The 58,401-nt window shown below is 39.6% G+C and overlaps 1 protein-coding gene and 1 long non-coding RNA gene across 3 annotated transcripts; one reads left to right on the forward strand and one right to left on the reverse strand.

Annotated features, from left to right (window-relative positions):
* The first annotated feature begins 11,199 nt into the window (after nucleotides 1–11,199).
* On the forward strand, nucleotides 11,200–38,486 carry GCKR (glucokinase regulator). 2 transcript variants are annotated; one of them, XM_036748962.1, is made up of 19 exons: nucleotides 11,200–11,326; nucleotides 11,856–12,011; nucleotides 12,221–12,289; nucleotides 13,613–13,681; nucleotides 14,257–14,330; nucleotides 14,434–14,500; nucleotides 14,681–14,734; nucleotides 15,533–15,627; nucleotides 18,581–18,686; nucleotides 20,774–20,892; nucleotides 21,795–21,893; nucleotides 22,194–22,291; nucleotides 22,657–22,733; nucleotides 23,346–23,442; nucleotides 23,609–23,706; nucleotides 23,801–23,884; nucleotides 31,730–31,879; nucleotides 36,460–36,594; nucleotides 37,952–38,486. In XM_036748962.1, the coding sequence occupies exons 1-19, from the start codon at nucleotides 11,267–11,269 to the stop codon at nucleotides 38,138–38,140; spliced, it is 1,896 nt and encodes a 631-aa protein (XP_036604857.1). In that variant the 5' UTR covers nucleotides 11,200–11,266; the 3' UTR covers nucleotides 38,141–38,486. The 2 variants fall into 2 exon arrangements, with proteins under 2 accessions (XP_036604857.1, XP_036604858.1); XM_036748963.1 differs by lacking the exon at nucleotides 12,221–12,289.
* Nucleotides 38,487–43,987: 5,501 nt separating this feature from the next.
* LOC118841684 lies at nucleotides 43,988–49,017 on the reverse strand. The gene is made up of 3 exons (XR_005009867.1): nucleotides 48,795–49,017; nucleotides 47,944–48,243; nucleotides 43,988–45,303 (listed from the first exon to the last, which is right to left on the reverse strand). It is a non-coding gene; the product is annotated as an uncharacterized LOC118841684 (long non-coding RNA).
* Between the last annotated feature and the right edge of the window lie 9,384 nt (nucleotides 49,018–58,401).

Below are 58,401 nucleotides of genomic sequence, written 5' to 3' on the forward strand. Positions count from 1 at the left end.
TTTGCCAAGAAATCCCCAAATGGGGTCATGAAGAGTTAAACATGACTAATCTACTAAACTATAACTTTGCAGGGTTGCTATGAAGATCAAAGGAGATAGTATTTGTAAAAAGTGCTTAGCACAGTGCCTGACACATAGCAGGTACTATATAAATACCTGTTGCCTTCCTTTCCCTTTGTGAGCCTCTCTCTTTTGACTTTTTACATATCATATTTGAAACTTTCTGTTCCTTCATAGTGGAAGCTGCTAAAATCTTCTGTGACCCTGATTGTGACTCCTTGGTACTCAAACTGTTTGTTTTGGCTGCTTGCAACGTTTTTCCTTTCACCTGGAAGCTTTGGATTTTGCCTATGATGTTCTTGGGAGTTTTCATTTTGAGGTTTCTTTTAGGTGATGATGGATTCTTTCTGTTTTCACTTTATTGTTCTAATATGTCAGGACAAATTTCTTTCATAATTTCTTGAAATATGATATCCAGGATCTATTTGTTCATGGCTTTCAGGTTGTCCAATGATTTTATTTTTGGTAATTGGAATCATTAAATTTAATTACATTGTGTTTTGGTGTTTGTAGCATAAGGTACAATGTTTGTTTGGTTTTTCCTGGAGGCAATCTGTAGATTCTTTCAATTGGCACCTTTGTTTTCTGTGTTTAGAAGTTCTGGTCAGTTTTCTTGTATTATTTCTTACACTATGGTGTTCAGATTGTTTTAACTTGTCATGTTGTAGTCAAATTGTCACTATGCATTTTGACTTCAAATTACTATGTTTTGCTTGTAAGATCCTGTTAGACTTTTAAATTTTCTTCTTCTGTAGTATCCTTTACTTCTGTGTATTTGTATTCCCAACTACTTGTTTTCTCTTTTGTGTCTTTTTAGAGATTCACCACTGTGGATTCAAGTTTTTGTATTCTGCAAACTATTTCTGCTATGTAAGATGTAAATTCTGCTTTCATGATCCTTATTTCTCTCTTGAATTATTTAAGAACAACCTGCTGTGGTTAAATGCTGTCCTGGGAATCCAAAGGGTACTCTGCCTCATTGGATGTTGATTCATTTTACTTTGTCTTGCAATATTTTTTAGAGATCTTTGAACTGTTTAGATTTTTAGATATTCTGAAAGACATCTTCCCTTCTGTTTTAATATCTTTTCTGTTGGCTTTAATCTGCTCATGCTCAAGATTTCTCTGTTTTCTTCTTCCTGAGATCTTTGGCAATTGGAGTCTTTTTTTCTTATATTTTCCTATTACTTTCTAATTTTCTCCTCTTTGATGATGGATCCTTTAAAAGCTGGATATCACAGCCATCTCAGCCTCTTCCCTGGGGAAGAATGAATTCCGAAAAATTCATTTTTTACTGGCTTCAGTCCCTGACCCAAGTGACTTCTGTGGGACAGAGTTGGCCCCAGTTTGATGTTGGTTCCTGCACTTCAGGGTTGGTGGAAACCCACAACACACTGGTGCCCTGTCCCAGTTCCCTCTATCCATTAGTTCTCTGGCTGAGCACTGTAGCAGTGCAGTACTTGTACTGCTGGCCCAGCAGAGCAGGCTTCTATTTGCTATATTTCTGCATCCTCAATAGAGAGAATAGGATAGGGAAGGGCAAGGACAGAGTTAAGTTCTATTGCTTGTTGCCACAGAATGCTCTAGTGAGGGCAGGAGCGGGGAATATGCTGGCTTAGAAGACAGCAGCAGCAAGAGACATGTAGTGTGGATCTCCTAGCTCAAGCCTCTGGATCTAGTTGCCCTACCAGAGCACGGGGGCTGGTGTGAGAAGGGGTGCCGACTCAGCACATAAATCTAGCCCAGTGATTTTCAAATTATCTCTCCTTGATTTATTTTACAAAGTCAGATGTTTTTGATATAGGATACTTTATATTTTCTTCTTTTTTCAGTCTTTTGACTTTGTCTTAATACTTCTCATTGTCTCATAGAATCATTAATTTCTGTTTGGGTCATTCTAATTTCCAAAGAGTCTGTTACTTGGTTGTGGTTTTATACCTTTTGTGCTAAACTGTTCATTCTCTTTCCAGATCTTTCTTTCAGAGCTCTCATTTATTTTCCGATTCTTTCCTTTATCATGCTTACTTCCTTTATATTATCATTTTTCTCTTATTTTAAACATTTGCTTCATTTCTTCTAAGAATTCTCATTGATTTTTATGGGTAAGCTGTGTCTTTTTTTTTTGGTTGGGGGGGATTTGCTTTTAGGTGTTTTGGAGGTATTCTCCTCTTTTGGATTTGTGTCTTAGATATCCCTGGCATCATAAAAATTCTTTATCTTTTTTTTTTTACCCATTCTTCCAGCTTTATTTCCCAGATTTGGATTTTATATTGGGACCAGAATCTATACACTTCTGGTGGGCCAGGTTCATCATATTTGGGATTCTGCCACTATGGTCTTTGGATATCGAGTGCTGTGTTCTTCAAATATTATAGAGTCAGATTGAGCCAGGAAACTGGAGACTTTCATCAGGCCCTGTGCAGTCAGATCAAGATCATCTCTCCATTGCTCTTCTCCAGGGCTTTGTATCAACAAAGCTGCAGATTTGCCCCTGATTCATTCTCTAGTAAGGAGTAATTGGCTCTAGTCCCTGCCAGCTAGTTAAAAGGCTCGGCGGGTTTAGAGCAACTGTGTTTCTGACCTACCCCTGTTCTGGGTCTGGGATGGAGTTCTTGATTTTTCTCTGGGCTACTGCTGGCCCAACCCTGTTCAGAATTCTGGGAAGTCCTCAAAAGAGCCCCTCTGGGAGACCCTGCTGCTGGCCTGGGCCCAGGGCTAAATGTGCTATGCTGCTGACCCAGCTGCCCTGTTCTGCACCCCAGGGGAGACCATGTGTGGCTGGCCTGGACCAGACAGTATCTGGCATTTGCTCTGGGTGACCCATGCTGCCGACTCTTCATGCCCCGGGACTTAGTCCTAGGGTCATTCTGGGAGAACGCAGCGTTGCTGCCTATTTGAAGTCTTGGAGACTAAATCTTTGATTTCATCTCCTTTGTGAGTCCTCATGCTCCTGGTCTGGGACTGTGAATGTGTCCACAATCTTGACCCGTCCCTATTCCATGGTTCTTATTCTGGTCAGTTGCCCATAGATCAGATTTGTGATTTGGACTAGAATTATGCCTCATTGTGGTTTCTCCTTAGATTTCCCAATAACTACTTGGTCTGGTGGTCTTCTTAGATCTTTGTTGGAGTAGTTGTGAAGGGAATTGGGATATGGTGCTTTCTCTTATTTAACCATCTTGGCTGATCTCTTGAGTTATTGATTTCTGTTTGGTTTATTCTAGTTTGAAAAGAATCCCTTTCTTGGGTAAAGTTTATCACTTTCTCTTCTATTTATTTTCCTTCCAATTCTTTCCTTCAATACTTGTATTTCATTTCTTATCTTTTGCTTCATTTCTTTTAGATATCCATGCAGTTCTGATAGAAAATTTATTTTTTCCTTTGAGTCTCTGCTTACAGTTATGGAATTAATCTTTCCTTTTTGGGGGATCTTTAGCTTGGCGATAATTTTTTATACTGGTTCATGTTTTCTTCAATTTATTCATCTCTCCAGCTTTGGTTCCTGAACTGGGGCTTTGTGCCTGAGCCAGGCTCTACCCTCCACTCCACTTTTTGGTGGATTATTGGCTGTAATTGATTTCTTTCTGGGTCCCTTGGGTTCCTGTGCTGACCTTCACTTTCCAGTGTTTGGACCTGAAGGACTTTTGAGGTTCAGAGTGATGGATCTTCAGGAACTTCCCTGGCATCTAGGGACAGATTGTTGGGGATTTCAGAGCCCCTGGGCCTAAGTTGTCCTGGTCTAACTGTTGCTGTCCTATACGTTGGTTGTTGCCATGGCCTGTTTGCTCTTCAGGGCTTCCAAGGTCCCATCCTGGTACTTTCCAACCACCCTTAGGCCCCCGACTCTTACAGCCTCCTTACACAGAGCCTTGCAGTCTACATGTGTTCCTGGCCATCTCTGGTAATACTGGGAAAATCTCCTTCGTGGGAGTTGTCTTTCCTGCAATGCCCAATCACCCTCCTATTGCCCTCCAGCTTCTGGCTAAATTTTTGTACAGTTCTGTGGTAGAAGAAGACACTTGCTATAGTTTCCCATTCCCCAAATTTCAGGGTTTTACTGGAATGTGTTTATAGGAGCTGGGCAGTTTGCCTTTGTTTGAACACCCATCTTGACTTGAAATCTAACTATTATTTAATAAAGAAAATGGGGAAGTCTCTTTCCCCAGTAGTAGTCATTCATACACAATTTATTAACAAATTAAATCGATAAGAAAGCAAAGACATAGACAACTCTTGACAATATTTTGACTGGGCCAAAAAATCGTAGCTATCATCACCTCCAACCCTCCACATAACAGTAGATGATTTCACTTCCAGAAACACAATTTAACAATTTAGCTCATTTCAAATACTGATTATAATCTTTTAATAATTTTCTTCATATTTTTTCCTCAAGATAAGAGTTAAATCCAGTCTCTCAGGGGATAAGCTAAGTAAATCATTTTTCTTTGTTCCCTCTTTAGTCATCACAGGAAATAGTCTTTCCAGAATATACTGTATTTGCCAGCTCCTCGCTGACTCTTTATAAAATTCTCTTAGAGCAAAAATAAAACCTCCACACTCCCCCTCACTCCATAGGAAGAAGTACCTCACATCAAGAGATTTTTCATCTGTCATGCAAAGTATTGTTCCCATAACATTTCACTTGATTCTTAATGATATAGTAACAATCTCTATAGTTTCTGTGGGAAAGCCAAATGAAACAAATGTTAGTTTCATATCCTCTATCTTTCACAGTGTGTCTGTCCCCATTCCCTATCCTAGAGATCCATTATTCATGACAATTAATAAAAATAGAGGAGGAAATCTGGTTTAGCAAAACTAACCAACATATTGAAAAATTCTGACATTTTAATATATGTTTCACACCCATAGACCCCTATCTCTGTAAAGAATCTATGTTAAGGTAGAAGGGAGGAAGTACCTTCTTATTTACCTTATTTGAGGTCAAGCTAAGATTCTCAATATTCCATTTTGATTTTTTTTGTTAAATTTTCTATTTATGTTGTTGTAGGTCATTATTATGTATTGTGTTTCTGATTTTGCTTACTTTACATTGAATTAGTTCACAAAAGTCTTTCAATACTGCCCTATATTCGTCATGTTTATTGTTCCTCATAGAAACATAATATTCCATTGCATTCATGTGACACAATTTATTTAGCCATTCACCAATCAATGGGCACATAATTTGTTTCCAGTTTTTTGCTATTAGAAAAAGGTTTAGATGATGTTTTACTGTTTGGTTCCCTTCGTTGTTATTTATGGTTTTAATATCATCTGATTTTCTAATGCCTGGGAGATGCCTTTCTGAGCTAGTGTTGCCTTCTGCCTCGATGAATGTCCAGACAGAAGAGGGAAGCCTCAACCTTCACCAGTTATAGAAAAAACCAGCATGGCTGGGAAAGTTCATGACACTCTCCATGAGTAGTCACCAAAGTTTTGCTCAGTCATTTCATCTAGATCATGTGCCAGCCCTCTCGTTGATATGTTTAGGTTGGCATTTTTTTCTTTTTCTTTTTGGAGGGAGGAGGGCAGGGCAATTGCGGTTAAGTGACTTGCCCAAGGTCACACAGCTAGTAAGTGTGTCACATGTCTGAGCACTAATTTGAACTCAGGTCCTCCTGACTCCAGGGCCAGGGCTCTACTCACTGCACCACCTAGCTGCCCCTTAGTTGATATGTTTAACAACCAAACAGCCATGCCAAACACTTCAAAAAGGTTTCAGAGCATCCCACCTTACAATTACCTATTTCTGTGGCAATGGGATCAAATATGATTAAAAGGCAGAAAGTAAAAACAATTTTTCCACATACTGCTGAAAGTCACCAAACATTGCGTAACATTGCACAGGGAGATGTCATCACTTTGCTCATGCCTATGGAAGATGATGACTGGCCAGACTAAAGTGAGGGGTTGGTCTCCATCATCGTATATGAAGTTACTAGAAGAAAATGAAGAAGAAACATTAATTATGCCGGTTCCAAACCCTGTACTCATTAGAAGCATCGGTACAGTGCATTTATCATTTAAAAAAAAGTAGGACTGACATCCTGCCCCCAGATTATCTGGCATGTTTGTCTAGAGGATCTCCTATGGACAAAAGAGTAGATGCTTTTTTGAAAAGTTTGACGTTAAACCACCGGGGCCCAAATTGGAAATCACGTCTTCTAAGTTAGATACAAATGAAACCACAAAGTCTGCATTCCTAAAGGGAGAAAGTCTTTTTTCTACTGTGAAACTGACCAACAGTGACAAATGATAGGTCAGTACCAAAAACTGATTGAACATAAGTTAAAAAAGTAATACCCAGTATTCTTCGCCTGTGTAAACCATAGGCTCACTATTATGATTATGTTGTTAACATCTGCTGTCATTGTACAAGAATGAAACATCACGAAGTTTTCCAACTTTCAATGAATCTGTCTCTGTAAAATTAAGGGGACTATAACTGCCAATTTATAAGATTTGAGCGTGAGCTTAAGGAAGTTCATATATTTTAATATGCACCATAATTAATAATAAATATTTTCTTCCTCTTCTGTTTGGCAAACCAATAGACTATTCCATTTGGGGGATGGCAGTGTTCCATATTTTTAAAAAATATGACATTTTATAGAAATGACATTCTGAGTAAAGAATTGATTTTGCGTTTTATACGCACTGTATCCAAATGCAAAAATGATTGTTTTATTTTAAGGCTAGTATGTATTGTTCTAAATAAGCAATAAAACTAATATTTAATGGATTTGTACCAGGCACAAATCATAAATCACTTATATTGTTTTAGATTATCAAGGTACCACGTCAAATTGTAAAGTCAAATTTTTGTCTTTAAAAATCAAGACATATAAACTCCAAATACAAAACTGTGACAGGGAATCCACTTCCCATCCCAATCCAATGGTCATATTTCAAACTTAAGAGAAATCATCCACATCACACATGTAATTTTTAGAATTTTGCTTCTAAAAATGACATATAAACTATTAAATTTTGGTTTGTACTCCAAATTAACAAACAAAACTTCAAGATCATAAAAAAAGTTAGGGAACTGATACTTTTAATGGCCCTCACCATCTCTCTGAAACAAAGGGTCATTAAACCACCTCCCCATCCCCAACACACACACTAATAGTCTTCTAGTGATGTAACATGGCTGTGTCATGAAATGCCACAATCTTTGAATGTTTAAAGTTGAAGGTCATTCATAGAAGAACATGGAGAGGAACATGGTGACATTGAACAGGTTGCAACCCATTACTAAGCAGGAACTGCACAAGAGAAGTGGCATAAGAAATATCATTAGGGAGATGTGTGACCAGAAACAAAAGTGGGCCAATAATGTGTTGAGAAAAAGGGCTAACTGATGGAAGAAGTGGCATGCCCCATTGGTATTCACACTGTAAAAAATGGGAGGAGGAGTTTTGTTTCCACAGAACTAAAGGTGTACTTCCCCCCCCCCCCGCCCCCCCCCAGCTTTAGCAGAAACCAGGCCTCAAGGTCGGTCAGGTGGGAGGTCAGAGGCTTGTACGCATGTGCATGCTTTTTGAGAAGACAGTCTGGGGAATTAGGCCAAACCTGCTTGAACCAGTTCAAGTTTATGTAGGGTCTGGTCTAGGTCAAGAATCCAGGCCTACTGATTTGCATACTTTGCATATGTTAAAGAGGGAACGTAGGGGAAGTAAAAGAATATAGTTTAATCCTAAACTAAGACAAGGAAAATCTAATTAACTTCACTTTTGCTTCTGTATCCTTATTATCCTACCTGTATAAACTGTATAACCTAGGAAAACTATGTGAAAAAAAAAGATTGTAAACTAACCATAACTCTAGCAGGAGTGGAGGGAATGGTTACCCCTGCTCCTGCAGCTGTATCAGTGTGAGTGTTCCAGTAAGCACTACACCTGCTCTCTCGAGGAGCATAATAAAATGCTTTCCTCTGCCCACTCTGGTCTTGGGTTCTTTGGGTGAGAATGGGCAAATCACATGTATCTTCCTAAGGTCAAGTGAAGGGAAACAATGGGCAGTGGAAGCTCATTCTGGGCTTACTCCTGGATGTTGCCTTGGGGTGTCCTGGGCTGTCCTGTGATCCCCACTGCGGTGTTAAGAGGGCTATCACTCTGGATTCCCTTGGGGAACCTTGTGGCCTGCACAGCCTTCTTAAGGGGACATCACTGGGGACTTCTGGCTCTGTCTTGGGAGCCTTGTGATCTTATCGCCATCCTAAGGGGCCATCACTTGGGTCCTCCTTAGGGTCTGACCCCTAGGAGGCCCTGTGATCCCCACAGATTAAGGGGGGGCTACCACTTGGTCTTCCTCTGGGAGTCCTGTGATCTATACAGCCTTCCCTAGGGATTATCACAGGGTTCTTCCTCAGGACTTTGGCCCTGCCTAGGAAGTCCAGTGACCCCCAAAGCTGCGTTTTCTCACAATTTGGGGAAGTCCAGTGATCCCCAAAACCACGTTTCTCACAACACTATGTCAAGAGATCTAGAGGAAGACACTCAGCGCTTCAGGTGGACTCTTCATGGAAGACTTATTGGGGGACATGAACAAGATTCCTCTAGGATGAGAGGGGATGGATGGGTTGTGATGTTATCACTGAGGGACCCACATCAATGAGAACTATCAACATTTATTGTTCTCATCCAGAAGAATGTAAGCTCCTTGACGACAAGGGCAATTTTTTGGTTTTTGTCTTTGTAGCTCTAGTGCCTAGCACAATGCTTTGCCCAAAACAGGCTTCTAATAGGTGTTTATTGAACTGAATCAAATTAACCACCTTCTCTAACCTTTCCAGGTCTTTATCCAGTGTAAAATCCTGACCCCAGGTGTCAGGAAAAAGATCATCCCTTTTTGCTGAAGAATCTTTTCCAACCAAGTATTTAATGATTCTCCATCTTTGCACATGCAATTCCCCCCCCACCTTTCAGTGTGATGCACCCACAGATATACACAATGCCAACAGATATCCTTTCTCTCCCTAATACCTCACCTCAATGGTCATCTCCGGAAAGGCTTCTCTGATTAACGCTATCCTCCCTGAGTTTGTGTGCTGTATTCCATTTGCACTTTAAACATTTACTCTGGCTCATTATGGCCCCACCCTAGAGTTTCAGGAAAAATCTCTACAACAAGGCTTGGGTATGGTTCATGTCCCTCTTAGAAAAGGTTCTCAGTATTTAAAATATTTATCACATATAATAGAGCTATTTATTGTATCTGCCACAAAAGGAATACCTGTAGCACCAATCTGCTAGAAGCTACTGTAGGGGTGTGTAAGACCAACAACAACCAGCACACAGAGGGCTGCCAACACAGGTTCTTTGATCTGCTTTTCTAAGGAAAGCAACTTTAAGGGGTTAACAATCTCTGTTTAGTCAAACATACATAAATCATTCACTTAGTTCTGGGGGAAAAGATCAGGCCCCTGAACTTCAAGGCAAATACAAACAGAAATTACAAACATCAACAGACAGACCTTGTCTGATTCAAATCACAATTCATAGTTACCAGAGAAACACCAATATCTGTCTGTCTGGGTTACAAAGCTGGGGGGCAGTTGCAATGGCTTGCCCAAAGTCTCAACACTCCTTCCATGAGTGAGCCCCAAAAGTCAAACACCAAGCTCCCCTCAATTATATCCTGTTCGGAGCCCTGAGGGCCCTGACCTCACTCAGGCTGGGTGTGTGAAAGTTCCCCATCCCCAGTATCACATCATATACAAGTCAATGACTCCCGATTGCCTCAGTGCTGAGAAATAGATGAGAAATATTCCAAAACAAATTTCCCACCAATTCAAACAAAGGGGAGACTCGACAGTCTTAGCATCCCAAAAGAGGAGTACAGGGAAAAGTCTGATTGCCTTAACAATACCTAAAACATAAAAGACTTCACAACCAGTTCTCCATTATATTTAACACATAAAACAGTAACACACAATGCCAATTATACTCTTTAGGTAAGTAAAGACAATTTTGTGGTGGTATGGAACAATATAATATTCACCTCAGATCTGATCCTAGTCCTTTCAGCTACAAAATTCTCATGGTAGTAGTGTTTCTTCTCCTCTGAGAAGTGTTATAGTTGTAGGAACTATCTCCTGCTAGGTAGTCGGGCAATTTTTCTCTCCTTTTAGTAGAAGTCCAAGGGATAGGTTCTCTGAGTCTCAAGCAATATGCTAAAAGAGGGCAAGTTGTATGGCCCTTATACTTCTATAACTTCCTATAGCTCTTACAGACTACTCAGAGGACAGCTCTTCCCGGCTCATCTGGCAACCATCTTTGTCATAACATCCCCAGCCATGGGGATCAAGGGGACACCCAGGATTACCTATTCCTTATTAAAGGGCCAGAGCATATCTCACTGCCCAGATCCACGGGATATGCCCCAGTATAACCTTTGTTAGACACTTATTTGTATATTATTCTGCACATTTCCTTAAATCAGTTAGGATGGATGTTCACAATCCCTAACTAGATTGTAGCTAGGGCAGAGACTTGGACCTCTATTTCTTAGTACCGTATATTTAGTTTATATTTTCTCATGTCTATTGTGGTAATTTGTACACATTTGAAGTTCTCTCTTTGACTTTTATTTTTCTCCTCTAGGGAAGTGTATGCTTTTTTTTTTTTTTGGTGGGGGGAGCTGGGTTGAAGAAGATCATGTAATCTGAACATGTGATACAGCTATGACCCATGGGTTCATTCAACTTCTGATCTTGAACATCCCAGAGGACCCTGATCTCTGATCTCTCATTTCCAAGAGAATCCTGATTTCAGATGTCCCCCAGTCCAGGGCTTACTTTTCCCGGGGTATCTCCCTCCCTTTGAATCTATAGCCCTGTCCTCACCTCCAGGAAAGGACATGGTGCCCGCAGAGCCACTACAGTTAGACATTGACCCTAGTATGGCAAATGACAAACAAACAGATTAGGATATAGGGAGAAGGGGGAGGGGAAATGCTAGGAGAGAGTCCAGGGGGTCTCTCTTCCATGGCATTGCTCAGGTTTAGAAGAATTCTGGGGTTTGGATAAGGGAAAAGTTGCCCAGAGGAAGGTACGCAAGGCCAGGAGAAGCTGGTTAATCATCAATGGAGCTCTGATAAGCCTCTGCCAGCTGGACATAGGATCAACATAGTCAGAGATGAAAGGTTTTTTGAAGCCAGAGGATCAGTCAGGACAGTGTGGCTGGAGCTTGAGACCATGCCTGGGACAAAACGGTTTCAACATGTGATCGAGACCCCTGAGCCAGGCAAATGGGAGGTGAAAGCCCTTCTCTGTATTTACATCCTTCTCCCAAACCCCTTCCTTGGGTTGGCTTCTCTTGCTCTTCACCCTCTGTCCTATCCACCCCCTCCCACTCCATTTTACTCCCTTATCCATTCTTGTTCTTCCTCACCCCCTTCTTTCCCTAATGGAACAAGGATACATCAAAAAGGTATCTAGTACTCGAGTCTGTGTATGTCCACTCCCTGTATACCCTTGTGCCTGCCATTACTTCCCAGCTAAATGGGCATGAGATGGGACCTGAAAGCCCAGCTTGGTGCCACTTTCTATAAGAGGCCTGATTCTGTTGGGTATTGGTTGTAATGTATTGCAGCCTCTCCCCATGAATTTACTTTATTTGCATATGTACTGTATTTACTTATCATGAACATATGGTATCCTACCCAGTAGAACATAAGTTCCTTGAAGACAAGGATTGTCTCATTTTTGTATTTGTATCCTGAGCTGCTATGCCTGGCACATAGTGATAAATTCTCATGGTTGATTGATTGTGTCTCCCTTTTAGTTGTCTGGGTATGAAGCATCCTTGCCAGTCACAGAAAAGTCGCATCCTCTGACCCATGATTTAGATAAGGCGAATGCTGAACAAATTGTACGGCTCCTAGGTCAGTGTGATGCTGAGATCTTCCAGGAAGAAGGACAAGCAGTGCCTGCCTACCAGGTAACTCCTTAATAGCCTTATCCTATGTGTACCAGATCTATATACTCCAAACCTAATCTCTACCTTGACACCTCCTTCCCCCCATTCTTGACAATGGTTCCTGCCCTTGGATCCCAGTCCCCAGTCCTTCAAATCCAGGGATAGCGACATGAGGGAACTTTGGCCTGGAGCCTCTTCTCTAGATCTTACCTCAATTTGATTCCTCACAGCGGCTCTACAGTGAATCCATCTTAACAACCATGGTACTTGTGGCTGGAAAAGTTCAGGAAATACTGAAGGTACTAATGCTTTTCAATCCCCCCTTCTAGATAATCTAATATCTCCAGGTCCCCTGATCTTCTGTTGTCCTCTCCCTTTCTCTCTTCTCCTCTCTTATCTTTTCTAGTTCAGCTTAATATTATATTTTTCCTTCTCCCCCTCCTTTTCTACCACTTGTCATTATATTCTCCTGTTTCTCTTAGCTCCACTTCATGAAACCCTGACTCTACTTTCAGGACTTCCCAGCCTCAATCCCCCTCCAGTTCATTCCTTTTTTTTTTTTTTGTCTGGGCTTGGGTTGTCATGGGTGTAAGGAAATAATAACCAGAAGAGTATATGGTCCTACTCTCCTGGGCCTGTCTCCTCTTAGCATAACTCATAAGCATACTCGCTTGAGGTTTAAACTGTACCCAATTCTAGTTAAAACACGTTTCTGAAATTCCAACAAACTTACTGATACTTCAAAGTTGTCATTCTAAATTCCTTATCCTGAGTAAGCCCTCCTAGTTGATTTTCAGAACCCCTCTCCTCTTTTGCTACTGTCCATGCTCCCTATGCCCATCACTCCAGCATTGCATGGCATGACAGCTTTCAGCGGACTCCTACGCAAACCTGGGCATCCAGACACTCAATGCCTTTGAACACAATCAGAGAGCATGTCCTACTACTTGTTCTGAGGTAGTAAGGGAGGCCCCATGTGACTATTTCTGATTGAATTACCATTCCCTCCTCTGCTTGATGGTATCAAAAAACATTCTAATCCATGACAGGGTCATTGTTTACCATTGCACCAAATTCTACCCTCATGACAGAGAGACAGGCTGTGTACTGGAGAGATGTGTGTTCTGAGGACTTGACTGGTTCAAATCATGTTTCTGCCAATGATCACCTGTATGACCTTGGGCAACATCATTAACCTCTCTGGGCCTCAGTTACCTCATCTGCAAAATGAGGAGCTGGACTAATTGGTCCAAAGAACTCCTAGTGTGGAAACTTCCTCCCTCTATATAGATTAGCAACTCATTTGTAACTGATAGTTGTAGAAACTTGCTGGGAAGGGAGGCGGATTGAGAAGTGAAGCAACTTGCGCATGGTCCCACAGCTAGTAAGTGTAGCATAACTTAAGTTTTCCTGCCTCCAAGATCAACCTTTTGTGCTCTATACCCTCTTGCTTCTCATTTGTATTTCTCATATTTATATAGGGATGAGATATAGGGTTCTTCTCTTTACTAATAAAGGGGGGGATGTCCATTTCCTCTTTTTTAAAATTTTTTAATTTTTTTCTTTTTTTTTTTCATTTCATCTTTTAAATGAGATCTTGCTAATAGTTTATTACTTCTTAGGATCCTGAAGGGGGTCTTGTTGTTCTGAGTGGAGGGGGAACCTCAGGTCGGATGGCATTTCTTATGTCGGTGAGTGCTCTTATCCAATGATGCTGCTGACTCCATATCTGCTGTCACCACCCAGAGCCTAGAAGCCCAACTTATCTGAACCCCCGAGTAGAACCCTTATCCTGAACATGGTTCCTGCCCAGTTTTTCCCCTCCACCTCTCTCTTCCATGGTGTTCAGTTTTCTTTGACCACATCCTAGACATCTGCTAGCACTCTAGCTACCTTATTGTTTCAATTTACTCTATGAAGAAGCATTTAAATGTCTAACTCAGTGGTGGGAAATCTGAGACCACATGTGGCCCTCTAGGTCCTCAAGTGTGGCCCTTTGATTGAATCCAAACTTCACAAAATAAATCCCCTTAATGAAAGGATTTGTTCTGTAAAACTTGGACACAGTTAAAAGGCCGCACCCAAAGACCTAGAAGGCCACGTGTGGCCATGAGGCCACAGGTTCCCCACCCCTAGACGCCTTGTGGGGCTGAGTTAAGTCTTATACAAAGAGAATTACCCAGTCTCTGATGTCTAAGAGTTAAAATTCAAAACAACTTTCCTTTTTTCACTATTAATACTTCCTTATATTCCTTTTCCTGGACAGGTTTCCTTTAACCAACTAATGAAAGGCTTGGGACAGAAACCTCTCTATACCTACCTCATTGCAGGAGGTGACAGGTAAGGGCACCTATGGCCTCTGTAGGGTTCTCAACCTACCCTTCCTACGCTATAGGCCTTACACGTCCTTGGAGGACCACTGACCATGAGTTTGTCCTCTCAGGTCTGTGGTGGCCTCTAGGGAGGGAACTGAAGACAGCGCCTTGCATGGGATTGAGGAACTGAAGAAGGTCAGAGACAGGCAACCTCAAAGCTCATTTGTATCCACTTGAGCCCTCATCACCTTCCCTAGTTTGTGTCCCTTCTCCCAGGAGCGGTTTGTGCCCAATGAACCTCCAAGATCCTCCTTATCCAAGGTAGGGATCTCCTCCAATGAGAGGAGAACCCATGAGACCCTCTGTCTCTTCTAGGTTGCTGCAGGAAAGAAACGAGTGATTGTCATCGGCATTTCAGTTGGACTTTCTGTGAGTATGAATGCAGGGGTGAAATGGAAAGGTTTTGTAAGGAGGAAGGGGGTGGGGAGAGGAGGAAGAGGATAGATATAAGGTCTGGAAGAAGATAATAGACAGCATTAACATCATCTCAAGACTTCAGAAGCAGTGGTGCAGTAGATAGGATGCATAACTAGGAGTCAGGAAAAGCTTGGGTTCAAATCCTGCCTTTGGTTCTGAGCCTTCAGTAGTTCTCTAAGACCATCTGTTTGCAACTTTACATCTGTTATCTAATTTAATATTGCTATTATTATCCACATTTTACAAATGAGGAAACTAAGGCTAAGAGAAGTTAAATAAGATATATGAGGTAACATTTGAACTTAGGTCTTTAATGTTGTTTAGCTGTTTAATGATTTGCATGTGGTGGAGAAAGTTCCCACACCTGTGAAATCATAAGTCCTTCACCTACTGATGTACTTGGACCTCATTCCCACTAACTCTGTCCCACTTCTGTGAATGTGAGAACAGGGCACACATATCATTGCAACAACTGCATTATTCTGCAGGTATTGATTTGGTGCCTACTTTGGTGCCTGTACTAAGCTAGACAGTGTAGGGGATATAAAAGTATAAAATGAAGTCTTCTATCTTCTGGGAACTATATATATATATATATAATGTGTGTGTGTGTGTGTGTGTGTGTGTGTGTGTGTGTGTGTGTATAAAACATATAATAGTCTCTTTTATATCGTAATGTTTAATTTTTTTTTTAAAATTTTTGCTTTCTCCTCTTTATTCATTTTCCCTCATTCTCTTGCCTCATCTCAGGCTCCTTTTGTGGCTGGTCAGATGGATTTCTGTATGAATAACCCAGACATCTTCTTGCCTATTCTGGTAGGGTTCAATCCAGTAAACATGGCTAGGTGAGTTTTCCAAATAGAAATATCAGGAATCTTTCACCTGGAAAGGTGAAAGCTGACTGGGCAGGCATTTCTTTGAATGAACTGAAGGGAGATGGGCTAATTAGGTCTTCAAGTCCTTCTGATCTGTTATCTGTCTTGGTGGATATGGAAGATCTCAACTGGTTGTTAGGAGAAAAGTAACTCTTTGAATTGTTAGATGGTATGAGTTGACTCCTAGGGTAGTGAACTCCCTATTTTTATAAATATTCTGAGGCTGGATGATTAGTTGTCAGGTACAATGGAGAAGAGATTCCTGAATTGGGCAGGCCCAGTAGGCTGTCCTTTCCAACTCAAAAATACTCACCCATCTAGTCTAATTCAAACTTGAGTGTAAATGAGTGATATTTTTAACCTTCCCAGGGTATCCATATTTTAAAAGAAGACATTTATTAAAACAAATTAATCTTAAATTGATTGAATTTAGACAGTGTGACTGAGGGGAATTAAAAATGTCAAATGGTGTTTATGGGCAAAGAAACTTACCATGTAGGCATAGCCTACTTTCCTACTTATGAAACTGGGGGCCTTGTATCTCCCGAAGTTTGAAATTTAGTCTGTTAGTCATTTCAACAAACATTTATTTAAAGTCTACTATGTTTCCAGCATTATGCTAAGCACTGGGGATACAAAGAAAGGTAAAAGATAGAACCTGCTCTCAAGGAGCTCACAGTCTAATGGAGGAGACAAAATGTATGTAGAAACAAGCTACATACAGGAAAAAATAGGGAATAATCAACAGAAGGAACGCATTAGAATGAAGGGGGATTAGGAAAGACTTCCTGTAGAAGGTGGGATTTTAGCTGGAACTTAAAAAAAGCCAGGAGGAGAGGAGAAGGGAGAGCATTTCAGCTATGGGGTAGGGCTAATGAAATTGCCCAGAATTAGGAGATGGAATGTCTTGTCTGAGGAACAGCAAAGAGGCCAGTGTTACTGGACCTCAGGGTATGCGGGGCGGGATGGGGTACAAGGTATAAGAAGACTGAAAAGGTAATGGTGGTGGAACAAGTTATGAAGGGCTTTGAATGCCAGAAGATTTTATACTTGATCCTAAAGGTAATAGGGAGCCACTGGTGTTTATTAAAGAAGGGGATGAAATACTCAGATGTGGACTTTAGGAAACACTTTGGCAGCTGAGTGGGGCATGAATTGGAGTAGGGAGAGACTTGGGGCAGAGAGACCAAACCATCAGGCTACTGCAATTGTCCAGGCATGGGGTGATAAGTGCCTGCACCAAGATGGCGGCAGTGTCAGAGCAGAGAAAGGAACATATATGAGAGATGTTACAAAGGTAAAATTGATAGGCCTTGGCAACACAATACTCAGGGAGCTATTCATAGAAAATACCATTTGACATTAGCAGTTAGTAAATCCACGAATGTGGAAAATATAACTTCAAGAAAAGTTGAAATAAATTAATCGATAATAGAACTAATAACTGATTAAATGGAAGTTAGGAGCTCTGGGTACATAGTTAATCCTTTTTTTGAGACAATGTAATAGAAGATTATTATTATTTTTCTTTTGCAGTTTCAATGAATACTTATTAAGGAGTATTAATTATGTGCCAACTGAACTGTCATATTAATATCAGATAGTTAAAAGAAATTTTTCAATTCAGTTTGATAATTCATACTCACATGGCCAAAGCTTGCTTCTTTCATTCATTCACTCACTCATTTATTTATTTATTTGCTGACAAACATTTATTTAGACATACATATTTCCTCTTAACATACATACCTCTCAACGCCTTGTAATTTGTTCCTAGATTAATTAAATGAAAAAAAATGTGTCTATCCATCAAAAGTATACTTCAGTACTCGCAGATTTCCCTCTTTATAATATATGCGGTGATGTAGAAGGCTTTTTGTACTGGTCTGGATGGGCTTGATGCAGTGTAGTATTTCTAATATCTAATAGTATTTCAAATATTCTTATGGTCCTGATCCTGCTAGGGCCATCCAGAGGATATGGGCTAGCACAGTCACAGCATTGGCAGTAAGGGAGAGGGTGATCTTTAGGACTGAAAACTCAGAGATATGATTAGATTAGTAGTGATAGTAATAGCAACACTTGTAATAACTTACATTACAAATCACTTTACATACATTATTTCATTTGATCCTCAGAATGATTCTATGAGGAAGATGATACAAGGATTAATGTCTCCATTTTACAGATCAAGAAACTGAGACTCTGAAGTTAAATTACTTCAATTCATTTCAATTAAGCAAATATTTTTAGGTGCTCACTAAATTTAAGGCAATCTATTAGGAGCTGGATTTATGAAAATTTCCCTTAAGATCACACAGCAAGCTACTGTGGGCACTGCTTTTCCACTACACAAGTGTACGCTTGAACTTCAGTATCGGAGCATTTGAAAATGTTCCCTGTCTCAGTGCAGTGCCTCTTTGGGCTCCCTCCTCTCAACTTATTCTTGAAGGTTGGATTCCCTGGGGAAAAACTGCTCTAGGTTCAAAGTACTCTGTGGGTCCATATTCCTAAAACTATAGTTTTCCAGCTTCCACCAATGGGTTTACCTTTAATAGTCAGCCAATGGTTACAATTAGCTCAAAGTAAAGACATTTACCGAAATGACACAGAATGAATAGTAGTAACAAAATGTTCCCTTCATAAACCTGGGGGCTCATTCTCCCACAAATACACACAGCATTAGTAGGAGGAGTAAACACGCACATAGAGTACACATGTGGCCCAGGCAACTCAATGCCCCCAACTCTGCAGGGCCCCCATGCCTTTCCTATTATTATGATGATTCCCTACTGGACTAAATGCTAGAGACTCTTGGGAACATAGCGCTGCCACCAATTCAGGAAAGTCAAAGCATAAGCCTGATCTCTGACCCCAATCATTCACTTTTACCCCCTCAAACCTCTGCCTTTCTGGGCCCCAGAAATGATCCTATTGAGGACTGGAATTCCACATTCCGTGAAATTGCCCAACGGATGCAGGAGCTGCAAGAGAAACAGAAAGCATTTGTGCTCAACCCTGCCATTGGGGTAAGCGCTTTCCATCTTTCTCCCTTTGTCTGTGCCCCCACCCCATCTCAGCCATCTTACCCATCTTACCCTTTTAGGATTGCTACCTGCATTCCTAAACTTTCTGCTCATACATAGACCAGTATGCTCTTCAAGCTGCTCTGAAATGTCAGCAATTGGAGGACAGCAATTCCTCACCTTATGAAAAACTTGAACATCAACTGAATTATTGAAAAAGAGGTTCTGCTTTATAGTCACTCCCATTTTAACCTTCTAGATGCTTTATCTTTATTAATTCTCAATTAGATTGTTGTTGTTCAGTCATGTCTGATTCTTTGTGACCCCATTGGGGATTTTCTTGGCAAAGATACTAGAGTGGTTTGTCATTTCCTTCTCCAGCTCATTTTACAGATGAGGAAACTGAGGTAAGCAGGGTTAAGTGACTTTTCTAGGGTCACATAGCCAGTAAAATATCTTAGGCAGGATTTGAACCCAGGTCTTCCTTCTCAGGCCTAATACTCTTGTCACTATACCACCTAGTTGCCCTTTCTTTTTTTGTTTTTTTTTTGGGGGGGAGGGAAGGCAGGGCAATTGGGGTTAAGTGACTTGCCTAAGGTCACACAGCTAGTGTGTCAAGTGTCTGAGGCTGGATTTGAACTCAGGTCCTCCTGACTCACTGCACCACCTAGCTGCCCCCTAGTTGCCCTTTCAATTAGCTAATCCTTTAGCTTTAGGTTTCAATCCTCCAAGTCCTCACCCTTTAAATCTTTCTGTTAATGACTGTTATTAGTATAACAGACTTCCCTGACTCTATTGCCTGAAGACCACGTATACTACCTTCCACTCCTACAACAATCAATCTCCACCAATGAAGGAGTATTACACAAATGTTGTGGGTTACATTAGGAAAACACCTAATGAAACTGTTAATAAAGGTCTGTGATCCATACAAAAAAAAATCAGTTAATGTAATATAAATAATCACTAACCCAGACAGCGGATAGAGAGATGACTTCAGTCTGGAAGACCTGGGTTCAAGTCCTATCTCTGACCCACACCGCAAGTGTGACCCTGCCCAATTCAGCCTCTCAGTGCCCCAGGCAACTCTCCAAAGCTTCAAACTGCAAAGCAAGTGCAGCCTTGCATTGTTAGAGGGAGCTGCCTCACCTGAAGTTTCCCACACCAATGAAATCCTAAGTTTAGTCCAAAAAAAAATAAATCTGCCTTATAAGTTTGGATCTTCACAAAAATGTTTTAGTGTTTTTAAAAATAGTGAAAACCTGTGTGTCTTCCCACTCTTTCTACTCCCCTCCATCAAACTGCAGAAAGTCCTTCTCAAGCCTCCTGGGCTCCCTGACATCTTCTCTGGTGCTTCTTGGATCTTTTCTAACTTGTACCTTGCCACCATCAATCTCTTTGATTCTGTCTCTTTTTTTTCTTTTTCTTTTTTTTTTTTGAGGGAGCACGGCAGGGCAATTGGGATTAAGTGACTTGCCCAAGGTCACATAGCTAGTAAGTGTGTCAAGTATCTGAGGTCAAATTTGAACTCAGGTCCTCCTGAGTCCAGGGCCAGTGCTCTACTCACTGCACCACCTAGCTGCCCCTTCTGTCTCAATCTAGATTTCTCCCTACATATATCTCTGTCCTATTTGCTATGTTTGCTGAATGTATGGAGCAATTATCGATGTGATATCACTGTTGTTGTTGTCTGTCCTTCATTAAAAGAAGACCATGACCTCAGGAAGGTGATGGTATGACCTACCAGATGTATGTGAAACAACAATTTTCAGACAGAAAAAAAAAAAAAAAAGAAAACCAAAGCAGGGGAAGGGGATACCTGAAAATATTTTAATGTGAAAGCCATAATCCAGCATAATACTCTACTTCCAGAGTCCAGGTGCACCATTTCCAACAAAAAAGACTGAAGATGGTCTGCCCCCTCTCTCACCCCACCTCCTGCTCCCATGCTTTCTGGTTCTTTTACCTCGGGGCATCTTGACATCCACCTCCCATGGGTGGGGGGAACACCTTTAATATCACCTGGCCAATTTTATTTCTGATGGTTTTTTACCCTTTCCTAATCTTTTTTACTGTCCTGTTTACTTCAGCCTGAAGGGCTCAGTGGTTCCTCCAGAATGAAGGGTGGAAGTGCCACCAAGATCCTGCTGGAAACTGTGCTGTTGGCGGCACACAAGACTGTGGACAGGGGTGTTGCAGCCTCTCAAAGGTAGGAAGCCAGGAGTAAGGGGAGGGAGGGGCCAAAAAGAGAGGACCAGGACTAGAATGCTGCATTCCAGAGCAGGGATGGACAATGAAGAAAAAATGGGAGAGGAAAGAAATAAAGAGGAGCTGGGACAAAGACAGTTCCATCATCCCCGAGATTAGGGTGGTAGAGTTAGGAGAGTTGGGGTAGTTGAACAGGAAGGGAAGATAGGTTGTCAGGTGAACATTCAGTTCAATTCGATAAGCATTTATTCAATGTCTGCTATATGCCAAGTACTGTACTAGGCATGAAGGATACAAAGACAAAACAGTCCCTGCCCCCAGGGAGCTTATATTCTGCTGAACTGAGTAATGCTCTCTCTGTGTAACTACAGAATCTGATTTGGTTCCAAAGGCCCCAGGTTTCCGAGAGATCCTAACCATGGGGCCTGTTTAAGGGCAGACAGGAACTCATGGGGTATCCAGAACCAGTTTGGTTTCTGGGGAAAACTTTTGACCTAGAATGACTCAAGAACACAGCCAGACAGTTCAGAGTAGTTTTGTGCTATGTCTCCTCACTCCAGAGGGTATCTTAGAGGTGCTAAGGGTGGCATCAGCACTATCTCAGCAGCAAATGATGTATTCCTGACAGGTCTCTGCCATCTTCCCCACAGCCCTCCCGGGAAGACCCTGTCATGCCCTTTTTGCTACCTACTAATCTATCAAGCCCTCTTTCGCTGTTCTGACCACTTTACTCCATTAAGGTCTAGCTACCTCTCTCTATTTGGGAATAATGCTTCCCTTGGGGAAAGATCCCCTTCTCATAGAGGGATCTATCTAGGAGAGCTGTTATAGGGACAAGGCAGAGCTTGGGAACTTTCTGGGTGTTCTAGAGCTGGAAGGCAGTTGTCTTTCATTTCCTCTTAGCTGTCTCCTGGAGATCCTGAGAACATTTGAACGAGCACACAAAGTCACCTACAGCCAAGGCCCCAAGATTGCAGCTCTGATGAAGCAGGCAAGCACCAGGTGATGAAGGGACAGGTTTAAAGTGTTGTGAACCAGGCCTGGGTAGGTGACAACAAAGATTTGAGGGGAGCACTTTCGAGTCTAGAATAGAGTGACTAGGGGGAAGGTGGTTGTTATGAAAGTCCTTCTTTGTTCTCTTCTTGGATGATGTTAATTGGTTCATGTTGGGAAGCTTTGGTTGTTTCTTCTGTGCTTGGCTAGCTCTCTCTCTCTCTCTCTCTGAATTTTTCTCTAGTAATATCTGTTCTCAAATCCTCTAAGTTTTGAACTGACCCTACTGATCTCTGACCCTGTTCCCAGTCTGCAGAAAAATGGCCGAGTGTACCTGGTTGGTTGGCAGACTCTAGGTATAATTGCCATCATGGATGGAGTGGAGTGCATACACACCTTTGGTGCAGGTGGGGACCATGCCTCTCTGACCCACCTTGCTAACCCCATCTGCCTCCTCATTCCAACACTTCCCTATCCCTGACACAGTGGTGCTTCTTACCCAACATTTTTCTTACCCCAATCTAACCTGAAGCCCCCCCCATCTCTTAGTCCAATGCAGTTAGTTAGTCCCTAACTGTATTAACCCACAGTCCAAGATTCAAGTGCCCTTAGACATCTCTTCCTATCATCCCATGTTCTAATTCTATTCCAGTCCCAAGACCTCAGATCTTGGTGAAGTCTGTTCCCTTCCTAGGTCCATATGATTTCATGTTCCTAAAAGCTAACTTTTAAAATCTGATACAAATACCTCTTTATCTCCTAAACTTATTAGATTTCCAAGATATCCGAGGCTTCCTAATTGGTGATCATAGTGACATGTTTAATCAGAAGGAAGAAATTGTTGCCCAGGTTGGAAACTGATGGGAAGGATGAAACTTGGGGAGATAGCGATGGGCTGGAGAAGAGTCATGGCCACTGGGAGAATTCAGGGGGTGGGAGGAGAGTTCATGGGGAGGCATTAGAATTTTGGGGGGTTAAGGGTCATTAGGCAAGGCAAGAAGCTTGTATTAAGCATTTACAGTGAGATACCACTGTGCTAAGTACTGGGGATACAAATGCAACCAAAAAAAAAATACAGTCCATGCCCTAAAGAAGCTAAAGCCTTAATGGTGGCAAACAACACAAAATGAAACTGAAAAGCTGGAGGTGGAGGGGGTGGACTATGAAGATATCCAAGGTAGGGCATGGTTTTGAAATCTGGAAAGTCTGGAGGAGAGCTGGGAGAGGAATGAAGGTCAACTGGCCTGAGCCCCTCCAAAAAATGGAGGCCCCAGGAGCTACTCACCAATGGGAGGACAGGGGAGTATATTCTATGGTGACAAGGCCACAGAGACAACTGGAGGTGGTTAGGGACAGGGGCATATTAGCTCAATGTATGAAGAGGGAAAATAGGAACAAAGAATCTTAAAGGTTTTGGGGAGGGGGTGGTTGGATTTCTTCTCTTTTTTCCTCCTACCCCAGGGTCCACAGTTCCTCTTCTCCCAAGAAGACTTCCTCGCTTCTATCTTGCCATCCCTCACTGAAGTTGACACTGTGCTCTTCATCTTCACCCTGGATGGTGAGAGAGGAGATGGATGAGGCGGTTGTAGAGAGGAAAGAGCGGTGGTGGTTCCCCTTCCATGAACTTTGGTCTTTGGGGGTAGTCTCCAAGTTCATCCACAGTTCAATCATTTGATTCTTCCCAAAGAGAATTCCAGCTTTGTTCCCTTCTCCCTACGTTCCAGACAACCTCACAGAAGTGCAAACACTGGTGGAGCAGGTGAAGAAGAAGAGTCCTAATATCCAAGCCCTGGCACACAGCACAGTGGGGCAATACTTACCAGTGAGCAACAGCAAGGATGGGGAGGGGGATGATGGGAAGTGCGTGGCCGGAGTTTCATATGTCATAGTTCTCTCCTCTCCATTTCTATCCTCAGTCCCCACTGAAGAAACTCTTTCCATCCATCATAAGCATCACCTGGCCCCTGCTTTTCTTTGAATATGAAGGGAACTTCATCCAGGTAAGACTACAACTCATATTCACATATTTCTTGAAGGGAGGATTTTCCTCAAACAACTCTGCGAAGCAGTTGGTAAAATATCATCATCATTCCCATTTTACAGTTAAAGAAACTAAGATTTAGAAAGGTTAAATGACTTGCCCACAATCCCTCTGTTAGTGAAAAGTACAGAAAGAGCATTGGTTTTAAAATCAGTACACTGGAGTTAAAATCCTACTTCTGAGACCCCTTGGGCAAGACACTTAACCTCTTTGTCTCGCTTTCCTCAATTGTAAAGTGAGGGGATTGGAGTAGGCAGCCTTGAGGCCACCTTTCGGCTCACCTCTACGATCCTAAGTATCAGAGCTTGGATCTGAGTTCAGGTGTCTAGACATTCTTGCCGTTACACCATACTGTGGTATTCTCAGTGAAAGAAATGTAGAGAAAGAAACTACTCAAGGAGGAAGGCTGAAAGCTAATAATTTTTTAAAATTTATTATTTTTTAAAGTGTCATAGTCATTCCTTCTTTACTCTTCATCTCCTCACGTTGATTCTTCTGTCATAACAAAAAAATGTAAGCAAAACCAATCATTTAACTCTGTTTTATATAATTCTTTAAGGCTTGCAAAATGCTTTAAATATATGTATTATCTCATTCAATCTTCAGAATAACCCTGTGAAGTAGGTATTATTATTTCCATTTTATAGCCGCAAGAACTGAAGTTTAGAGAGTTTAAGTGACTCACCCAATGGCACATAGCTAGTTAATGGGTACATGTGGCAGGTCTTCATGGCTCCCAGGCTGGTGCTTCATCCACACTACTTGACATGTCATATTTGAATTTCCTCAATAGCTATCTGGTGTAACAATGAGATCCACATCTGTAGAAAGCTGGCAATTTAACATTGCCCTGTCCCACTTCTGTGAATGTGACAATGAGGCAGGCTGGGTAAATTCTTTTTTCACTAGGGCACAAGGCAGAGTGAATTTCAAAGGCAACAGGCCATTATGACACAGGTATGGGCTATGCATTAAAGATGTTTGCTACAGTATTAACATCAAATATATGTGTTTATTGACCATCAGCTCTCTATAAAGCCCTTTACTAAAGTCACCCTTTGAAGTCTCATCATGGTGTGGAGATGACACCGGGTTCTTGAAGGTCACACCAGTGGAGCACAAACTTTGGCGTGTCCTACTATAGGATTATAGATCTAGAACTAAAGGAATGCTAGAGGTCACCTACTCCCACCCCCTCATTTTTACATCTGGGAAACTTGGGCAAAGAGGGGGTAGATGATTTGTACAAGGGCACAAAGGTAGTAAGCTGAAAATCTGGGATTTGAACTGAGGTCTTGTGACTATAAGTTTGGCATGCTTTCTGTGGCTATACACTATTTCCCTTACCTACCTACTTACCTACCAACCTGCTAAGCCGGACTAGTCTGGAGTATGGCCTAGGTGTGATGGACTGTGTATCTCTTATTTTTTCTACTTTTTTTCTTCGTTTCTTGTAAACAACATATTGTTGGATTCTGTTTCTAATCCGTTCTACTATCCTCTTCCATTTTATGTGTGAGTTCATTTCACTAACATTCACAGTTATGATTATGAATTGTAAATTTTCCTCCATACTTTTTTCTTACACTTTTTCTTCTTTTTAATCTGCCCTTCCTCTTATTCCACCCCTCCCTTTCCTTAGCCCCTTTTCCTTATGTTTTCCACTTGAGTGAAATGGATTTCTATACCCAACTGTATGTGCATGTGTATTCTTCCCTCCTTTGATCAGTTCAAATGAGATTTCTTTCCTTTTTGTTGTACAGATTCTATGTGTGCTTTCCATTTATATGAGATAATTTTCCCCATCTTTCCTCTCCCCATCTCATCTCCATTCCTCCATGTATTCTCCCTCTCCTCCTTTTCCATTCTTTTTTTCTAAGATCATCAAAATGTAACAATCACTCCTAGGTTTTCTGGTTAAGTAGACTCCCTCAGTGATTCTTAATGATAGAGTTCTGAAGGGATGCATGTATCATTTCATCACATAAGAGTGTAAACAATTTAATCTTGTTCAGTTATTCACACTTAGCTTTTTACGCTTCTCTTGACTCCGTTGTATATCAAATTCTCTACTCAGCTCTGGTCTTTTCATCAGTAAGGTTTGTAAGTCCTCTATTTCATTAAAGTTCCATTTTCCTCTCATAGGGTTGTACTCAGTTTTGCTGAGTAAATTATCCTTGGTTGTTAGCCTAGATCTTTTGCCTTCTGGAATATTGTGTTCCAAACTCTCTGCTTCTTTATAGTTTTGGCTGATAAATTTTATGTGATCCTTACTACTGGCTCCCTAGTATTCAAATTCTTTCTTTTTGGCTCTTTGTAATGTTTTTTCTTTGACCCTGGAGCTCTGGATTTTCGTTATAATGTTTTTGAGAATTTTCATTTGGAGGTTTCTTTCAGGAGTTGATTAGTGGGTTCTTTCAATTTCTACCTTTCCCTCTGGTTCTAAGACATCTGGGCATTTTTTCTTTTATGATGTCTTAAAATATGGTGTCTAGGCTCATTTTTGTTTTTGTTTTGTTTTTGGTCATGGCTCTCAGGTAGTCCAATGATTCTTAAATTTTTTTCTCCTTGATCTGTTTTCCAAGTCAGTTGTCTTTTTTATAGGATAGCTCACATTTTTTCCTATTTATTCAATCTTTTGACTTTGTTTTAATGTTTCTTGATGTCTCACGGAATCATTAACTTTTATTTGGTCAATTCTAATTTTCAGGGAGTTATTGTCTTGGGTAAGGTTTTATACCCCTTGTTCCAAGCTGTTGATTCTTTTTTCATATCTTTTATCTGGGTTTCCTTTCTTTTTCCACTTTTCCCTCTACTGTTCTCTTTTGGTTTAAAAAAAAATTTTTTAGCCCTTAAAAAACAACAACTCTTGCTTTATCTCTTCCAGGAATTCTGATTGGTCTTGTGCCAAGCTGCCACTCAGTCTTTGAGCCTTTGCTTGTAGATGTTTTTGAATCATTCTTTTCTTCTGAGTTTTTGTCTTAAGCTTCCCTATCACTATAATACCTCTTTATGGTGGGATTGTTTTTTTTTTGTTGTTGTTCATTTTCCAGCCTACTTCTTGACTTTGGACTGTATGTTAGGCTAGAGCTCTGCATACTTTCTGAGAGAAATGTCTGGGTGAGCTTCTATCTTCTTGGGTCCTTCTGCCGCTTTCTTGGGGGTATTGAGCATAGTGTTCTTCTGAGGTCTTGGGGACAGCTTGGGCTAGGGACCTGTAAGGTTTCAGTGTTCACAAAGTGATGTGAGCTGGGCAAAGTTTACTTATTGCTCTGTTTGTTTGAACTCAGCACGTTCCTGAACCAAGTTTTGATCTGAGCAAGACCTCTGTTAACTTGTCTCTGGTTGAAAGTTTCAATAGACTGCTGCCGGACTCAGCTACTGTTAGCTCCTGGGAGACTTTGTAGGTTCAGAGTAACCAACCTGCAGGTCTGGGATTCTGGTCCTACTTATTCCATTGCAGGATTCAGCCTGATCTGGAGGCTAGAATTGAGTCCCTGCTGTGCTCCTGGGATCAGAGTCACATAACTGCTATTTGCTTCTGAATGTGTTCTTATCTCATTCCATAGTGAGGGACCACTCCTTTCCTAGGTACAGGTCTCTTCCTCAGTCCATCTTGGATCAGTGACCCAGAACTGGGTAGTGAGCAACAGAGCTGCCAGATGGCACTATTTCTGAACCCTACATTATTTCAGGGATCACTTAACACCTCTTCCTACTCCTATGCTTCCTACACCCATGCCCACTCTCAACCTTCTTTCAGTACCTGGGGAATGCTTGGCATCATCCCACATTCTTGGCCAAACCCTATCTCCGGTATCCTCAGACTGATCTGGGTTAGAAAAATTACTCACTGTGATTTTTTTCTTGGATTTCTTAATCAGAATTAGGTCTAATGTATTTTCTAGTTCTTTTTGGAGGAGGTATGATAGGGCAACTAGGCTGTACTTCTTCCTACTATGCTGTTATACTGACCTTGTGTATCTGGAGGACCAACCTCACTAAGTGCCAAGAGTCTTATCATTAGATTGATTGCAGAGTGATACATTTTTTGCCATAGCAACACTAGATGTAGCAGAGGGGTTGTGATTTATGTTGGAAGAGGGAGTACCTCCATGAAGTAAGAATTTAGTTCAGAGTACTGTTTTATAAGTTGTGGGAAAATATTAGAAAAATCAGAGATCTCTCCCCTCATAAGGCACTTACCATTTAGCTGGGGACACACACACACACACACACACACACACACACACACACACAAAACCACATAAGAACAATTATGAAACAATGTATTAAAAAGTACAAACAGATATAGTGGGTGTCTACAAAGCAGTTTAATCCTTATAGAAGAGAGAGGCTCCTGGAAACTCCCAAAGGACAAACACCTTCCAGACGCTAGTTGCATTGAAAATATACCAGAGGACAAAGCTGTAAGAGAGTGATCTGGGAGAGACAGGAGTAATCAGAGGAGTTAGGTAATCTTGGAGTTAGTTCTCCTGAAGTGGGGGAGTTTGGGATGAGAGCTTTTTATTATATTTTATTGATAAATCTTAACACCAGTATGCCCTGAGGACCAAAAAAAGCTCTACAAAACACTGCATATCTCTAATAGTATATGGAATCCCCCGTTTTGGTGAGTTATGATTTGGTAAAAGAGAAGAAGCTTTTAAAAGGTAGTGTGAATGCTATACTTTCAGTACTGATTTCTTCAGTTTACATCACTCTTTGGAAGTCTCATATTTCTTTGAATACTTCATATTTGTAATTCCTTACAGCACAGTAATATTTAGTTTCATTCATACACTACAAGTTATTTCCAATTTTTTTACTTTTACAAATAGTACTATTATAAATATTGGGACATATTATAACTACAGAAGCAGCTAGGTAGCAGACTTGATAGAATGCTGGCCCTGGAGTCAGGAGGACCCTGAGTTCAAATCTGGCCTCAGACACTAGCTGTGTGACCTGGTCTGTTTGCCTCAGTTTCCTCATCTGTAAAATGAGTTAGGATAGGAAATGGCAAAACACTCAAGTATCTTTGCCAAAAAAACCCCACCAAAACCCTAAATGGGGCACAAAGAGTCAGACATGACTGAAAACAATTGAAAAGCTTGAAAAAAAGGCTATTATAAATATTTTGTAAAGTTTTACTCCCTCATTATAGCTTCTTTGAGGTATAAATCTCGTGGTGGGATCAACAGGTCAAGGGTTATGAACAATTTTGAAACTTTTATTGTATAATTCCACATGGTTTTCCCAAACAGCTAGAAAAATTACATCTTCACCAACAGTGAACATTCTTACTTTTCTGTATCTCCGCAAGTAATAATTTTTTTATCTTTCCTAATTCAATAGTAAAATGACACTGCAGAATTGTTTTAATTTGCATTTCTCTGTTTATTAGTAACCTTGAGAACTTTTAAAAAACTGAGTATATCCTTTGAACCACATCTTTACTGGGGAATGACTGAGTCATATCTTATAGGAGAACAAGGATCATTAAATCAAAGATTTAGAGCTAGAAAATATTCTTGAGATTATCATCATTTTATAGTTGAGGAGACTGAGGTTCAGATGTGTTAAGTGACTTATTTAAAGTTGTATAGACAGTAAGTTGCAAAGCCAGGATTTGAACCCAGGCATGTTTCTTATTATTGCTGTTTTTGTGTTGTCATTTTTAACTCGTGTCCAACTCTTTGTGATCCCATTTGGGGTTTTCAGAGAAAGATAATGGAGTAGTTTGCCATTTCCTTCTTTAGCTCATCACAGATGAGGAACATGGAACAAACAGGGTTAAGTGACTTGACTAGGGTCACACAGTTAGTAAGTGTCTGAGGACAGATTTGAACTCATGAGGAAGAGTCTTCCTGACTTTAGGTTCTGCACTCTATCGATTGTGCCACCTAGCTGCCCCTGTCAGAAGGTAGACAGCCTTCAAAATGAGTCATCTGGAATTGTGGTTGGTCATTATATTAATCAGAGTTCCTAAGATTTTTGAAGTTGACTGTTAACAGATTGTTATTGTATTAATTGTTCTGGTTCTTTTCGCTTTCATTCTCCATCAGTTCATACAAATCTTCTCAGGTTCCTTTGAAACAATCCATTCATTTCTTACAGCATAATAGTATTCTATCATATTCACATATAATAACTTGTTCAGCTATTCACCAATTGATGGACATTCCTTTAGTTTTTAGTTCTTTGCCACTACAAAGAGAGCTGCTAATATATTTTTTGTACTTTTCCTTTTCCTCTTTTTAAAAAAATCTCTTTAAGGTAATAGTGGTATCAGTTCTGTAGCTACTCTCAGCTTTAAATGTATTGCTTCCTCCTCTTCTTGTTTTCACTATCAATGAATTCAAAGCACAAAATTCCTTCCCCATACCAATATGATATTTCCAACTCATGCGACTAGTGAAGATTAGATTATGAGCTCTACATTTGTATTCTTTTGAAAAAATGTTACAAGGAAAAGGATACTGGACTACGAGTCAGTAGACCCAAATTCTAGTTCACTATGTTCCTTTGATAAGTTATGTAACATCCCTCTCTTACGCTATCTATATAAAGGAGATAATAATAGTTGACCTTCTTACTTCATGAGCTGCTAATAACTCTCTCCAACTCCAAAATCACCTTGTATCTATTATATTTTATATGGCATAGTGGATCAAGATTCTGGCCTCAGATGCAGGAAGACCTGGGTTCAAGTCATTCTTCTGACACTTACTGGCCATGTGACTGGGCAAGCCACTTAATTTTTAAGTGCTGTACACAACACACACACACACACACACACACACACACACACACACATATATATATATATATATATATATACACACACATATATGTTGTCTCTCATGGCTAGACTAGCTCACTGAAGACAAGAGCTGTTTGAATTTTTGTTTTTGTATCCTTAATGCTGGCCATAATGCCTGGCACGTAGTGGGTGCTTTTATAAATACTTATTGTTGATTGATTAATGATGATCAAATATGTTCAAGTGCTTTGAAATATTTGATTGCTATAGAATAATATTCCAAGGAATAATAATTCACTGGAGTATTGCTATACCATGACCCTTTATCATGAGGAATTTGAAAAAAGGCAGGATTTACTACCAAAAGGACCTAGTTATAACATGCAGTCTTGTATGTGACATGAAAACTGAGGTTGATATGCCAAACTTCAGTGTCTTTGGATTTATCTTACATGCAGATAAAATCCCATTACAACAAAATCTAAGTGATTGCCTGAGTTCTTTATTCTAGATTTTTATGACTAGTGCTTGAATCTTTGGTTGTATATGGTTTGGGGGGGGGGTTGTTATAGGGACAATGTAATACAATAGAAAGAATGCTGGGATTGGAGTCAATAAACCTGGGCTCAAATCTGGGCTCTGCCAGTCACTTTATGACATTGGGCAAACCAATTAAGCCCTCTGGGCCTCAACCTTTTGTATTTACAAGTATTAGGTGCTACCATTATAATGTAAGCTTCTTTAGGGTCAGTACTATGTAATTTTTCACCTTCTTAATTTTAGTGCTTAATCAGTTTGGTGAATTGACATGAATTGAGTTACTGGCATTCCCTACCTAGGGGAGAATAGCATCGGTCAAGGTACCAAAGTTAAGTGGAAGGAATAAAAGTTTAGTTTTTTATAAGGGTGTCTTAAATCAGCTAAATTCTTTTGCTAAAGGACTCAAGGAAGGCTGCTGTCTACTTTCTTTTGATTGCAGGGTTTGTTTCACTTGCTCCTGCTAACATAAACTTCCTCCTTTGTGTCTCCTCTGTTCAGAAGTTCCAACGTGAGTTGAGCACCAAGTGGGTGCTGAACACAGTGAGCACTGGAGCCCATGTTCTTCGTGGGAAGATCTTGCAAAACCATATGTTGGACCTACAATTGTGCAACTCCAAGCTCTTTTGGCGGGGCTTGGCCATGCTTCAGGTGAGGGAATCACTGGATATACTGTGAGGGTAGGCATCCGAAGGTATTCTTCATGAAGCTAAAATGTGTTTAGGGTTAAGGCTGCCTTCATACTTCTTGTCCTGTTTCTGCCCTTCATTTTCCTCACCTTACCCTATATAGACTGTTGGGAAAATATTAACAAGCGTGCGTGCGTGTGTGCGTGCGTGTGTGTGTGTGTGTGTGTGTGTGTGTATACCCTTATTAGGAGAAACCATCTGTCACAGGGGAAGTTAAAGAAATCAATCATTCAAAGAATGTTTGTTGATAAAAAATTTTTTCCCCAAAGGGGCAGAACAATAGGTGGAATTTCCAAAGAGGTAAATTTGAATTTGATGCCAGGAAATACTTCTTAGCAATTGGAAGTATCCAACATGGAATGAACTGTCTTAGGAGACGGTAGGTTTCCCCTCATTGGATATCTCTAAGTGAAAGCTAGATGACCAAGTTAAGCTGACAAGCATTTATTAAATTTTTTTTAATTTTAATTTTCAATTCCAAATTCTTTCCCTCCTTCCATCCTTTCCCCAACCATTGAGAAACTAAGAAAGACAATATCCATTTTACATTTAAATTATGTGAAACATATTTCCATATTAGCCATGTTGGGGAAAAAAGGCAAGAAAAATAAAGTTAAAAAATGCTTCAATCTGCTTTCAGAGTTCATTAACTCTCTCTCTCTGGAGGTGAAGAGTAACAAGCATTCATTAAGCACCATCTGAGTAAAGGTAGCCTGAGGCACATTTTCTCTGCGGAAGATAACATTTTGTTAATAGAGGGCACTACCTGTCAATAGAATGGGTTAATGGCTCTGCCTGAGTTAGTCAAGGACCCTAAGATGACTAATTTTTATAAGATTAGAACAAAGACCAGAACAGGATAGGTGATATCATGGGATTGAGGACAACACAATTGGTAACAGCTGAGGCGTGAGGGACAGTATGATTGATTGGACGTTAGGAATGAGAGACTAGCAGCAACCCCCTCTTACCTGCTGTGATTAAGAAACATTCACTGTTTGAGTCCACCCACAAGGTCAAAGACAGTGGCCCAGACTTCTTTGGATAGCAAATCAGACATCCTTGTAGGATAGCTTGGTGGTATAAAGATATGAGAGCAGACTCCATGTGGTCTACCTGCATTCCTCAAGGATAGCAGATTTCTTTGAGGCAAGAATAGAATACCAGTTAGTAGGAGAACTGAATATCAAAACTTAACTCCTTACAATCCAACTGAATTTATGAACTAAGTTCAGAGACAAAGAACCATGATTTAGGCAGTTACCAGACAAAATCAATTAATTAAATATAGGATCAATAAAAAAATGATAAAGAATCAATCAAGTCTTCTCAGCACCTACTATATGCCACCTACTGTACTAAGTGTTGGATAATCATAACTATGATTTGTATAGAGCTATAAGGTTTGCAAAGCACCTTATAAATATCTCACAAAAACCCTGGGAGGTAGGTGCTTTTATTATCCCTATTTGACAAATGAGGAAACTGAGAAAGATAGAGGTTAAGTGACTTGCCCAGTGTCACACAGCTAGTATCTAAAACTGTATTTTAATTTAGATCTTCCTGACTCCAAGTTTATCATTCTGCCACTTTAGCTGCCCTTTGTGAGTGTTTTGTAGAGGAATTTTTTTTTCAGGCATAGAATAGATTGGATGGCCACTGAAGTCCCTTACAACTCTATGACTACTTGCTGAATTCCTGACTTTGCTCTAGACCCTGTGGGGATGCAATGGAAGTATAGGATACATTTTCATGTCTTCAGAGATCTGACAGCCTAGGTTGAGACAGAATTAAAACACATAGATCAACATTGTTTGTTGGCATAATATTAACTCTAAGTACAATGGGAGTTCAGAAGGAAAGGGATCAGCTTGGGCTAGACTAAAGATTCTGTGGGAAAGGTAAGATGAACTGGTGCCAGAAGAGGAGGTATAATTTGAATTTGGATCAGAAGACGGCATTCATAAGTCAGGGTCACTGAACAAAAGCATGGAAGAAGGGATCATTACGATGTGTGTAGGGAAGGGTGACTGGAATAGAAGGCATGTGTTTGTAGGCAGTGAAGAAAACGATTATTTGATATACTCCTAGGAATGCTAGCTGTGATTAAAAGACAAAAGGATGAAATTAAAAGTATAAACATCAATAAAGAGACAACATTCTCCCCATGTACAGACAATGGAATGACACAGTTAGATAACCCCAGAGGGTAGGGGAGAATAAGGTTTGTTAAGTTCTGAGTGGTGGAAGACACATAATAAAAGGTTTTGGAAATGAAATGAGGTTTGGACTTGATTTGATCAGAAATAGGAAGCCACTGTACTTTGTTGAGTAAGAGTATAACGACAGAAACAATGCCTCCATTAATAGTGCTTAGGAAGGATGAAAGGAAGAGGGACTGGAGGAAATAAGATCAGTTGAGAAGGTTTGGTGCTTCTAAGGTGAAGCGTGAGGTGATGATCTAGGGTAGCGGCATTGGGAATGGACCGGAAAAGGCTGAATCCAAGAGGCATTTCTTTGAAAGGAATGACAAAGTCTAGTGACAGATCAGGTTTGGAGAATAGAGTATAAGCTCTGTGAGGGAGTGCCTGGACTATTTCACTGTTACTTTATAACCTCAGCACCTCACACAGTACTTGACACACAGTAGATGCTTAATAAACAATGCTCATTGATAGATTGATAAAGGAGAGGAGTCATATAACTTCAAAATTTTGTGGTGATTAAATAGGTTCAAGAGACATAGTTTCTGGGTAATTTAATCATTTTATTAATAATGCCAGCAATTTATTAATAAAAGAATGGTCATCTGTCTGTCTTCCTTAGACCAAAGACGATAATGTCTGGAGGGCTCAGGGCTTATATGTTCTTTTGGAAGAGGAGTGGAAATCACCTCTGATTGGGAAGTGGACTATATTAAAATGAGGGGCTCAGAATGACATCATGTCACCCTTGGACAGAAAATCTTATCTTTATACCTAGACCACCCCCAGCTTTGGGCACTCTAATCAAATACTTTATCCCTACCCAAACCTCATTAGAACACAATAGACATCCTCACCTTAGATTAAATTCCTTGTAAGGTTGTGTGGGGTCTGACCATGATCAAGGAGAGTTAATTCAATCTCATTATCAAGAGACTTCAAGAGAGGGTACTTTTTACTTTTTATAACTAGGGCTTTAGAAGAAGGGGAGAACTCTGGATCTCCTCAAATTATTGGTTATTAATAATCATTTCTCTCAGTTTCTAACCTGGGGCCTGGAAAAAATGTAGACCTAGTGGAAGTGGTATAGTTGGGAGGGGATGTCAATTTACTAAGTGGAGGCAAGAGTGAATTCAGTTTTATAAGTTAGAGGAAATGGCAGGACATCCCAGTGGAAAGTTCTGTAGGCAAATAGAAATAAAGTAATGAGGCAGAAAGATAAGGACTGGAGACTTAATTTTAGAGTCACCCACATAGAGCATAAGTGGACTTCATGGGGAGTGAATAAGGAAAGAAAAATATAGAGACAGATCCTTGAAGGATACTCGCAGACAAGAAAGACAGGAAATAATGATTATCATGTTCCTAGACACAGGTAAGGCAGGAATGTAAAGATGGGAGAAATATCTAGACTAGGAAGAAACAATTTATGTTCTAGTAGAGCTAAGTAATTACTCTAGTTGCCTGGTGTGTCACTGGAAGACCTAAGACATGAGTAGGAGAAAAGGAGAAAAGGAGGAAAAGGACAGGAAAGATAAAGGTAGGGAGAAGGGACTGAGAGAAAGGCAAGAAAAAGAAAAAAAAAGTGTTGTATATGATGGCGAGTAGTAGAAATTCATCAGAAGTTGCCTCGGGTCCTATCCACTGGCACTTGGGCCTTAAGGTTACTTATCCCTGACCTAGCCCATGACCAAAATATTTTTGCTTCATCTTTGAGAGATTTTAGAATTTGTGTTAGTAGGAAGCATTTCTGAGTGGGTAAGTGCTCCCCCGTGAGTAACAAGCACCCAAATGGTGATGCTGAATATAAATGCACTGTATTGATTATGAAAAGGGCTCAGCAGATTCAAGACTCAGAAACTTATTGATGGGAAGATGCCAGCAAGAGCCATGGAAACTAGTTACCAGTAACCTCTTTGTGAGCAAATGACTGCCTGTTGGTGAATTAGAAGTAAATGGGCAGAGAGACATCTTTTAAAAAAAAATCTTATGAATTACAACCACAATTGCTAACATTTATATAGGACTTTAAGGATGACCCAGCACTTTTCACACATTACCTACTTGATCTCAGGAGCAGAGCATGGCACTAAGCTATTTCTGTTGGAAAGACCACACGTGAACATTTTGCTGGTTTGAATCTACTATTTCAAGCCATTGCTTAATGCTTTTTGTTTGCATGGGGTTGTGCTTAAGTTCCCTCTAAAAGAGGGGCTTAATTCATGGAGAATTCTGGAACCTCAACCTATTTCTCTTCTCACTTTTCCCTACCCAACTCTCCTTCTTGGTTCCTTTGGTCTTCCTTCCCAATTGTAATATTTCTCCCTTCCTCCTGCAGCGTTTTTCAGGACAGCCCAAGGCTCAATGCATTGAGAGCCTACTGAAGGCCATCCACTTCCCTCAAGAAGTGTCTGAGGAGATCCAGGCAGCCCCTATTTCCCACCACATTCAGATTGCGCAGGAGAAGGAACGGGTATCAGACTCTTCTATTTCTCCATAGTATACTTCTGCCCCTAATTTGCCTTATCCCTGGTGGAAGAGGGTTGATTATGGAGCCCTGGGTCAATTTGATGACTCCTCCAATCAACTTGATAAGACTACAAGGCCTTGACTTTTATTAGATGGACACCTCCTTTAGAAGTACACATGGCCCTGCGAGGGGTGGGGAACCTGTGATCTCAAGGCCATATGTGGCCTTCTAGGTCCTTGAGTGCAGCCTTTTGACTGAGTCCAAGTTTACAGAACAAATCCTTTTATTAGGGGGATTTGTTCTTTCACAGAACTTGCATTCAGTCAAAGGGCTGCACTTGAGGACTTAGAGGGCCACATGTGGCCTTGAAGCCGCAGGTTCCCCACCCCTGCAGCCCCTTGCTGAGAGGACATAGGGAACTCCATTGATTGGTTCCCAAAAAATTGGGGCTGCCTTCAAGGTGACTGGTGACTGTGTGTGTATATGTGTATAAATAGACTCTTGTCTTTTTCTGAAATCTGTAAGAGAAAGCTGTGAAATGTCTACCCCGCCCCATTTCTTTTCCTTTTGTGTTCTTTCCCATGCACTTCCAGGCCATAGGGCAGCAAGAGAGAAGGGGGAGGAAGTGATATTTCCTTCCTCATGATCCCTCAGTAGTAGAAAATGTCACAGGAGAAGCACATGGCAATTGGCCTGTGTTTGCCCAGGCAAGCTTTTTAAGAGAATCCCTGGCTGCCTTCTGCCTTTCTGTTTACTTTTTGGAGGATGGGTTAGAGACTATAGTTCCTGAGAATGGACTTTCTATTCCAGGAGGGAAAAAGAGAGATCATTTCTCATGCACACCTCTTGCTCCCCCCAGCCTCCCTTAGCTACAGTCTGGTTTGGTAATCCAAGGGAGTGAGAATGCAAAGGAAAAAGAAAAGGGGGAGAGCCATTTTATAGCTTGCTTTTATAGACCACAGGGAAAGGCAAGAGTTCACCCACCCAATCCTCACTCTCAGTTGCTAGCCTTCCTGGAGGTAATCCCATCCTCAAGGGACTAGTTTGAAGAGTTCTCAGCATGGGGACTACTCATGAATTGTACCTCTATGGAAGAGTATTATTTCCAAAAGGTCCATGCCCTACAATCTGATCTGGTTGTTTGGGGCTACTCATCAAATGGATCAATGGATCCTCTAATTAAACTCATATTAAATTAGTTTTTATTATTTACCATGTCTAGTTGCTACCACCAGTATTATCTTGCTTCCCAATTTGCTGTTCTCAATCCCACTATTATCCTCTGGTTTTTTTGATCCTCCTGGTGAACCCCTGAACTGTATCTTCTCAAACCTCAGACTGTTGCTTATCTTCCCCACAGGTGATCCCCACAGCACTAGTGACCCTCCTCCTTCGATGTTCCATCCCTGAGGCTGAGGCCCATCTCGCTGCTGCCTCCTCTGTCTGCGAGGCCGTTAGGAGTGCACTTCTCCGGATTGGTCGGAAGCGTAGTGCTGACTTAATTGATACTCTACCGCTGGCCAGTTTAGCAGATGAGAAGGGAACCTAGTTTATGGAGTGGGGAAATGTCACACAAGGAGTGGGAAAGACAGCAAAATACCTTAAAGCTTGAGGTGACAGAACCCCTGGAAGGAGGCTCTTCTAGGAGGTATGTCCCACCCCAGATTTGGGAGAAACGTCTTTTCTGTTACGCCCCTTGGCTCCCTCTCTGAAAAATGTGGCAACTGTGCTGGAATCTAGCCAAATCATCCAGCGGCTAGATGATCTCCGATATTTACCTTCCAGCTCTCCAATTCTGTGATGTTGTAACTAGAAAATTCCTGACCACGTAGTATGTATCTCTGACCTTTGCAGTCTGTTCTTATTTCAGAAATGAAACTCTTGCTTTTATCTCATATACTTCTCTCTGAGAACCCAGATGGGATGAATTGGAGTCCGGGAGGAGGGGTGGCAAGGATTTGTCTTAGAAATTATGGCATCTAGTTTTAAAAACAAATGTTAAAAATTGTTTTTACATGTAACTGGGGAAAAATAAAATACTAAATAAAAAAAGTTGAGCCAAAAAGAAAAGAAATTATGGCATGTAGGGCCAAACAAGGTCGATTGGCCAATTACAAGTAAGTGAGGAAACCCCTATATATGCTACCTAATGGTTTAACTTTTTATTTTCTAGTGGCATAGTGGATAGAGCCTGGATTTTGAGTCAGGTAGACCAGAGTTCAAATACTACCTTAGGCACTTAACACCTGTTTGACCCTGACTTATTACCTCTCTTAGGTTCACTTTTTCCATTTGGAAAAATTAACATCTATAGTAGTAGTCTATGGTAAAGATCAAATGACAATATGTACAAAGTGCTTCGTAAACCTTTGAGTGCTATACAAATATTAGTTTATTATTATTATTATTATTATTCCTTTTTAAGGGAGAACAAGCCACTCAGGCCCACTTACACAGCCCTCCTTCCTACCTTACCCTAAATAGAGATACCAAGCAACTGTTATTAACTGCAAATTACAAGAGGTTCAACAATCAGTATTTAAGTGTTGGTGGAACTAAGGGACACAAAAATGGAACCAAGCCAAGATCCCAAATCCCACTGGTTATCCTCCTGGAGCTTAAAGCTACAATTAGATCTAAAAGGCTGACTTACATTATTTACAAAGGTGTTTTCATTATGACTTAAAGTAGCATTGGATACTTAAAGGCAAAGTGGATAGAGTGCTGCACCTGGAGTCAGGAAGACCTGAGTGCAAATTTGACCTCAGACACTTACTAGCTGTGTGATTCTGTGCAAGTCACTTAACTCTCTTTGCCTCAGTTTCCTCATCTGTAAAATGAGCTGGAGAAGGAATTGGCATGCCATTCCAGTAGTTTTGCCAAGAAAACCCCAGATGGGGTCACAAACCCCACATGACTGAAACAACTAAACAATAACAAAGCATTACAACTGCTCTATTTCTACTCTTAGAACCATCCTTAGTATGGCCAGTATGTTCTGACTTTCTCTCCTATAGCCAGGTTGACTATATCTTTTCCTGGGGGTTCTAGGTTACCCTGAGGGGTGGAGGTGTCTCCTCACTAGTGTAAATTCTGTACTGCCATTGTCTCTAGCCCCTACCAGCTGTGTTCCCTCCATTGATAGGAGCCAGTGACCAGCCCCCAGTTCCATTTAATCACTTAACATCAATTAGCTTTTATAAATTATATTTACTTTAAAAGATATAGCAACAACCAAGTACAAATGTTCCTGCCCTTCCCCACCCCTATCTTGGAGAACTACATGAAGCTAAATTAGTTGACCTTGGCATTTTACACTGGTGGTGGTGAACAGAACTTGATATGGGTCCCTCCAATAAGGGCTTCAATGAAGATTATTATTGATGTATTTTCACTTAGATCCGCTCACCAGGTTGGAGAGAATAATGATTCTTCTGATTCTTTAGTCAAGGCAGCATGAACCTGCATATGGAAGACTTTGATGCATTTCATTCATGCCTTCCAATAATTCAAGAAAATGTTATCAACCAGTTGTTGGTCAGATAATTGGCTACAGATAATTAAAATCTCAGGTAGACAAAGTCCAATTTTTCTTGAAGGCAAGGGACATCACACTCATGAAGATTGTGGGCATCACATTTGGCCAGTTATAACAGCTTAAAGTTTAGTTGTCTTATAAATTCCATTTTGTCATCCTATAGCTCCTACAGACTCATGGTGATAGGGGCAGTGAAAACATTGAATCTATTGTGCCTTTAGCACCTATCTCGTATATTTGTCATCTCCATCACAATTGATAATCAAAGGGATATGAAATCTAGAGGTGAATTCTTACAAGAGTCTTGAGACTGTAGCTGCTATTTATAGAAATAGGCCTCTGCCCATCCTGAAGCAACACGTCACAACAAATAGTAGATTATTTTAAAATAACATTTCAACACTGAATAAAATCAACCTATGTCATTTCTAAAGTTTCCGTGATGGTTAAGTTAGCTTCTTCCCTTTGGCTGGCTTTCTGACATTTAGTTTTGCAACTGGAACAGCTGGAAAGCAATGGTGGGTCACAGAAGAATTTGGAGTAAACCAATTATTTTTAACTGCACTATAGTGTGAAATGATGGAAGAGATAGGGTTTTACAGAAACCTGGAAGGACTTGTATGAACTGATGCAGAGTGAAGTAAGCAAAACCAGGAGAACAATTTATACTATTAACAATGAAGGAGAAAATTTAGGACTGGATAGTAGATCTGAGAATCATAAGCATAGAGTTGATAACTGTGTCTATGGGAGCTGAGATCACCAAGTGAAATAACATAGAGGGGGAAGAGAAGAGGCTCCAGGACAGAGACTTGGAGTATACCAATGATTAATCATGATTCCAAGGGACTGATAATGAAGAATACTGAGAGGTAATGGATTAAATATGCAGAATGAGATGCGTTTTTAGATGGACAATATGAACATTTGTCTTGCTTGACTGTGCATATTTGTTACAAGAGGTTTTTTTTCATTTTTCTAACAGGGTGGAGGAGGAGGGAGAAAAAATAAATGCCTGACAATTGGAAAAAATAGAATTTAGCAAACAAAACAAAACAAAAAGAATCACAGAGCAAACTAACAAAATAAAAAGGAAAAGATGAAGTAAAAACAAACTCAGAAACTTTTTTTAAAAAGAATGATAAGAATCTATTATATGCAGGCATATGCCAACAAAACTGAACATTCAAAAGAAATAGAGAATTATCCAAAAAATATAAACTAGTCAAATTAACAAAACACTAAAGAGAGACACTGAATAATCCAGCTTCAGAAAAGGCAATTGAATAAGCTGTAAATAAACTACAAAAGGAAAAACTCTCTCCTGATCCAGGCAGATTTACAGGAGAATTCTATCAGACTTTTAAAAAACAATTAATATCTATGCTACTCAAATTATTCTGAAAAATTATGAAAGAAAGCACTTTATCATACACATTTTATGAGACAAATATAAACCCAATACCTACACTAGAGAAAGATAAAGCAACTATAGGCTAATATTGCTAATGACAGCAATTCAATAATTATAAATAAAATCCTGGCAAAAAGGTTACAGGAATGTCTCCAAAAAATCAATCACTATGATCAAATTGGAATTATACCAGGATACAAAGATGGTTCAGCATTAGGAAAACTATTAATATAATTAATCATATGAAAAAACCTAAAAGAAACACCCAAAACCACATAGTTGTCTCAGTAGATGTAAAAAAGCTTTTGACAAAGTGGAATACTTAGTTATGCTTTAAAAAACTCTAAAAAATATAGTCATAGAGGGATTTCAATGGGAAAAAACATATATCTAAAATCAAAAGCTAGCATATATGCAATAGGTAAACATTAGTAGTTTTCTCAGTAAATATAGGCATAAAGAAGGATGCTCCCTTTCCTCTCTGTGATTTGATGTGATTTTAGTAACGCTAGCAATAGCAATAATACAAGCAAAATAATTTAAACCATATTCCACAATAAATTTCAAATGGATGCATGTGTTGGCAACCAAAAATGGGCTCCTTAGCACTTAGTCAACAAGTGCCCTTGACTAGTTTGGCTTTTTCCCCTGAACTGAATACTGTTTGTATGTTGGACTGGAGTAAGCTTGTCGGCCCCTTCACCTTGCTTCCCTTGCTTAAGCTGATGGAAAGTACCTGTGCTTTCCCCGGCGTACCTTACACCCCCCGCAGAAGCCGGATGGTTAAAAGCAGCTCCCGTTGGAGCCAGAGACTGCCACAGCCACAGCCGAAGCAGGAGCAGGAGCTGCCAGTGGCAGAGCTGACCTACGGGAGGAAGCTGAACAAGGACTTCAGGCCAGTGGGTAATCTTTTTACCATAGAGGGGGAAGCATGATTTTGCTTTATGCAATCATGCTTCTCTGTAGCCTCCTGGTTACTCTTTCCAGGCGTACTTATTGGGCCTGGAAGCTTTTGATCAATATATCAAAATGGGGTTGCTGGTTCATGGGTTGGTTACTGTGGAGCCTAAATATATGTTTTGATTCTTCTGCCTTCTACTTTGAGAGTTTCTTATATCCGGCGGTTCCGAACCTTTCAGACATGTTTATGATCCTCTTTGAGATTATAAACTCTGCCCTCCTAATACAATGCATGACCTGAATATTCAGATCATACCATAAACAAATTAGAAGAGCTACAGATTATAAACTTTCCACAGCTGTGGGTAGGACGTGTATTCTTAACCAAACAAAGGATAGAGACAATTACAAAAGATAAAATAGGTAATTTTTATTGCAATAAATTGAAAAGCTTCTACAAAAACAAAATGCACCTAGAATAAAAAGGAAAGCAGTTGAATGGAGAAAAAAATCTTTTTGTCAAATTACTCAGATAAGATTTGGCTTTTAAAGTCTTCCCCAATTTGGTTTCTTCCTGTCTTTTCCAGTTTTCTTAGACTTTATTCCCCATCCATGAATTCTACAATCCATTGATTACTGACCTTCTTGTCTCACATGACAGTCTTCCTATTCTGTTCCTTGTTGAGGGCTGTCCCTCAAACCTGGTATGTTCTCTCTCCTCACCTCTGTCTCCTGGCTTGCTCTAAGGCTTAAGTCGAATCTCATCTCCTATGAAAGGTCTTTTCCTGGTCAGGCTGGTGCCTTCTCCCTGAAACTACCTCCCATTTACTCTGTATATATCTTTTAGGTGCATAGTTGTCCCCTGTTCGAATGTAAACTCTTTGAGGGCAGGGACCATGTTTTTACCTTCTTTGTATCCCCAGTACTTAGTACAACAACTAGTGCAGAGCAAGCATTTAATTAATGCTTGTTGGCAGATTGGCTAAGAAGTGAGGTGGTCAGCTACAGAAATTTTTTTCATCAGTTTCCTTATTGAAAATCCTTCTTATGCTATAACTAAAGGAAACCTTTTGTTAACCATTGAATAACTTACTAAATATCTCATTTCATTCTAGTATTGAACTGGGCTGTCAGGTCCACCTCCTGCACGATGTATTTTCTTTTTAAACAAAGTTAAGCATTCATTTTTGCTTTGGAGACCCTTACTTGGTAGTCCTATTTTAAGGTATCTAAGTGTAATAGTTGATAGAGAACTGGGCTTAGAATCAGGAAGATTTATCTTCATGAGTTCAAATCCAGCCTCAGACATTAACTAGCTGTGTGACCCTGGGCAAGTCACTTCATGCTGTTTGCCTCAGTTTCCTCATCTATAAAATGAGCTGGAGAAGGAAATGGCAAACCACTCCAGTAAATGGGGTCACGGAGAGTCAGGCATGATTGAGAAACAACTGAATAATAACAATTTTATCTAGATTAAAAGATCCATCCCTAAGAAATGGTTTAATTGGATCATCCCTGGAATACCAGAAGAAAGTAAGGTTTATGATCATAGTGTAGATGTACATGAAATGCAGGTGTCTCTTCTTCCTAGGGCTTGATGAAACTTTTGATCTTTTAGCTCTTTCTCAATTTTTATATAGGACACGGAAGGGTAAAAAGGGCAAGGTAGCGGCTATGATTCACGCAGGCATGACAATTTGGGCAATACACACTGAAAAGGAGAACTCAATTCACACTCAGGAGAAAAACACTCTGAAACTATTCTTTCTGAAATTCAATTCACATAGGATTTGGTTTATTTAAAAAAAAAAAGGAAGAAAGAAAGGATTCATTCCAATAATTTCCAGCTTTTCCAGTAAGATCAGCTCTCAACTTGCTCAAGGATATACATTTGCTAACACTGTAAATTTTAAAGGTCAGCTTTGTGTAAATTGGAGTGAGAATCTGGCAGGTAAAGACAGTTTCTTCACTGACATCCCTATAAAGTTTCAGAAGGCCTCTTACCTATTAAGTGGTATGCTATGATTGATTTGAGAGCAATCTCATTGCCAATTTCAGCTGAGAATTAGTCAGGAACGCAGCACCAAAATTGTTGAAGAAACAAGCCTCACGTTGTGTTTAGGATCAGATCTATCAAAGCCACTTTTATTTATGTATTTATATCTAACCCAGGTTTCAAGTTTGGAGTATTTTGCATAAGCATCTCTTAACTGTTGGAGAGGCTGATTCATTTCTATATGAGGGGCAGAGCTGGTGAGAACTTTGTAGAAGAGAGACATTCTTGATTCCTTCTTCAAGCAAGACACATTTGTAGTTCCAGTCTCTGGGAAGAGACCTAGGGGAGAGAGAAAAATCTTTGGGAAGTGGCAGTCATGCATGTCCTCCTAGAGACTGGTGAATTTTGCCTTGGATAAGATCGAGATTTCTCTTGGTTGAATAAGATTTCAGCTCACATTCATATATAGAGCTCTTTCACTCATGTATTTTTGACTCTGTAGAATATTTCCAGTTTCTGTGTGCTATCTGCTTGGATAAATGTGTTTACTCAGTATTCACTATTTGCGAATACTAGCATTTGGTGTGTCTAAGTTTGAGAATACTCTTCTCTTTTAAGAGATTGTAACCAGGGAAGTGGCTTAGCCTTAAAAAAAAAATCATGCCCCTAGACCAGCATTATTTAGGGAATCAGAAAGATAAAATTCTAGTCCAGTACTCCTTCTTAGAAAAGAACAGAGCAGCCAATCTCTTGGACCTTTCTCTTGCTCCCTTTTAGCAAGGAATCAAAGTCACCTATAGAGAGCAATGGACCAGATTCTAGTGGTATCTCTCCATGTCTTCCAGCAAGTCACATTTAGTCAACCTAAATGGACACAAACAAAATATGCATCTTACAATTAAGCAGTCTTCAGGGAAAGTTCTTAAGCTTGGCATTCTTTTTTTAAAAATGTATTTTTAAATAATATTTTCCCCCAGTTACATGTAAAGAAAATTTGTAACATTCATTTTTTTTCAAAAATTGAGTTCTAAATTATCTCTCTCTCTCTCTCTCTCTCTCTCCCTCCCTCACCTACCCCCTCCCTGAGACAGTAAGCAATTTCTTATAGGTTTACATGTTCATGCATGCAAAACATACTACCATATTAGTCATATTATGAAGGAAGACACAGACTCAAAGGGAAAAAAAGCCACAAAAGATACAGAAAGTGAAAAATAATATGCTTTGATCTTCATTGAGACTCCATCAGTTCTTTCTCCAGAGATGTATAGTATTTTTCATCATGAGTCCTTCGGAATTGTCTTGAATCACTGTATTGCTGAGAAGAGCTAAGTCATTCACAGTGGATCATCATAAAGTATTGCTGTTACTGTGTACAGTGTTCTCCTGGTTCTGCTCATTTCACTTTGCATCAGTTCATATAAGTCTTTCCAGGTTTTTTTCTGAAATCTGCCTGCTCATCATTTCTTACAGCACAATAATATTCCATTGTAATCATATACCACAACTTGTTCAGCCATTTCCCAATTGATGGGCATCCCTACTACTACAAAAATAGCCGATATAAATATTTTTGTACAATTTTCCCCCTTTTTTGATCTCTTTGGGATATAGATCTAGTAGTGGTATTGCTGGGTCAAAGGTATTAACAGTTTTATAGCCCTTTAGGCACAGTTCCAAATTGTTCTCCAGAATGGTTGGATCAGTACCAATAGTGAGTGTATTAGTGTCCCAATTTTTCCACATCCACTTCAACATTTATTCTTTTCCTTTTCTATCATATTAGCCCATTTGATAGGTGTGAGATAGTACCTCAGAGTTGTTTTAGTTTACATTTCTCTAATCAATAGTGATTTAGAACATTTTTCATATGACTACAGATAGCTTTTATTTCTTCATCTGGAAACTGCCTGTTCATATTCTTTGACCATTTATCCTTTGGGGAATAACTTGTATTTGTATAAATTTGAACCAATTCTTTATATATTTGAGAAATAAAACTGTTATCAGCCACATTTGCTGTAAAAATTATTTTCCAGCTTTTTGTTTTCTTGGTTGCATTGGTTTTATTTGTTAACCTTGGCATTCTTAAAACTCTGAGATGCAGTAAAGATAAAACAGCTTTTAAGTCAAATTACTTTTTGGGGTTACTTTCTGTTAAGTACTTGCATGAGGAAATGATACAGACAGAATATAATTAGTTACAGTAGTTATATTTAAGGGATCTCCTGGTTATTTAGAGAAAAAGATACGGCACATCATCTCAAGGTTCCCCAGTTGCACAATTTTAATTGCTGTAACTTTAGAACAAACAGTGTTTGATTCTTGGATGAATAAGCGGGTCTCCTCCTACCTCCATCACATGTATAAACTTTAGCTGGTAATGTTTAAAGCCTGCTCAAATTCACATCTATGGATTTTTCAAACCACAAAATATAGAGATGCCATTGTTAGCTCTTACAACCTCCCCATGGTAGGGATTGATATAGAAATGTTCTTTGTTTTAGTATAGCTCTTTCTATTTCAGTCTGGTCTTGTAAACATCTGTTACTTCTTTAGTGAAGACAAGTTAGATTGCTGTTCAAAAGATTATTATAGAGCATTTTGTTATATCTTTCAAGGACAATCCTAATTTACTGTGCAAATGGGGTGGGAGAAACACCTATAGGGACCTACACAATCTGCTAAGTTTAGATCTGGGAACTTCAGTCTGAATTTGCACAGTTTTTCTGGGTCTAGTTTCTTTTAATACTGGTAAGAGTTTAGTTTCAGAACTGTCATTTATGAAATGTGTATAAGGGTCCAGGTATTTTCCTCTTTGTGAGAGCCTTACATAAGGACTAGTGGAAAAGCAGGTAGGCGGGCAGGAATAACTATATCCCTATATAAAGCATCAAGTGGTGTTCTAAGCTTGAGCTGCTCCAGTTCCCATGTGCCTTTTGGCTCCTCTAACATACGTCCCAGATATGGACTACCTGCATGGACTCCTGGGTCCCTTGGGCTTCCACTTCAAGAATATTATCTATCCCTCTGCAGTGGCAGGAAGAGCTTGGCCCAGATTTTCCTGCAGATCTCAGTGTCCTTGTGTCTTGGCCTAAGTTCTAGTTTATCTCATTTACAAAAAAAAAAAATACAAAGATCATCATAACACTTCATAACTTAATTTTTAAAAAATGGCTCTGTCTCCATCCTATTAAGATACTTACTTACATCCATCCTACTCAACTTCACATGAACTAAAGGACTACATATTCCTATTATAACTTAAAGTACATTTACTGAGTAGAATTGAAATGAAAAGATAATAACATTAAAGTCCACAGCCACTCCAGTAAAGGTCTGAAATCTCCATTCTCCAGCACTGGCAACTGTTTTCATTAGGGCATAAGTTGTCAACTTCACTTTCACCAAGGTTACAGATACACTGACTCCATTGGTAGAGGGAGGCGATCAGGCACTTTTCCAATATCAAAGTCATAAAGAGCGGAAAGGGAACAATCTTACCATGCGGGGGATGGTGATTTCTTTCCTCCTCCACTTCCACCACAATTCATAGCAACAACCACTTCCTGGTTGATCATCAGTTGAAACCTGGAGTTTGAAGATTCTACTTCTAGTCACAGAAGTTTCCACTGATGTCTCTGACATCACCCCGATGCTGCTGCCAAGCTTGGGGTCCTGACAAATTCGTGCTGCAAGCTCCCTTTTCTTTGCCACATGCGTAGTGTTCTGGTATGATTCCTAGATCCAGGCAGCTGCAGCCTCATGGGAGTTTGAACACTATCAGCTCTGACCTGAGGATTCCTAGGAGTAAAATAGAGAGGTTACTAATTCAACAGGCAGAAACATTCAACATTCCCCTACCTTGTACCACACAGTACATACAGCTCATGCTGCATCAGACAGGCATTGAGTAAGTGGTTCTCTGTTTCTAAGAGGCAGCTAGATGGTGCTGGGCTTGAAATGAGAAAAACCAGAATTTAAACCCTGCCTCAAATGCTTATTATGTGTGAACCTGGGTAAGTCATTTAGCCTAGTCTTCAAGTCATTTATCTTCAGCCTCAGTTTTCTCATCTGTAAGATGGGGATAAAAGTAGCAGCTATTTCAGTTGTAAGGATCAAATGAGATCATGTAATTAGTGTTTTGAAAACCTTGAAGAGTTATAGAAATGCTAGCTGCTTTGATTAAATATCCCTATATACTATGACATTATACAACCTTCTTGGCAACTCCACTTTGAAGAAAATATTCATGATATGAAAGCAAGAAGCTTTTGCATAGCTTACAAGTCTTTAACCTTTCTTATTTTCTCTTATTGACCCATGCTTTTGGATTTACTTTTTACCATACTCACTTATTCTAATCTTTGCATTGAAGTTATTAAGTACCAAAGAATCAACGAATCTTATCCAGTTCTTCATAAATTTTCTCTGTCTCTTCATTTTATGATATCCATGTTGGAGCATAAGTTGCATATGTGATCTTTTTGCAAATATTTATCATGAATAAGAGATGGCCAAATGTCACATGAAATTATGTTTCTTGTTGCGTTGGGGGCATATGATGAAACCTACTCCACCAGCTCCATCTGTAAAATAAAGGAGTTAGACTAGTTGGCCCTTAAGATTCCTTCCAGCTTTAAATCCATGATCCTATGTAATGGGAGACTTCCCTATGCTCCAAGCAGATAGACATTGGAAAGCCTCCAGTTATTCCTATCATCCTATAATCCTTTCTTTGCCAGTCTAAGGGATACCTGTGAGGTACCCTTCCATTTTTCTGGAATTTCTTTCTTTCTGGTTTAGTTTGTATATTGAGCATGTCAATGTTTATATGATTCAGCTCTGACAGTAACACAAATGAGTGAATAAAACATTTATCAAATATTTACTATATGAAAAATAAAAGCCAGATGGCTCAGTAGATAGAGCACGGGGCCTGGAGTTCAAATCCATCCTCAGAAACTCACTAGCTATGTGACCTGGGCACATCATTTAACCTCTGTTTACCTAATCCACTGGAGAAGGAAATGGCAAACCATTCCCGTACCTTTGCCAAGAAAACTGCATATGAAGTCATGAAGAATCAGAAACAACTGTACAACAACAACATTCAAAGTATTGTGCTAAGCTCTGGAGATACAAATAGAAAAAAACAAGGCAGCTTCTGATCTCAAGGGGTTCACATTCTAATAGGTGGAAACAATACATATTGGTGTTTCAACTGCAAGTCAGATAGCAGAGGCCAGTAGTCTTTAGGGTACAGTGACTTGGCAGTTTCTGGATGTCACTTTTGGATACGGTGCTCTAGATGACAAGATGAAATAGCAGTAAGGAGTAAGGAGGCTCATCTCTGCTTTGACGGAATGGGTGGGGGAGGGGGAAGAGAAGTTGCTGAGGGCTATTGCTCACCATGTAAAATGTGGACACAACTACTTGGGTTTTTAACCTGAAGCACCTCAATCCCTTGCTTTGTGAATATGAAAAGGGCCCAGAAGGCCTGCTAATTCTAGTAAGAAGGGAAGCATCTACCTGAGCAACTATGATGGCAGCAATAGCAGGATTCAGCTTATGTTGAACAAAACATGAACACCGAAGAGAGAGACCACTGGAAAGATCATGTTTTGGCTATTTGATAAGACATTGCCCTGTGAATAGGCAAAATATGGAATGACTAATTTGTGGCCTTGCAAAAACTCTTTAATGTCCTTATAAGGATATTTGTCCCTCAGCTGACTGAACCAATAGTTACAATGGAAGGAGAAATAGGGTGTGTGTGGAAGGAAATGCTTAAACCTCACTATCATCAGAATTGGTTCAAAGAGTGAAGACTCACTCTTTGACACACTCAGTTGTATATAGAAAGGTAACTTACCCAATAGGGAAATGGGAGAAGGGGATAAGAGAAAGAGGAAGGAATGATAAAAGGGAGGGTGGATTATGTATTAAGGGAGGAAGTGATCAGAAACAAAATAGATTTTTGAGGAGGGATAGGAGGGAGGCAAGGAAGGAGGAGGGAGGGAGAGGGAGAGAGAGAAACAGGAGAAAATGGGGATGGAGAAATACACAGTAATCATAACTGTGGTTGTGAGCATGATGAACACACCCATAAAACTGAAGCAGATAGCGGAATGGATTAGAAATGAGAATTTAGCAAGACGTTTTACAAGAGACACCAGAAACAGAAAGATACACATACACACAGTTAAAATAAAGGGCTGGAGCAGAATATAATATGCTTCAGCTGAAATAGAAAAGGCAGGGGTAGTGATCATAATCTCAGACAAAGCAAAAACAGATTTAAAAAGATAAGCAAGGAAACCACATTATGCTAAAAGGTACCATAGATAATGAAGTAATAGCAAAATTTTTTATAGCCAATTTCTCTGATAAAGGCCTCATTTCTCAAATATATACCGAGTGTAGAACTGAATCAGATTTATAAAAATAAGAGCCATTCCCCAATTGACAAATGTTCAAAGAATATAAACAGGCAGTTTTCAGAAGAGATCAAAACTATCTATGGTCATATGAAAAAATGCTCTAAATCACTATTGATTAGAGATATGCAAATTAAAACAACTCGGCTACCACCTCACATTTATCAGAAATGACGAATGGGGGGTAGGATGAGGGAAAAATAGGTATACCAATGAACTGCTGGTGGAGTAGTGAACTGGTCCAACCATTCTGGAGAACATTTTGGGACTATACCCAAAGGGTTATAAAATTGGGCATACCTTTTGGCCCAACAATACCACTAGTTCTGTATCTTAAAGAGATCAAAGAAAGAGGAAAAGGACCTATATGTACAATAATATTTCTAGCAGTTTTTTGTGGTGGCAAAGAATTGGAAATCAAGGGGATGCTCATCAGTTGGGGAATGGCTGAACAAGTTGTGGCATATGATTGTGTTAGAGTGTTGTTGTTCAGTTGTTTCAGTCATGTCTGACCATTCATGACTCCATTTGGGGTTTTCTTGGCAAAAATAGTGAAGCAGTTTGCCATTTCCTTCTTCGGCACATTTTACAGATGAGGAAACTGGGGCAGAGTTAAGTGACTTGCCCAACATCACACAACTAGTAAATGTCTGAGGCCAGATTTGAACTCAGCAAGATGAGACTTTCAGGTCAGTTGCTCTAGACACTGTGCCACCCAGCTGCCCTTAGTGATAGAGTGATAGAGTACTATTGTGCTATAAGAAATGACGAGGGGGTTTGTTTCAGAAAAACATGGTAAGAGCTACGTGAACTGATACAAAGTGAAGTGAGAAGAACCAGGAGATTATTGTGCACAGTAACAGCAATATTGTAATGATGATCACTGTGAAAGACTTGGCTATCTGATCAATATGATGATCCAAGACAATGCCAAAGGAATCACGATGAAAAAATGCTACCCACCTCCAGAAAGAGAACAATGAACTCTGTGTGCAAATTGAAATATAATTTTCTCACTTTATTTTCTAAACTTTTTTTTTGGTGATATGGCTAATACGGAAATATGTTTTGCATGATTTCACATGTATAGTTGATATCATGTTGCTTGCCTTCTCAGTGTGTGTGAGGGGGTAGAATTTGGAACTCAAAATTTAAAAAGAAAAGCATGTTAAAACATAAATAATAATAAATTAGAATGTTAAAAAACAGATCATATGAAAGCTCTCAGACTGGGGAGAGAAACTCATACATAGGTAGGGGTAAAAAGAAATGTAAGAAGCCTCCATCTCTAATGAATATCAATGACTCGTGGTTGTGGAAGCATATTAAAATCTTTTTAGTTCAACTGAAAATATTGAGAAATAATATTTTCTCCAGCCTAAACTCTTTCTAGACTTTCCCTTTAAGAAAATGAGTAGAACAAAAGCTAAGGCCTTCCAAACTTATCTCTTGTCTTATTTAGATCTTTGCCTTCTCCATCCTCTGATGAGATCAGCTTGTAAGAGAAGTATCCCCTTCTGGTATTCACAAAAGATATCAATATTAATCACAGAGAGGAGGCCCTGTAAGGCTTCCTTGAGGGGAATGGTCAAGGAAGGAATTTCTGCAATGATAAACTGAAATTATTTTTTTTAATAAATTATGATTTTTTTCCTTGCTAAAGATTCCTCTATTAAATTGTCTTGGGGTTAGTGCAACATGTCTGAAGAACAAGGTCAGCGGGGGACTATGTCAGTCTGGACATTTCTCTCAGCCAGAAATTCTTGGTAAATTTAATAGTGTTAGGCTTGTGCCTAAAATGCAAAATACAGCATTAATATTTTTTTCTTCAACATGATGAAATGAGATGAACACTGATTTAAATTCTGGCCCAATCACTACTTGTATGACTTGGGCAAGTCACTTAGCGTCTCCTGTTTAAAAGAACGGATCTTCAAGACTAAATTAAATAGAATAACTTTTTCATAAAGCACTTTACATATTACATTACATATTTATAATAACAAACAGATTTAATACATTGGCACATAGTAATGCTTGACAAATGTTGATTTACTGTTTAATGGATCTCTATAATTTTATAAGTACACCATTGCATTATTTGCAAAGAGGGATAATTTTTTTTCTCTTAACTAATATTTATATCTTTAATCTCTTTCTCTTGCCTTATTGCTATAGCTAGTATTTCTAGTACTGAGGGCCATCTCTAGTCATCCTGATCTATGTCTTGCCACTGAACCTAGATGACTGTGGAGGAGAAAGTGAGGCTGGTGACTTTATACAGCCCTCCCTCACTTAAATCCAATTCACTTGCATGTCATGGCATCATCTCCCTGACATTTGTCCTTAGTTCTAGAAGAGGACCATGACAACAACATCAACAATTTCTAGTTCTATGATGAATAATAATAGAAAGAGGCAGCACCAGTGTTTTACCCCTATGTTTATTGAGAAAGTTTCCATTATTTCTCTTTTACAAATAATATTTACCTAGGTTTTACATATGTCCCTTTGACTATATTTAAGATGGGCCTGCTCTCACCTCTGCTTTCTACGGTTTTTAACATAAATGTGTGCTATACTTTGCTAAAGGTTTTTCCTGAATTTTTTGAGGTAATTATGTTTTAATTTTTCTGTTGTTTATATGATTAAATATGCTACTTTCCCCAATGTTAAACCATTCTTGCATTACTTTTATAAATTGAGCTTGGTCATAATGAATAAGTTTTTGGACATGTTGTAGTGGTCTCTGCTAAAATTAAATTGAAAAGTTTTGCATCATTACTTTGGTTTTCTGTTTGAGGTAGCAGTCTTCTTCATTGTTGAGAACAATTTTTCTAGCATTAACATTTGAGAGAATACAATTGTAGATTCAGCTGACCCTAATCCATATTAGCATGCTGGATTTCTCCTTATGAGATTGGGTTGTCTAAGTTATATAATTTTCATTTTTAAGTTTTATATTGTGGTAGATAATTATTCATTTCCTTTAAATTCTGTTTTAACTGGCATATAATTATGTGTAATAGTTTGTGAAAATTATCTTTATTTCTTCACTATTTGTTATGAATTTACCTTTTTCATTTTTTTACTTTGACAATTTTATTTTTTTTATCAAGTTAGCTGTTTTATTAGTTTTGTTAGTCTTTTCAAAAAACTCTGATTGTATTATCATTTCAATGTTCCCTTTGTTCTCAATTTTTTTTCCTCTTTTGATCTTCAATATTTTTAACATTCTTTTTTGGAGCTGTTATTTATTGAATTCCTAGTTTTAAAAATTGAATGCTCAGTTTATTAGTCCTCTTTTTTTCTATTTTGAGATATAAATTTTCCTTTGAAGACTGCTTTAGCTGAATCCAATAATTTTTGCTTTGTTGTCTCATTGTTATCATTCTCTCTAACATGGTTGTCTATTGCTCCTATGATCTGTTCTTTTAACTCAAAATTATTTAGGATGTTATTATTTAACCTCCATTTGGGTCTGTATTGTTTTCTCATGTCCTTTATTGGTTACTATTTTTTTTAAATTGAGTTTTGGTCTATAAAGTATATGTTACTATTTCTGGCTTTTATCATTTACATATAATTTGCTTATGGCTTAGAATTTGATGCTGGGAAGCAGGGCCACCCCTAGGTTGTTCAGGGCTCTTGTTTATATAAATAATTTGATTTTTAAAAATATTACAAAATTCATTAGTCCATGTTAAGTATACTAAGTTATCAGTGAAGATTTAGAATAATGAGTAGAAAAGAGGTACTTAAGTATTTATTTACTGTCCAATCAATGCAAGTAAAGATATTTCAAAGTGTCTAGGTGGAATAGGTGGGGCTTCAAGCTGCTCTGGGTACTGGTCAATGTCAACAGGGTGGTAGGTGGTGGGATTAGTTGCTGCTTAGTTTCAGGTCTGCTGGTGTCAAGATCCCAGAGTCAGCAAATGGTTAGGTCTACAAGTTCAAGCAGAATGCCTGGGCCATTCCACCCATTCCCATTCTCCCTTAGTAATCTCAGTGGAGGTTGGACTGAGTGCATCTAGAGAGAAATCTCTTGAGGCAGGGCTCAAAAAAGTGGTGGAAGTCAACATGGACGCTAGAGGCAGTTACTGGGGCATTTCTCTAAGGTCCAAGCCCAAAGCTTCCCTTTCTCAGCTACTAATGGGCACTGGTTTCTGAGCTAAGATTGAAAACAGGGCAAATTCTAATGGTGATCTTCTACGCAGATAGGTGGGGTTAATTGATGGTAGGTATGAGTGATTTTCAGGTCAGGGTCATTGAGACTCTAAGAAGCTGCTCTGGAACATGGGGGCTAGGTACAATGTTCTATGGCAGATGTTGGGCAGGTTTCTAAGTGGAGGAAGGGGTAAGGGGGGAGGGAAGGGGTGGACAAAGGGGTTTGGAATGCCAAATTAATGTTTAGGTCAGCTACTATGGGGTCCTGGGTGGGCATGTCAGTGGGGTGGGCATGACACTTTACTGTCAAGGAGGTGTCCTGCATTAGGTCTCCACACTAACTGGCTCAGTTTTGAGCCCTTCAAGGGGGCTCAGGTCAGTTTGAGCAATGTAGCAGGTAGTATTAGTAACTGCTGCATGATCTCAGATACTTTCAATGGGTGAGAAAGACTACCAGTTGTGGTGTTCTGATCCCATGTTTGGTGTCAGCAGGTGGTCAGCTCTCCAGCAGGCTTGGCCTGGATGTCAAGGTTTGTGACCACCAGTGGGCAGTGCTCAGAAGCTGCATTCCCCCTCCCCATGTTCCTCTCTTCCCCCTTCCCCAATTTCAGCAAGGAATGGGTCTTGATGCAACCAGAGCGACCCTCACCCTGACCCTACTGAGAACTTCCCTGAGGGCCCAGCAAAAGTAGTGGAAGCCAGTGACAACCCTATAGGTAGGTACTGCGGCCATCCTCCAGAATCCAAACCAAAAACCCCAGAGTGAATAGTATATCTAGGATCCTTTTCTCTCAGTCACCCAGCTTCCCTGGGTCTAAGGTTGGTACTGGTGAGAAATGTGTGTGTGTGTATCTTAATATTCCTATTCAGAAATAGTCACAAGTCCTTCAAAACTAATTTTTCCCAATGAAAGATGTTGAATTTATCCAGCACAGAAAGAATAATATTAAAGTCTCCTATAATTATACTGTTATTATCAATAACTTATTTGCAACTTGTTTACCTTTTCCTTTAAAAACTGAGATGCTATGCCATTTGGTGCATGTATATTTAATAATATAGTTTCATTATCTATGGTATCTTTAAATACAATGTAGTTTCCCTATTTATCCCTTTTGATTTCATTAATGCTTATTGTTGTCTCGTGAAATCATGATTACAACTCTGGCTTTTTTTTAATTGCTTGAAGGATAACAAATTTTGTTAGAATGATTCATTTTCACTCCTAAAGTAGATCTGTCTATGTCACCTATCCTATGCAATAAGTGGCTTCCTATTACTTCCAGGATCAAATATAACATCCTTTATTTAGCATTTAAAGCTCTTGGTCCCTTCCTACATATTCAGTCTTATATTTACTTTACCTTGATCCATACATTCTATGATCCAACTATAATGACCTAACTACAGTTTCTTGAACATGACTTTCCATCTCTTGTCTCCATGCCTTTGAACTAACTCTTATGCTTGGAATGTTCTTCTTCAAATACCTCTGGCTCTTGGAATCTCTAATTTCTTTCAAGAATCAACTCAAATGGCAGCTTCTGCATGCCTTTTTTGGTCCTCCCAGCTGGTAAAGTCTCTTTTCTATATGTACTTTGTACATAATTATTTCTGTACTGTCTCCCCAATTGGAATGGAAGATACTCAAGGGCCTTTTGTTGTGTGTCCCCAGCACTTAGTACAGTACCTGTCACACAGTGAGTACTTAGTAAATACTTGTTGATTAATTGATTATCTATATGTTTCACATGTGCTTCTTATATGAGAAGGCAGGCATACATGCCCCATGGATAAGGGGTTTTGCTTATGCTGATACAGTAAATTTTCCTCTATACTGATAGACCTATACTTTATGTTGGCATTGGGGGAGGAAAGATGGGTGCACCAATACACAAGTGCCAGGGCATGGTCTAGAATAGTTATCTAGAATGGAATCTCTTTTGGTGCCATGATTTGGTGCTCCAAGTTGAAGCTACCAGCTCAGTCCCTTTTCAACTGATCATACTCAGATGTAGGCAGTTGGTCAACAAGCATTTATGAAGTGCTTACTATGTGACAGGCATGTGCTAAGTGATAGAGATACAAAGAAAGGCATAAAACATGGTCTCTGCCTTCAAGATTTCTTGGTCTAATGGAGGAGACAACATGTGAACAGCTATGTACATACAAGATATATACAAAGACCTCTATAGTCTGGGATGCAGACCTCTGCATGCACTGGGAAGGCCACTTCTTCTTAATTTCCTCTGAGCACCTGTCCAAGTTCCTCTTTGTTCAATCTAGGATTTAAAATGTAAAATCATTCACATACAAATTTCATAAATTTATTAAAATTGGCCTATGCCCTCATATCGCATTAAAATTTTTATTTCCTTCCAAACTTTATATAACTTGAAGGAAAATATACTTGTGTTACAGACTACTTTTACTATTGGAATTTAAAAGACATGGTATTAAAACTCACAGCAGCTTGTGGTCCCATTGTTCCTAGCAGTTCATAATTTCACTTTCATAAAGGAGATAGTCACTCTCAGATGCTTTTTTTTTTCCTGCAGAGAATTATCCCCACTATTGCAGTGAGAAATTATACAGTAGAGAAAGTAGGGTGAAATTGTCTTGCCATGTGGTAGAGAATATGCTCTATCTCAGGGGTACTTAATTTAGGGATCCCCAAGAGGTACATGGATAGATTTCAGGGGGTACATGAATTTGGACGGGGGAAAATTACATCTTTATTTTCATTAACCTCTAAATAAATTACTTGAATTATATTTTAAAAAATGATTCTGAGAAGAGGTCCATAGGCTTTACCAGACTGCCAAAGGAGTTTATGACAAAAAGGTTAAGAACCTCTGGCCCATCCTGACTCTTAAAGAAGCAATTAGCATAGTGGATGACAGAATCAGGAACCAAAAAGGATCTCTGAAAGCTAGAGCACATCTGAATCCAGTAAGATGAAATTCAGTAGGGATAGCTGTTAAGTCTTACACTAGAATATTAAAAAAATCAGCTTCACCAGTACAAGATGACAAAGGCATGTAGAGATAGCAGTGGTGTAGAAAAGACCTTGGGGTCTTAGGGAACTACAGTAGTTCAGTATGAATTAGCATTGTGTGGCAGCCAAGTCAAGCCAAGAAGCATTTATTAAGTGCTTACCATGTGCCAAGCATTATGCTAAGTGTTAGGGATACAAAGAAAGGCAAAAACAGTCTCTGCCCTCAAGTAGCTCACATGTAGACAACATGTAGAGAACATGTAGACAACTAGGCATATACAAAACAGATGCAAGACCAAAAAAAGCAAATACAAATCTTCAGCTGAATTAAGTGAGACACAGCTTGTTGGAAGAGGA

This window comes from Trichosurus vulpecula, chromosome 3 (assembly GCF_011100635.1).
Source record: "Trichosurus vulpecula isolate mTriVul1 chromosome 3, mTriVul1.pri, whole genome shotgun sequence".
Lineage (NCBI taxonomy): Eukaryota > Metazoa > Chordata > Mammalia > Diprotodontia > Phalangeridae > Trichosurus > Trichosurus vulpecula.

Excerpts from the sequence above, each read along its gene's own strand:
- GCKR (XM_036748962.1), top strand. The coding sequence starts at position 11,267 with ATGCCTGGGACAAAACGGTTTCAACATGTGATCGAGACCCCTGAGCCA. Across the intron at positions 13,682-14,256 it reads GGATGGCATTTCTTATGTCG|GTTTCCTTTAACCAACTAAT; the intron begins GTGAGTGCTCTT and ends TTTCCTGGACAG. Across the intron at positions 21,894-22,193 it reads ATGAAGCAGGCAAGCACCAG|TCTGCAGAAAAATGGCCGAG; the intron begins GTGATGAAGGGA and ends CCCTGTTCCCAG.